General features: G+C 46.3%; 1 long non-coding RNA gene across 5 annotated transcripts; it reads right to left on the bottom strand.

Annotated features, from left to right (window-relative positions):
- Positions 1–7,518: 7,518 nt before the first annotated feature.
- On the bottom strand, positions 7,519–53,949 carry LOC144167227 (uncharacterized). 5 transcript variants are annotated; one of them, XR_013321890.1, is made up of 7 exons: positions 53,771–53,949; positions 31,960–32,045; positions 31,603–31,640; positions 27,861–28,012; positions 25,294–25,453; positions 19,866–19,968; positions 7,519–7,821 (listed from the first exon to the last, which is right to left on the bottom strand). It is a non-coding gene; the product is annotated as an uncharacterized LOC144167227 (long non-coding RNA). The 5 variants fall into 5 exon arrangements; XR_013321892.1 differs by having other exon boundaries at positions 31,603–31,637; XR_013321889.1 differs by having other exon boundaries at positions 53,828–53,949.
- Between the last annotated feature and the right edge of the window lie 11,433 nt (positions 53,950–65,382).

Below are 65,382 nucleotides of genomic sequence, written 5' to 3'. Positions count from 1 at the left end.
GCCGAATGAAGCGGCGAGCTACTAGAGGGAAAGAAAGCTGCCGTTGACGGTTTTTTTTTTTTTTCCTGGAGAGAACCTCTGTGATGCCAGTGGCAAACGCCGAAAGTTGGGCGAGTTGGTAAATCATCTTGAACGAAACACACAAAGCGCGCAAAACAACAGGACGAAAGACGGAGGGATGTACAACACAAGCGCTGCAAACGCCGCAAGCAAAATACCCGACAATCTATTATATAATGCTCTTCGTTTCACATATTGTAGGTAATAATTTAGTGGCAGTATCGATCCAGGGCTAAAAATTTGAACCTATATATTTTTCAATGGTTTAAGTACGTTACACACAGCAGAATATTTTTGTAGAACTGCCACTTCCAACTGGCCAGCAAAACGGCGTGGTTCAGCTCTGTTGGCTTGGCTGCATTGCCGCAGAAAGTTATTCCAGAGTATATTGGGCGTACAATCGCGGCAATTTGGCCACGGCACCAGTGTAAAGCGTCCAGAGAACTTGAAGTTTGTTGCGTCAGCTAGCCTTGACTACTCAGTGGCCTTCATTATCATTCTTTATTCGCGCAAACATTTTCACCCAAGAGTGGAGTAAGCATGCGGAAACACGTGGAGACTGTAACAGCTAAATCTGCTAAGCGGCATAGCATACCCGGAATAGAGCGTCTTTGGAGATATTCTGGACAATACAAGAATCGAAGATAATAGCGCGACAAGAAAAGGTAGTAATGCGACATCAGGTGATTGGACACATGCACTCTACACATAGGTTGATGCGGAGTGGGCCAGCTACGTGTTACCCACGCTCGCGGTCAACCACCGTCACTTGGAATAGAACTCGATGGGTTCGCGTACCCCAACGTCAAATGTGAACCATTCCCTCTGTAACTGTAGCGCTGCAAAAAAAGTTTCAGCACAATCTTAAACATATTCTTGTAAGTTCAGAACACGCAAGCGTTTTTTTTTTTTTTGGCTGCGCTTATAGACAGGCCTTCTTTTGATGCCGACGTTAAGCCTACAACATCAACAGCAGCCTAGCTTCAGCTACTTGTTGCTGGGACGCTATGCATGATATTCTGACACTGCATGCATAGAAGATGAAATCCAACTCATACTGCGGCCGAGGGCGCACTAATTTTGTAGATTAGTTTTGTACATTTTGTAGATTTTTTGTAGATTTTTTGTTGAATTTTTTGTAGATTTTTGTAGATTTTTTGTGGAGTTTTGTAATTTTGTAGATTTTTTCCCGAAATCAATCACTGAGTGGAACTTGTTGCCCCGAAACTCTACTCTTCTTTCCGTTCCACCATAAAACACGCCTTGTTTCCTGATTTTCACAATACTTCTTTGATTTAACAACATGTTGTGTGCCAAAGAGTGTGGTGCTTTGCTTACGGGTTCTGTTGCAGTGGGTGTACTCAGCCCTATGGAAACGAGTAAAATTTGATGGTGATTTCCATGCTTTTCTTACATTTGATGTATCCTAGTAACAATTTTGTTGTAACTTTGTTGTACCTTTGTTTTACCTTCGAACTTGCTGTACCTTTCCTGCTTGGACCTTTATTGGTTCGCAGTATATGATAAATAAATAAATAAATAAATAAATAAATAAATAAATAAATAGATGTTAAGTTCCTGGCCACGTGTCGTGCTTTATTATTGCATGACCGATAGCTGGGGCACGTAGACAAGCATTTGCACTTTCGATCCTCGCAACGAGGGCACCGAACAACAGAGCACCAAAGAGCGTCTCTGGGATCAGGGGTCTTCGGCGGAACCGACGCCGGCTGTAAACAGTACTGTACAGCGTCTGTATAGTCGAGAAAGCGGCGGACGTGGATGACATGGGAATGATGGGCAGGCGATGCCGATACCGCTGGACTACATAAGGAGCGACACCCAGCCATTGCAGCTGCCAATGCGAGCAAATGTGAGCAATGAGGCGATATTCGGCAAAACAAAAACGAATGGCTGCTACTTATTTCAGCTGTCCTTAGATATGCAAAGCAAAGGTTTACTTAGTCTGTTTGTGTCTTGGTTTCGCTGGGTTAACCTTTGATGTGGCTCTATTGCCGACCACGGCGCAAACCGGTTCGGTCCCAGGCAACGTACACAGAGGGAGGCCCGTTTCCCTTTCATTCGCGCGAACTCAGTGTTCCTCTTCGCCAGGCGCAAGATGAGCCACGTATCCCGAGGTCACCCAGCGGCACAAGCGTTTGGAGGCGGCGGGGTTGGTTGGCTGCCGATCAGCGGAGCACCCGCAACCGCACGCCGCTCAGCTGATCAGTTAATCAGAACAACTGAAAACGGGGCCTTCTGCACAGCGCCTAAAGTGGGCCCGGCGAATCACGCGATGCACTTCGAGGGGTGTGTCGCAGGGGCGTGTCTGAGCTCAAAAAGTGCACTTGCGTGAAACGCCGTGCTGCGGGCCTCTACGGCAGTCGCAAGGCGAGTTCTGCGGGTCATGCCTCAAGTTTGCCAGGGAAACGGATAAGATGCTCATACCTTCATAAAAAACCTACCAATGGATTTCCGATAAATATTTACTTTTCTTGGTGCCACGCTGTGGATCGCGTCACAGCCAGCTGGCATGCCACTTCGGGTTTTATTTGTTTTATTTAGGATGCACGTTCTCGTCACCCGTCGCCGCTAAGCAGTTCACCGCCTTCCGAGTGTTTCTGTGGCGTGTGTTGGTACCGTCGTAATATTCGGTAGAAAAGTCCCGTGCTTTCCGCACACGTTTTCAACAGCGAAGCAGTTCTTGGTCGAAGCTTTCATGACGCGGCGTGGTAACACGAGCGCAGCAAAGTGTGGAGGGCATAGCATTGCGAGGGAAGAGCAAGCACCAAGGGCAGGTGCAGCGTAGTGGGGAGAGGGGTAGTGGGCATCAAGCGCAAGCGGCCGAAGCCAAAGCGCCGGATAAATCACGCGCCCAGCGCAGGTGGGCGGAGTCACAGATAGGAGGGGAGGAGTCGGACAATTGGACAGCGCGCTCAGTAGAGCGCTCAAATGTGGCCGAGTGCGTTTGGTGGTCGTTTATTGAATGTTTGTAAAATGGGCATAGTCGCGCGCAATCCGGAAGAAAAAAATTCCCGCGCCTTCCCGCGAGGGGAACACGAGTAAATGCAGAGCATTGGGGCCTCAGTACTGGTTGAAGGCAGTGTTGCTTCCATCGCTTCTTCCGTGATGCTGGAGTAGCAGACACGAGTAAACGTGGAGCGAGCTTCAACCAAGGAAGGAAGGAGCAACGCAGTGACTGAAGCACGAGCGACCGCTAGCGGCTTTATATTTGCAGCGCGCGCAGTAGAGGGAGAGCGGTATGGCGGGGGGGGGGGGGGGGAGAGCACGCATGCGCAAGCAGCGCGCGCCCCACCGCGCTGCTATCACGCACCTGTTACGCCGAGACACGGCCGGACTGGAGGAGCGTTCCGGGAGTGACGAGTGAACGGGCTGACTACGACGCATGCGCGCACCTGCTGCGAACGCGGAGCTGTGGACGACGTCCGACGCAGGAAGAGGCGAGGCTAAGAAATGCTCTGCATTTAAAAGCCGCCGGTGGAAAGCGCCAGCGAACGTTGGCGCGCCAACGGGCACGACGTCGTCGGGCGAATCCAAAAGCCCGCGAGAGGTATACCGAAGCCACGCGCAAGCGGATAATCCAAATCGTCTTATATTGTGCAAATCGATCTTCGGGCTTTGAGAAGTTCTATGAAGCTTATCCTTCCGATTAGGAAACACCAGGCAACTTCGCTGTTCGCGTTCGCGATAATAAGTCGGTTAAGCTCAGCTAATTTTTTTAATAAGCAGGTTTCTTGCGGACGCCGGCTTAGCACCGGATTTTGCCGCTCAATTAAGCTGTTGTGTTAAAAGTAGTCGACATAAGCCCCATGTACATGGACGCGACGGGAGCGGGGTGAGTTGAGTGGCGGGTTCAGCTTACCTCGACGCGTCCGAGTTTATATGAACCCCGTCCAAAGAATCGAGGTGAGGGGAGCGGCGGGGTTCACGGAAAAGGGGCTACCATATTTTCACGATTATAACGCGCACCCTATTTTGCTGAAAGGTAGCTTAATATTTGTGTGCGCGTTACAATCGGGCTCAAAACCGAAATAGGCTTTAAAGTGACCAGCAGCATTGCCATGCGCAACGGACACGAAGTACCCACAAAATCCAACTTAACCCAATAAAAACAATTCGTCAACACCACGTGAGTGAATTTCGGCGCACTGATTCCTCAATGGCATGCCGCATACCCTGGTCAGCTGTTGCACATTTTTTTGTGCTTCTGCTTAGCCCCTAACGCTTAGAATTCTGAATATCAAGGCACTTGAAATCGCAAGCAACTTCAGTGTTTCCCGCTATAACTTTATTTCCAGAAGCAGCTGGATAAGCAACCTTGTGAAGCACAATTCATTTTTGGCTTCCAGAGCTGCATGCCAAATAAAATCTCCCTCTTCCAGGTACGTGGTGTCATGTCTTTTCCATCGGCGCAGTACCGCCAGTGTCACTTTTTTTCGAATTTTCCTGCGCGAAGTTACCTGCACGTTACGATTGGGGGCGCGTTAGAACCGCGCAAATACGGTATTCTGCTCCCCGGGGCCCGCCGACTCAGCCCGACGAGCCAGCTAACCCACCCCCTGCCTCCGAGTTGACTGGACTCGCCGCGACGGCTCTCTGACCCACCCCGTCCGCTTATACATGGTGGTGTCGAGTCCAAAAAACCTGTTTATTTCGACTCAACGCGCCCTCGTCGTGTCAATGTAAACGGGGCTATACTGATAGAGACGGCGGAACGAACGAAGATTACGCTTGGACTTCTGGACTAAGAAGCCATCCCCACGCATACAAATGCTCAATAAAAGTTTTGCTTTCTTTCCCTTTCTCAACCTCACCCGTTTGTTTTCGCGGGGCAGTGTTGCAAATACCCAGGAAATTGTTAATTAGAAAGTCATGGTAAATTCGATTTTACTTTCACTTTCAGAATCCTTTACATACGTGCATTGCCATGGGTACAATCCAAATATGTGCAAAATACACAACAAGATCGTGTCTAATTTGCGATCATGAATATTTTTCAAAAATATGCTTAACACTTGGAGGGACGAAAATATTTTCCCCCCTGACAAACATAGCAAGTCTTTTCCACAGTGACTTTGTGGAAAAGAGCGGTGGCAAAAGTTTAAAACAGGCGAAAAAGACTTACACATTACTGTGCTCTCTTGGCGAGACACGCGTAAACCACAAGCTGTCGGGGCAATTATGACTTACCCTACTAGTGAATGGAATGATGTGTCGACGACGAATCACTAGAATGTAAGAGCATATTTCATGCACTTTTTTGATCATTTGTAGGGAGCACTAACAAAATATCGTAGCTATAAATTGCCAGAGAACAGTCAAATGGGCAGCTGTCTGCACAATTCTGCCTTCCTGCGATTTACTATTTGGCGCCCTACCTCGCGGCTTTGGCCACTACCTCCGGGGAATATATTTCCTAGGTCGCGCAAGGAACGTAAGTTCTAATTGAGGCTTAAACACGAAGAAGGAGCGATAGATGAAGCCTGCACATCATCGTCAATTCTTATATATTGTAATAGACAGCCGAAATGCAGTCTTTCTCTAAAAGCGCTTTCGCCCTTTTAGAAAAGTGGTGTCTTTGAAAAACTGAACACTCCGAGCTCTTGTACAACAGCGCTTTAGACAGAAATATTCCAAGTAAAAGCCTGTTAAAATGTCAAGATGTGGTGGGTTTCTCGTGTTTATCGCTTCGCGACACCCGACGTTGAGCAACACTAAATTTACTAGCAATAAACTCGGCGACAATAAACGCAGCCACAGAACTCGCCCATAAAACTCGGCGAGATTGGATGTATCAGGCATTCTCACGTCGTACAAGAAAGCCTATAGATGCCTCTGCAGTTATTTGCTATAGAAGTACGACGGACAGTTATCCAGGATGGCGTGGTAAAGCTTTGTTTGCTTGCATGCTCATTCTAGTCCAAGGTGATCTCGTTTGTTTCGGAATAGTTGCGATTAAGCAAGAGTTGCAGCCGTATTTTGTAAGCATACTTTTTTCCGCTAAATTGATTGTAGTGACGTCAGACGGGAATTCTGAATCATTCATAACACCACGCCGACTTGAATAACTCTGTCAACTAAGTACACCTCGGCGTCATGGTAGCAGTCGCGTTAGTGGTCAATGACGTGATTTGTTTCTCAGATATTTACATTAGATTGACATCTGCACAGCATTCACGAGACACTTGGCTTCACCCGAAAGCGTGGTCGGCATACAGACCATGATACAAATAAATTTCGTGCAGAGACACATGCTTATCTTTAGGGTTAGAAACGGAGGGTTGGTATGTAGTTCCCCGTGGTACGTTTCGCCTTTGTTGAACTTTGGCAATGTCCCAGTCACGCTGGCGTAAGCACTAAGTATGTACGGGGGGCCCTTCGAATGGCATTAAGCATATTGCCGCCGTGTTTACAAATGTGTCAATCAAGGTCAACTGTGGTCTGACTTTGGTCGGTCGGTCGGTCGGTCGGTCGGTCGGTCGGTCGGTCGGTCGGTCGGTCGGTTGATTGATTGTGGGTTTAGCGCGCCGAAACTACACCTTGGCTATGAGACCCGCCGTAGTGGTGGGTTCCGGATTACTTCAGACCACCGGAGGTATCTGTAACGTGCGCCGAAATCTCGGCACAGGGCGTTTTTGCTTTTCGCATCCATTATAAAAGCGAACACCGCGGCAAGAATCAAACCCGCGTCCTTTGTCGCACCAGTAAACCTCCTTGCCCACTAAGCCAGGGCGGTGGGTGGGGTGTCATTCCGAGCAGTGCTTGTTTTCATTTCACCCGGAATGAAGAGGACAAGCCAAATTTGCATCACATTGGGATTACGGTCGTGCTGAAGGGTTACGTTTTTTGCTTTAAGAGCGCTAACAGTTAGATGCACTGTTGCAATTTGAGAAAGCTCATGAAACATAAATATACGGTAGTGGGGTCGCCCTTCGTAGCGTGTACTAATGCCGTGAAGCATGTCTTCTTATTTGTTTGTAAATGTTTGTTGCTAGCGCGTGGCTGCATTCGGCTAAGTTGTCTTGCGTTCCCTGCTGAGCACGCGTACTTTGCTTTCGCATGCGGAATCAGCAAGCCTGATAGGAAAAATGCGAAGCTTTTCGATCCCTTTTGTAGCCTGTTCTTGTACCACTGACCACGTACGCCCGTTTTCATCCGATGTTTCCAGAAACGAAACCGCGACAAATGATACCGGGTAAAGCAAACGCCGCCTCATTCAACTCGCCGACGTTCGTCTGTGCACGTCATTTTGTGGACCGCTTCTTCGGCGGTTATATTTTGTTTAGTTTAGTGCGGATTACGTTTTCGCTCAAAAAACCATTCATTTCCAAAAAGGCATTCCCTACCGTCACTGCGTGACAGTATCTCACCATATAAGGTGAAGGCATATTGTAGAAAATCCAAAGGAAAGAATAAATGACATCCTCAATCGCAACCTTAGGTTTTATTCGATGTTTATTTTCCAACAGCAACTGCGATTGAAACACACATTCCTCGACTGATACTCAATTTTAAAGGGTTACACAACTGCCATCGACTGTGAGGCCCAAAACCTTGCGTCGCCCAAACCAGTATCTCATATACGGTGCGCACTCGAGTAGTCGCTCTGTGCTTCCAATCCAACGACCCCATGATTGTACAGATATAGACGTTAAATAATACCAAATCAAAGGGCGGCTCCAAAACTATGCTTTCTGCAGTGTGTTTCCGGTGACCTTGGACTTGAACTGGGTGAAGGATCTGCAATGCAAAATGTTTTTCTGTTACCTTTTACGTTCGTGACCACACTACCATAACATACATTTCTGTATATACATGACCGCTTACGGTCGCTTTTCCGATAAGGGGCTCTTTTGCCATAACAATTGGTTTAAAGCAATTTTTAGACGATTACTGTATTCACATAAGAATTATTTCGTTTCGTTTTCCTGACGTGGTGTTTGACCTGCTAGATGCTGTTTGGAAATGCTAGCCTGTTTTGTACAAAATATGAGGACAAACTTTCCCTTGCAGAATTCGCGTTAAATTTATTAATCGGCACATCAAAACATTGCGTTGGTTCCAGGAAAATACAAAAACCGCACATTCACTTTCGACGCATGTTCCGGGAAGGCAACAGTACCAAGCCCCTTTTTAATTAGGCGGAATTCGTACGCCAGCAACCGACACAAAGCGCGTCGAACATTTTGCAGACCAAGAAAAGGTGACTCTTCTGGGGCATCCTATCAGACATAAAAGCAACACATACTTCCCAGCAATTTACTGGTTCACATAGCCTATGAGTATGGTTAAATATAGTGTTTAATTGTTGTTTATAACGAGTTAGGAAATAACCTCGGCAGTGCAATAACGTTCGAAGTAAAAGTTTTAAAATCTTGATGAAAATTGTTGTTGCGTCCCCATTGATGACGTGAATGGCGCCAAAATATGCTTGCTCAACCTAACCATACGCAGAGGTTTAGTGAATTCAGTACGTACCTTTTTTTCGTACATCACTCCTACGTCACGCGACATTATGCTTCAAAGCTTAAAAAATATTCCGAACATTCGATCTCTTTCGACTAAAAATGTAAATGTCAGAAATGTCCACCGCCCTTGCCACAATCAGTTGCAGTGAACAAATATTTTTGCGTTTCTAGTTCTTCACAAAGAAAAACTAATGGTACAAATAAGCACGTGATGTGGTTCTCGTTCCCTGTGCAGTCATCAGCCGCAGCATAAGTTTACAAGATACCCAAAAAGAAAAATTTATTTTAACTGGTAACGGAGCAAACGAGCAAATAATTCAGAAGCATTAGCATCACTTTGCGTAACAAACTTAACATGACCCAACATATCATCAGGCAACAATTTTAACTTATATGGCATTTACAAAGCACCAAATTTCACATAGAAAATTATTTATACAAAAGAGGAAGCAAAACACAAAACAAGGCTGTCAATATCCAAATTTATTACAAGATGTCAAAATACAGATTTCGTAAAACAGTATTTTCGTAATCACCTTAAATAATATGGCGGGCACGCTTCGATAATCTCAGCGATATTTGCATTATCTCACGAATTTAAGAATAAGATAACGCATTGTCTTAAAGCCATAGTTTGTTCTAAGTGGGGTAGCCTGTAGTTTATTTTTCTGAATTTAACTCTATCATTCTTTGTAAGATATGCTTGCTGAAATTTCGAGCGATTTTTGCGCCGTGTATTGCAGGATTGTACAGTCGGCCAAATCGTAACTTGCGTGCGCGCGCGGCAATTTTTCAATCGTATCACGCTCTTAGGAAGGAACAGTCTATCAGACGATGGGCCTGTTTGCAAATCGACGAGTTTGCAACGTGGCTTCAGTCATACGTGCTGACGCATGCAAAGTCGTCTCTCCCGAACGCTAGTTGAAGATTTAGCCGACTGTACATCTGTGGCTGTTGGATATTAAGTGTTTTATGTGTTTCTCAGAACTGTCTTGTACTGTGTCGGTAACTTAGGTTTTCTAGATCCCTAATAGCTTTTTCCTGCACTGTATTTAACTTACTAATAATAAAACCATTTGTCGAGCCCCTCTGGAGCAGTAATTTATTTGCAATTGAAACAATGCGTAATACACGGTTCACCTATGCATCTTGGAAATTTTATCACTGAGTTTCCATAGTGCACCAGTAACCTTTCATATCTTCAGTAATAGTTAATTAATATGGTCGTTTCACGTAAGAAACTCGTAAAAATATACTCCCAGAAATTTTTTACTGTTCTCAGATTGAATAACATTTTTGCAAAATAAAGTTACCAGTCTTATTTAAAGGAGTTTTTATATATCTGAAAATTACACAGTTTGCCTTCTTTGTATTTCATTCGAGATCATTTGTCAAAATCCAAGCGCAGAGTTTCTTAAGCCAATCCGCCGCTACGATTTCAAGATCCCCCATGAAAAACACGTTAGTGTCATCTGCGTATGATATCATATCTTGTCTTTGCGGTATATTGCAAAGGTCATTTAAGTATTGCAAAATGAGAAGAGGTCCTAAAATTGAACCTTGGGGGACACCGCTTTTAATAATTTGATATTCTAATGCATAATCACCGAGAATTAAATACTGATTATTATTACTACGATAACTTTCAATGAGGTTCTGCGCATTTCCCCTTATGCAATAACTGTCTAATTGATTGATTGATTGATTGATTAATTGATTGATTGATTATTGATTGATTGATTGATTGATTGATTGATTGATTGATTGATTGATTGATTGATTGATTGATTGATTGATTGATTGATTGATTGATTGATTGATTGATTGATTGATTGATTGATTGATTTTAGTGTTTAACGCGCCGACGCTACACAGGCGAAGAGGCGCGCAGTACTGGATGGTGCGGATTATTTTTGACCACCTGGAGATCTTTAACGTGCGCCGAAATCTTGAACACACGCGGGCGGTTTTGCTTTTCGCCTCCATCAGAAAAGCGACTGCCGCGGCCGGGAATCGTACCCGGGTCCTTTTACTCAGCGGCGCAATGCCAAAGGCCATACCTGTCTCAATTTTCCAGTGATATACGGAGATTTACGGAGTCAAATGCCTTTATATTCTCACAAAATATACCCAGTGTGCAAACTTTTTTTTCGACATTTTCAATTAGCTTTTGCTTGATTATGACTATAGGGTAAGTTCCGTATACTTCATCTTTACAAAGCCGAATTTTTTTAGTGTGATTATCTTGAAGCTATTTACGTAATCCAGGAACCTTTTAGTAATTCAGGAGAGAGAAAAAATAAACGTTTAATAAAAGCGTTTGATAAACGTAATTGTTAAAATCATTCTTTGCCCCACCTTTGTTCGCATCAGTAACACGACCAATTTTGAGCTCACTCGGATATATACCATCGATAAGCACACGATTTCATACTTGAGCCAAAGATATTGATATGAAGAGGGCGATTATCTTGAGTGGCCGAGATTTTATACCATCTGGACCAGCAGCACTGCTAGCTGTTAATGAAAGACGAGCTGTTCGTGACATCAAGCTCATCAGTGGGTAAATAAAAATTGTACCTGGAACACAAGTTTTCAGAAATTTAATTGGCTCGGGAGCTACTAGAGAAAACATTTCCCGACTTTAAAGAAAATACGCATTCAAGCATTCACACAATTCATTTCCGGACACGGGTTCACTATTTATATCTCACGAAAATGGAAAAAACGTCAATCGGATTTTATTGCTTCACTCATGAAAGACTGCAAAATTTTTGTGGTTGATCTTTTTTTTTCAAGCTTACGCATGTAGTAAATATCCCTCGTTTTTTTTTTCGGCATTGACCTTATAAAAAAATTCTCGAAATTCATAAAATTAAGTATCATCTGTAAGTTTCCGGCAATTTTGAAATAAACCATTTGTTTCTTTACTTCAAAAATTACACCATATTCCCACGTGGGAACCCTGAAGGGATGCAAAGCCATGGAGTAGTAGCGTGTTGTTGTTAGAGTAAAGACACGTGTAGTGGTGTATTAAATGTCTTCTTTATTTATCGAGTAGTGGGGAACGTTTTGCGGCTTCTCGTTCTCGAAGCGAGGAATCCGCTGTTCGACGCTGGCGTTTCGAAGCGTTGTCACGTTGCCGAACGCCATCTGGATCAGCTACTCGATGCTGGCGTTTCAAAGCGGCTTCTCGTTCTCGAAGCGAGGAATCCGCAGCTAGACGCTGCCGTTTACGTTCGGCGTCGCCAGCTCTCCTCTGTGCACCCCTGTCTTCGGAGGCGCGAGACGAGCCGAGCGGCGAGGAGAAGCGGCGAGGAGGAGAGTGGCGTTATCGCAGCTGGCGTGAAGAGGGGTACGAGAAGGAGAGGTGCGGACGCCGGACGACGGAGGGTCGACTAAGAGATGCTTTGCATCTAAAATAGGTAAGAGCACCCATGAGAAAAGGGAGGGTACGCGCTTCACGAGAGGTGTTGACAAACGTAGCGAAAGACATGTACCAGAAAATTACAGGCGAAATATTTCTCTGAATAATTTTTTTTTTGTTAAGCAAATCTGTTGGGCAAGTTGGTGCATTATAATTTAAAAAATAGAGCGTGACTTGGACAACGACTGTAAAGAAGGACGACGGGACAAGCGCTCACTTGCAACAAACATTTATTGAGGCATCGTCTGATATTTACACATGAATCACCAGGAGCATGCGCACGCGCACTTCGGTACACTACATGGGACGCATCAACCAGATAACATGATCAAAGTGACGTTTTCAAAAATTCAAACTCGCTGGCACGCAAAAGCACAGAAGTATCGCTGACGCATTAATTGTCACCTTTATTTTAGCGGTTTATATTAAGCAGAAAGGGGACAAATGCGGCAGCGATACTTCTGTGCTTTTGCATGCCAGCGTGTTTGAATTTTTGATGATTCCTGATGATTCATGTGTAAATATGAGACGATGCCTCAATAAATGTTAGTTGCAAGTGAGCGCTTGTCCCGTCGTCCTTCGTTACAGTCGTTGTCCAAATCGCACTTTATTTTTTAAGTGCGAATGCACTTTATAAGCGACCCCAAACCATCCACCGCCGGCGGCGGCGGCGGCGTCCGCAGTGCTCCTCTATTTAAAAAAGAAACAGCATCCGGCGCCAGGTTTCGATCCGAGGACTTTGCGGCCGCAGCGCGACGCTCTACCGACCAAGCCACGGACGCGACGCTGATATCAGTGTTAGTGACGCGCCTTATATCTTTAACGCATTCGTCAGCGGCGTGCGTTGGCGACTCAGCGGCGTTATAGCGGCTTGATAACTGCGTGGTGTACACGTGATACTACAAACCCGATGGAAGAGATGGAAGAGAAGGCGGCGAGGCGGTGGGCTGCGGGGGCCGAGCGCAAGCGCCGCAAGCGGGCCGACAACCGTGCATTCGCACTTTCACATTCTCCCCCTCGGGGAAATGCGGGGGAATTTTTTAATCTTTTCTTAACCCGGGACATTTGTTGGCGTAGAAGAATTACCCCCGTATTACCTCACAGGCATCAGTTGTACAGGACTCCTCAATCTTCCCAAGGAATAACTGCTGTAGAGGTTTTTGGGGAAGGAAAGACAAAGGAACAAAGTGCGTGTGGGCTTGCGTGCGTGCGTGCGTGTGTGTGTATGTGCATGTACGTACATATACGTGTGCGCGCGAATGTGTACGTGAGTGTGTGTATGTGTGTGCGTGCTGCTGCAGTGCCTACTCGAGCGGCTGCCGCAATAAAACATTGGTGAACATTTTTCACCAGATGCCAGAAAACTATGCCTTTGGCACTTGTATTATTACCCTAAAAAGTGGTTCGCGTTGCACTGTCGCTTACACCAAGCAGCAGTTGGGTGACTAGAGCATTACCCTAAACACGTAATACATATTACCACCTCGCTACCTAAACTTACCGCCGACATACAATTCAAACCAGCTCGTACCCCGCAAGAGCTTCTAGGATTCTCCTGAGTCGTTGACTTCTCGGTCAGTGGCTAACCTGCATACTTCAACTGTCCAGTACGACAAAAACTATACCAATATACTGGACAAGATTACGTTATTAGCACTGATAACCCCGGTATCCCTTACGCACTTCTAGACAAGGTTAGTATAAAGGTACTTTAGCTCGCGCGAAGAGTGATAACTGCCACTAGCGGCTCCTCTTTTCCTTTCAGCCATGGTGCTGCAACGCTTAAAGCACCGAGTACTGGTGACAATATCGAAACAACTACAAAAATTAATAGCAACGCCCCAGCCCTTGAATGCTCCAGGGTATACATGTCTACAAACAGAGAGCAGCGCATTTGTAAAACACGCGTGGGAAGAGTCGTATACCTTATGAATAAACTGCAGCCATAGTGGTTGCTATAGCTAGAAATCCCGCTACGCAGTAAGGAACAGTAAGGACTGGTTTATATACGTAAAAGACTGGGCTTTTCACACTGCCAACCTCACTGAAATATCTAGGTTGAACAGCCACTACCACAGGAATCGGTGTAAAGTGAAACATAAATTTGCGAAGGACCACCCCCGCCACCGCGCGATAAACCACAGGTCAACACCTCGACGACGCTGCAATGAACAAACAGAAATCAAGACTTCCGAGTGTTGGTGGACGTGGGACGTAGTTAGTAGCAATAAGTGCGAGATTCCAGGTTTTGGCGCTTTTCTCAGAAGGCACTATTGCCAAAGATGTTGCATTTTCATTGAGTTTCGAGAGGGCGTAGTACGCCAACATACGGCTGTTTTGTTTCAAACATTTAATGTATTAAATGCTATCAGCGCTTTTACAATCTAAAGAATGCTTCCTTTAAAGCAACATATAACAATCGCAAACAAAATTTTATTTCACACTCTGCACACCTTTTTAGTGACTTCTGCAATGATGTCATAGAAAGAGGTAGTAAATAAAGCGAATATTAGCATGGTTTCCCCACCCAGCGTTCAAACGCTGCAATTCATACTGAACCAAAAATGAGGCTTCCGCTATTTCAAAATCCCAGTAACTACTAGTACACCCACTGCCATGAACTGTCCTGCTCCAGACGCCACTCTCGCCCAGTTGGGTAAGAAGGCAGATATGAAAGCGTTCGACAAGATTGTTGAAAGCAATTACGTTTTCCGCGAAAGCGACGCGGAGAACACCTATCTTCTGGGTGTGAACACTGTTTGGACATGGGACTTGTAGCTCCAAATGGGAAGGGCCATTTGGGGGTAGGGGGGCGAAACGGATGATGCCGAAAAAGAAGTTCAAGTAAAAATGCAGAGATCCACCTAAGAGAACTTATGAGTTGAAATTCGAAAAACAGAGTTACGTTTTACAGTAAGCAGTGCAAATTTGAAAGCTTTTTTACTTCCCAGAATCATGACGTAATCTCGGATGTGCATTGCAGTGAGCCCGGCACCTGTGAAAGTATTGTGTTCGCTCATCATCGTCATCACGTTCCCTTTCTATTTGAGCTCTTTTTCTCTTCTGGTGAATTATGGGGGTGCACGGGTAAATTCCCTAGTCAGTCTTGCATAAATTATATTACCGTAAATGCCCATTTTATTTGATTTGAGTATGTGGCCCGCATGCATTGCTCCCACAGGCCTCAGCCTTTAGCAAATGAACAGCTTATAACCCCTGTTTTTAGATCCAAGACCGCCATACATAAACTTGGGGCCCTATTCTCGACTGCACAAATTGCCGGCAATTCAGGCAATTTTCCGGAAGGCTTTTCTGATTGGCTTTCAATTTTGGTCACGTGCTTCCGGTTGACAAAGCGGTTGTGTGTGCTGTCGTCATTTTGACGTTTCATGTCGTTTACGGACACCCGTTCTAATGTTTGCCTCATTTCTCGTTACTAAAGGCGCATAATTCTTGGCCGGCAATGAAAAACCAGACTAAATGCAGCGGACATGACAACGTAAGCCTGTCTTTGCTATTCAATGACAATACGGCTTGTAATACACACCCCCCTGTGATTGGCTGAGAAGGCGTGATGTAATTTAAACAGTTGGCGGGAACGATTACCTCATGCATTGGCAACTTCAGCCTGCGTAAAAGTGACGTAATGCTACGTAACAGCTTGAAAATGGCGGCTGTTTTTGTCGCAAAATAGGGCAAAAAATTGCCCCGGCTTACGGTGCCGCGAAATGTGCGGCCATTTGCAGCAGGCGCAGTTTCGCATGCGCGCTGTTTAAAGCATGTTTCCTACCGAAACAAATTATAGTTTCAACTGCTTCCAAGTCAGCCATAATGGAACATACAAATAACATGCAGTATTTTGCTTTTATGTTTGGCAAGAAAATAAAAATTATTTGTTTGGTGTAACTGCAACATAAGAGGGCAGTACAAGCCTCTCCATGACAAAGAGAACCCAATGCATGTCATTTGTTCATACTTGTCCTAGTAAGCTGTTGGGTCACATGATCGAACTCTAGAGAAAAATAACAATGAAAAGTGACTATTTAGTTCATTACAGCGCTGATTGTAGCCGAGCTTGACGAATGAGTGAATCGGCGACATCGGTGCGCTCCGCGGTTATCAGGCGTAGCGCTTCGCTGCTCTTATGTGTCATAGAAGCGATGGTCGCGGCCGTCTTTTTCTGTGATCACGCCATAAACTTGTAACATAGCAGCAGACGATGGCGTGGCGGCGGTGGCGGCAGGGAAGGTGATAACGCAACAAAGCTTGCATTGAAGCAGAGAGCCCAGCTATGTTAATAAAAGCGATTGAAAGAAATAAATAGATACGGTAAAAAAATTGTGTGATGTTCTTTAGCTCGACATCCGCCTTTCACTCGCTTTTGGATCAACGTTACTCGATCGCCTTGTGGTGTTGGCGCCAAATTTGACCTCCAGAAATGTGTTTTTCTTGTCAGCCTCAGCTACCGCCTTAATTTTTATAGTACATGCCAAGTGTTTTTATATCTTTCTTGCACAATATTTGATACCTTGGTAGCGATCTTTATGAGTGACTCGTCAAATTACACTGCATGTCGTCATAGCTATAGGTGCAGCACGTCACTGATTGCTTACGTCATTCTTGCGCAAAAAAATGGGCGATTGCCCGCAATTTGTGCAGTCGAGAATAGGGCCCTTGGTCCACCTTTTGTCAGCTGCGGCTAAGGATCGGCTGTTGTGCAGAGGTTGTGTGTCAGGCTTCGGCTATGGGTTCCAACCCCAGATCACCAAATGTTTCCTCCTTTTTTATTCTCCGTGAACTTTCGCCAAGTCCTAGGATTATTTTTGGACACGTCGACGCCGGACCCCGGTTTTCTCTCAATAGACTATTTAGGGCTTTTGCCTCAAAATAAAATTACCAGCCAGGAAAACAATCGCCGGCTTACTGTCTTTGTCTTCTCTTTGCCCGTCTTTTACCCGCCACAAAAAAAAAAACTGTAGCGTAACACATATGCGCTAAATGGTAGCAAGACCTGGGACATTTGCGTGACCGAGAATTTTCGTTATGTTAGCAAGTAAAAGAGAATAGTGAAGATGACGAGTACAAACTGTGCGAGACGTACTGTAAGGTAAATTGCTGGGAATTTTAATGATGGCTATTTAAACAGAGGGGTGAACTATCGATAGAAATATTGGTGTGCGGTAGATCAAAATTTTAACCAATCTTTGTGATTCCAATACCTGGTCTTCCGCATGGTAAAAATAACAAATCTTTGAGTGCTCGATTAACAATCCACTCGCTGTGATCCCAGCGTAATGCTAAACTCGCTTCATCGTATAAAAAATTGCTGCGGTCTAGCTCTGCTTAATCCTAGTTGATGCAGAAGCTCCACTGCCCGGTCTAGGCCCATTTTTAAGGGCTGGACGGGGTGTGGTTGCGCAATGATATACAGACAAGTTTGCAATAAATACACTGTTTAATCAAAATCTTTTTCCCTCGCGGCATTGTTTAAACTTCGCCGCTGTACGAGCTACCACACCTGGGTGTTCGTCTTTCTCTAATGTACACGACTTTGCACCGCACGTGGCCTCCTGGCCTTCCTTCGCGGCGCACGCTTACAGCTGCGGCGGCGGCCACCTCGCCTTCTTCCGCCAGGTGGCGACACGGGTCCCACGCTTGTCTCTGTTCCCTCCGCGCCTATCTCTCCCCTAGTGCCTATCTCTCCCCGCCATCGGGGCGCTGCTCCGTGCCGGACGTTCCGACAGGTGGCGACGCGGGTCCTCTGCACGCCTCCGTTCCCTCATCGCCTATCTCTCGGGGGAAGGGCTGCAAGCTGGACTAGTTGGAAAGACATATTCTTGGATGAAACCAGTGCGAACTTAAACAAAGACACAGGAAGTGTAATACAAGTTGTATCAATGGGCATTTGAGAGAGCATGAATTGTCTTAAACGGGAACACCATCATCCCATCTTTCTTCACATTGTACCAAGTGCAACCGATGTAAACCTAATTTTCCTGCCCCTGACATTTTATTTCGGCCCAGTGAACCAACGCCCCGCGAAATTATGAAACCGTTTCACATAGCAGAAATAGGTGACAAGTGTGTCAGCCAAGCAAGCGTGTGCCTTCATCCCAATGAGATTGCATATCTGCGTGGGCCTTGACTGTCGCTGGTGTCTATCTTTTTCTCCGACTACCGGGACTTTTGTAAACTTGTTTCACCACTAGGCAGTGTTTTTATTGTTTCGTGTTAAGTGTTTATATTCACCCTTCTTGATATTAAACTTTATTGTTCGACCAGCGGCTGTCCGTGTGTTCCACTTCCTTCCTCTTTGTTTAGGTTCGCGCTGGTTTCATCCAGTATTAAGCCTATCTCTCCCCTTCCACCTATCCCTACCCGCCATCGGGCCGCTGATCCGTGCCGGGTGCTTGCGGAAGGGGTTGTGGTTTGACCTCTATCTCTAACGGTCCAAACTGGTCACCCGCCGAAGACTGCCCGAGGTAGCGCTACAAAAGGGGCAGCCTCGGGCTTTATTCCCTTTAGAAGGAATTCCAAAAATTACATACACGCGTTGCGCAGCTGCAAAGGGGGCCTGTCGGCCGGAATAAGGCAGCAAAAGCGTCTACTTGGAATAACATGCACAAGGCATGCTATGAAAAAAAAACAGCTCCCTGTGTGCACTCGGAAGCTTCCTCTCCCTTCATACATCCTTCTTTATCAATCCAAACTAAGCCGCTCCTATTACCAAAGCACGCCCGACTGCGTATTTTTGTCTTTAACGGCATGTCGTCATGCAACGATGGTTTTAACAGACCAATATATTTGTTCATCCCTCAGCTCTGTATACAGGAAACGCAGAACTGCTGGAGCAGTTCGATACGCGAGCGTTTCCCTCATTTGTGCAACACTGAAGTTTGATACCTCAGGAGAACCTGCTGTGGGAACTGTTGGAGATATTCAGCGGAGATCCTGTACCTTTGAAACGCCAAGGAAGTAAACCCCATTCACTTCAACGCAACCCCACCAGTACTCACCCCACTTCAGCTAGCATGCTTAATTAATAGGCGGCATAGTTCGCATTTTTGACAGCGGCAACTGTTCATCTTCCCTTTGCCAATTTAAACGCTGTGGATTCCTTCCTCCTTCAGCAGAAATAAAAATTTCTATTTCCGACCGCCAATTTGTGTTCAACCGAACCGATCTTCAAAATGCCCGTAGTGTATTTTCGCCATCCCCTGCCCATCGGGTCCCACTGCTGACATTGCCTAAGCAAATTTTTATCTGCTAACCTAGGGCACGACACCACGCCCACACCGGAACCCATTTGGCGTCACACTTGCAAGACACGGCATATTGTCAGCCATGTCCGCGCTAAAGTTATGAAGGGGTCATCTTTGCTTTGGCACAGCAGCAGCTTTTAAAGCGGTAAAAATGACATGATCTACACGTCCAATTGCGATGCACTGCACGTCTTGTTCCTCCATGGTATTTCTCGTTCCATACACTTTCCTTTTCGTTTACCTAAAAGTAGGCGGACTTTCAACGAGCCTTTCGGATCAAGCTGTTCTTCACGAGGCCCTAAGTTTACCCTTAAATATTGTTGTTCTTCTCATCGTTTTCTCCTCCTCCCTCTCACCTGAATTCCATCCGTCGGTTAATTTAGTAGAGGCTCGTCTTTCCTAGTCTGGGTAACTGTCAGGCACAGGACGCCTGAAGCACGATTTACACACAAGCAGAACCAACTTGACTTACTACATACCACAAGGAAGCAGCTCTGTTGCGGTACTTTTTTCTAACTTTCACGTTTATAATGACAGGAGGCAAACGTGCATAAAATAACAACGTACTGCTGTCTTAGTGCGTTGGTTATCAAAACGGCTGAGTAGATGAGAATTGTATGAACTCACGAGTGGACTCTTTTGGATGGCGCACGATGGTGCCCAATCGATGGCGCTTGCTTTTCGTCAATGTGGTTTTTGCAAACTTCCTCCGTTGCACCTTAAGAAAAGACTGTGATGAAAACAAGATTTTAAAACAACTTTGCAGTGATTACAACCACCAGGTAACTTTTCGTAATCAACGGTCTCGCAGATTCCGAAAATATTGGCCATATCTTGAATCCAACTTGCATTCAATAATTGGTTTGAAGCCCAACACGGCTGCTCATTACACGTACATTTATTTAAATGTAGAAGAAATTTTACCTTATTTTTATGAAATACTCATGAAAAAAACAGATGAAACTGTAGTACCCTCTATGCTTACCTTCTTCTTTTTTTGAATCCTTCTGCTTAGTAACGAGTGCTTTTTCGGTGTGTATTTTTTATTTATTAGTGTATTATATGCGTGCGTCGATCGGCCGTTTCTGTGTTCTCTTACGGCGAATGATGTGCGTTTACCATTTGCTTTTCTTTTGCTCCAGGAGTGATTGCGTTTATGGCGGCGTTTAGTGCATTTGCTTTACTTTTTTATATGTTGTTGTGTGTACAATGCTTAAACACTTGTCGCGTGCTTCTGGCGTCATTTGAGCTCTTCTATGTGAGCCCCTCCGCTCTACAATGCTTGTATGCCCTGAGGGTAAAATAAATAAATAAATATATAGCTGTGCAAATAGTTTATTGCGAAAAAGTGGCGAAACCTTCCCCTCACAAAAACAAGCCAAAGAGATGTCGTCTAATGGTAGAAGTAATTTCAAAGTGTATTTTAGTTTATTTTTGGGCATGCTAACTCGAAGGTGGGGGTTTCGAGGTCGAAGGTTTGGCTCTAAAGCGCGTTCATACCTGGTGTTCTCGGGTGGCATTAAAATGCATCGCTGCCTCTTGTCCTCACTCAAACACGATGACAACAGAGAAGTGTTTGTAACCTGATCACTAACGCGCACATCGGCCTGTATATTTTCTCGACAGCCTAAATGTTTCGGCTCCTTTGAAAGAATTGCAGCTACAAGGAGGGGCTTCAGAAATTGTTATCACGCCTAAGGTATTATATTCACCGATTTGCGTGATTTCAGTGGCAATATTTTTATGAACTATTGCCTATTCAGTATGGCTTTCGAATTCCTATTGAGCATCAAGCCAAACAAACGTGTATGCATATTACTACCATTACAACAATGGGAGCGAGTTTAACGGCATGGGATACCGAGTCATAAACATAGGTAGCCACTGACTTATTGAGATCGTTGCCACTAAATCCCCTTTAAAGAGGCACTGGCAGCTTTTCCAAAATATGAATCGTCAAGCAGTTAAATAAATAAAACAGTGCCTCGAAAATCTGCACCTTCAATATTTTACGCTAATTCCAGCATTCGAAAACGGTATTTTGTATTATGCCGGAAGATTGTTCCAAAACTTTCAACTGTAGCATGTGCGAGCTTTCGCTTATAGAGAAGGGCGGGCTTTTTGTTTGGTGTAAGGACATTTTATGGAGTTCTACGGCAGTTTCATACTGGCAACGACCCCTAGTTTACGCTAAGAACTGATACTGGCGTAATCAAGGTTGTCAGCAACATCAGCAAAATGTTCTTACCTGCATGCCACTGGCGTGCAACAAACGTAGTTCACAACAATGATGCGTAACTATTTGTAGCAATACTGGTGTACCGGAGACAAGTTGTTAAAGTCCTCACAGCAATCATCACGCTCGAGGATCCTCACTCTAGAGCAATAGCCTGTTACTAACGCCGATCATTCATTTACCCTGAAGACTAAGAATAGGTATAGTTAAGAAAGAGTTCCGGTTTGTGGATGCTTCCCCGCATCAGAAATATTTCGCGCTACCGTAAAACATATATATAAGAGTGGGTTGAAAAATGACTGATGATTACTATACTCCCTAATGCGAAATTTGTAAGCAGCGCGAACTGCAGTCTTCTCGGTCACGGCTCATAGCTGCATGCGACGCCTCACGAAGTAATCCCGTGATGAGCGAACGCATGGCAGCGCGCGCTACTCTGCCGTTATCTAGCAGCGCATAGCCGCAACCGAACATGTTGTAAACCGTGTTTGAACCTCCCGCGCAAATGTCAGAGATGGTAAGCCTCTGCGTAGTCGGCCCGAACTGCGTCTCAGAAAGTGATTGCAATCTACGTCTCAGAATGCGACCGCGAACTGCGCCTCAAAAAATTAACACTTCATCGTCCAGCGCACCAGGGCAGGCGCTGCTATCCCGTCACTTCGCAGCGCGTCGCCACCGCCCACCCTGTCTCACTGCCTCCCCCTCACACTTTCGCAATGCGTCGCCGTCTGGGAGCGCCTCGCACCCCTTCGGCATACCGCCCTCCCCCCACACGCTTCGGTTCTCCCTTCATTAGCTCGGTAACGAGGAAAACGTTGTCATCAAACCGCAGTCACTATCATCCGCAGCAGCAGCAGCCTGTCTACCCCCACTACAGGGCAAATACCTCTCCCATAGATCACCAATTATCCCGGTTCTGTGCTAACTGCGACCGATTTATTCCCGCCAACGTCTTGATCTGATCTGCCCACATAACTTTCTGCCGCCCCCTGCCACGCTTGCTATCTCTAGGGATCCACTCTGCTACCCATAATGACCAACTGTTATCTTGCCTTCGCATTACATGCCCTGCCAGGGCACATTTCTTCTTCTTAATTTGTACTAATATGTCCTTAACACGGGTTTGTTCCCTGACCGATTCCGCTCTCTTCTTGCCCTTTACCTTAATCGTACCATCTTCTGTTCCATTGCTCGCTGAGTCGTTCTCAATTTACGTTTACCCATTTTAATGAGCCTCCAAGTTTCCGCCGCGTAGGTGAATTCCGGTAAGATGCAGCTTTTATTCACGTTAACGTTACTCTTCAGGGACAATGGTAGGCTACCATTCATTATCTGGGAATGCCTGAAAAATCACTCCAACTAATTTGTATCCTTATTATTTCTTCTGCCTCATGATTGGGATCTGGGGTCACTGCACAAGCAGAGTAGAATCGCGGGCCTGAAAATTAATATGCAGAAAACTAAAGTAATGCTCGAGAGCCGCGGGAGAGCACAGCGTTGTGATACACGTGGAGAGGCAGTGGAAGAGATAAGCGAATACATCTAATTAGGGCGAACCAAAGAGCTCCGCACGAAACTTCTATGTATTACCTATACGCCTCGAGCGCGGCCTGTAGGGGCGCCACTGAAATCCCCCTAGCGGCCCGTTTCGAAAGCAGGCGCGGGAGTCCGCGCCCCGCTCCCCAGTGCCGCCGCTGCTTTTGCGGCACGTTCACGACTGAGATTTACCGTTTGTGGGTGTTTGAAATTCATGTTTGTGTGGAGCAGTCACTCTGTTCGCAAATGGGGTGTGTTTACGAGAGTGTAAATGTTTCCGACGCCATCGTAGTGTGGTATTTTCGGTCTGTATAAGCGCCAGGTGTGTGTCGCAGGCCAGCGCCGCGGAACCGGCGTATGATGGAGCCGATTGTAGTTACACTGACCTGAATTTACTAGCCGTGTCTCCGTAACCACCGGTTCCTCAGATGTCCATGCTACGACTATACACTACGATTTAAATCGGTTTTGGGCGCTTACATAATCAGCGGAACACTCATACCTGACAGCACACCAGTTACGTTTGCCAATATTATACCTCAGATATTGATCACCACCATTTACAAGACAGTCTGTGTTAATTTCGGGAATATTCAACAAAAGTACGACGGACAATGCATAATTATACTCGGGGATCAGCACACGACAGAGTCGTCTTGTCGTGAGGTGCGCGCCCGCAGACCTTCATCTGCTACATATATACTCTGCGAGCAGCGCGGAGACGGGCCTACAATATAATCCTTGTCCGCGACTAAATGCTGCTTCGAAATATCGTCATATGGCACAGGGAGCCTGCAGAATAAACCAGAAACTGAAATCAGAGGGCCTTATAACATACCACACTCTTCCAACGACACATTTCATCGCTTGTTGAACAGCCTACCCTCTATACTTCCAAAATGCGTCCGCCGTACGATCACCTCTTCGTTGAAATAGAAAAACAAAAGGAAAGTGAACGCGACATTTATGTGTGGGATTACTAAAATGTTCATTGCTTGACTCCGCTCCGCATTTGTACACGGCGTCCCCCTCCACCCCCCCCCCCCCCCCCCACTGATTTCTCGCGAAATAGCAGTGCATTTCACGTATAGTTGATCTAGTGAAACCTACCTGGCTTAAGTTTAGACGAACGTCTTTAGCATGCCAGAAGCTGCACTGTTTTTTTTTTTCATTTCCGTTAGAGCTATTATGTTTCTAAATTCCGCATTGGCACAGCATTTATTTTTCTGTGGTTTCATTTTCTTGGTTCTTGCTATATGGCGTGTGTGGGCACATATTTAACGACGCACAGGCTTGGAATAAACTTTACATTTTCGCATGGTTTATATTCTTATAAAAGGCATAAGTTATTGTCCGGGATTGGGTAATCACATCCCCGAAACATATTTTTCTGCGGCGTATATATGCGAAGCCAAGCCGCATTCGTTGTCCACACTGCAAAATGAAGCCAACCTCTCATTGTGCCAGTATCAGGTCTAAACGAGGCGTCAGTAGAATTCATTTGTGCCTGATGTTTTGGAGGTGACATGGGTGATATGTTGCTGCCGTCGCCGACGCCCGGAAGAGCGGTGACGAAGCGCGCGGAACCGCGTCCCCGGGTAGCTCTTGCAGGCGATCGCGTACTCTACGAAGACGCAGCTGCTTTTTAAGTGACCTAAACGTACTCTTTGCCTATAGTCGTCACCATAACAAGTTTTTTAGGGCGCGGAAAGGCGAAAAGAAGCGAAATAGAACCAAAACACTGCACGAACCCCTATCAGCCTCGCAGCGCAAATCCCGTCAACGCCGCGGAGAAGCGGCGGCAGGCGGCGCAGCGATCGCGAAGCTCGAGGCGTATTCTATCAGACTAGCTATGCGGGATAGATTTGCAGGATAGTACGGACTGCCTCGAAAAATGTGTTTTGTTTTTGCAATTGAAGGAATAGCATTCAGCCTTGCTATTCGGCGCATTGTTGTAAGGCATGACATAAGTTATAGTGCGTTTAAGATAATTCCGCAGTGGTGTGCGTGCTCCTCTCTCATATGCTACCGTTTTGAATTTACAAAACTAACGGTGTAGCTTCCTCTAGCGTTGTGGCAGCATACACACGCCAGTTTTATATACCCAGAGGAATTCCTCCCGTGTGGCCGCACCTATAGACATAATTTCGTCCAAAGGACACTTTACAAAGAAAGATTCAACATAACTGATTCTTCCACCTATGCAGCACTTTATATTTGTGCGCATGAAATGCTTGAATCAGAAGGATTTACAAATTTATGTAAAATGACTTCTCTACTTACATTCAAACGGACTTCTCTTGAACGACGAAAGTTTGTTCTTGGTACCATATGAATTGGCTTAGAAGAGCTTTCAGGTTTACGAATTCTTTTATTTCCTCCATAGTTTGAGACTGAAAATTTCCCCGACTTCTTTCTGGCTTCCGTTTTGCAGACTTCGTTCCTAAAGTAGAATCAAACGTTCGATAAATGTAACCTAAGCTGCAAGGATAGTATTGGCATACGCCTTAAGTAATCCTATATTTTATCGGACCCACATGACAGATGAAATAGTCAAAAAGAAAGTATTGTGAACTCCATACTGTGCAACTTTAGCAGTGCTATGTAGCGACAAAATGTCATCATGCGTCTCTTGCTGCTTTGGAGTATTTACGACGTTGAAGCAAAAACAATACTTTCTACTCAAGCGTTAGGTAGACTGCCGATTTCAATTTGGTAAGCATAATGATCTCCCAATACCTCCGTAAAAATACGCTTGTGAGCAGCCAATCAGTACACGATATTCCATTTCCAGGAAGTTTCTGGTGCCAACATTATTTAGTAGCGCATACACTACAAATAAATAAAATCAGACCTCTTGTCCTGGGCAGATATCATTGGTTGAATTGTCATATTCAGCCATTTCACCGATTGCCCCCTTTTTCCTTTCCTGTTCTTGACGTTCACCGCTACCAATATAAGCTGGAAGTTAACTAAGCCGCAAGAAAACGAGGATAATAGAAGAAGAAGCACAATACAGAGCCGAACTGCAAAATTGTGTTTATTGAAAGAATGACGCTGCTTATACAGAAAACTGAGAACCATGTGACGCTGTAGTACATCAAATTCGTAAAAGGGCTACTTCCTTTTCAGATGTTTTCAGATAACGATACGGGCGGAGCACCAATGCAGTCGTCCCCACCTGCCTGACCAAATAAACGTCTACAATCTCGCGCTCAATCTTATGCCCTCCGCAAGAGCTTTGTGTGATCTGGCTGGCTGGCGCAGTTACATCATTTGCAGTGCTCTGGAAGGTAACTTGCGCCGTAGTTACCGCAAAGTGTCATCACTAACTCGCCAACATCCAGCTTTCGTTACTTAAAATATCAGCCTAGAACTGCTTTTCCCAACGGACCTGATGCACCCTAGACCACAAAAAGCATATCATTAGTATCGTCTTTCATTCGCTGCTATAAGCCGAAATTCCCGCAACATTTTTATTTCGCTTCACCCTACCATTTCTAACATTGCTCAATGACTATCACGCAACCTTACATCGCTTTAAATCCTACATTTCTCACTTTTTACAATTAAATAGTTGCTCTTCTTTATCCAAACATTAACGCCGTCGCAGTATCGCGGATGTCCTTCTTTAGGTGTTTTGTTTGAAGATTTCACTTGCACGTTCCGGCAGCTTTTCACCCCGAGACACTAACTTAGGCTGATAAACTAAACAGAATCCCGCTGTTCCTTTTGCTTCAATCAGGACCGAAATCCACCCGCCACGGTTATTGGTGTATGCGCTCATGATTAATTCTTACTGATTGCGTTGACTGACGCTTCCTAGCAAAGCGGCATTCGGTTTCCTTGCGGTGTGTGGAACACGCAGTTTTTTGCATCAGCGGACACTAAAGGCCCGTTTCGGCATCATAAGCACGAGAAATGGCGATATGAGCCTACAGTAGCCCACGAGCCGACGATAATGTCTGGTCGGAAGAAATACCTGGGGCTTAAACATAACAATGTGTTGTGACACGTTGCCGGCAGAGCAGAAACCACTTGCTCCTTGTGCAATATCACCTGTTTTTACGAAAGCCTTATGATTCTAGAGTTTTAAACGCCAAAGCGAGCACGCCTTATGTTTCCAGATGTTTATAGAATACAAGTGAGCCACCACCCAGTTAGGCCGACCAGCGTACCGATGATGGTCACTTCTTTTAGAAGTAACCGACTGTTTTACACACTCGTCAGTCTTCGCTCAACCGTCAAGCAGAAAGCTATGCACTCTACTGAGACCTTCCTGCAAAGCGTGCCCTGAAAACTAAGGAACCTGTTTTAACTAAACCAGGATTACCCACGTAAAGTATATTTTCGCACATTTTTGACTGCGCACTTAAGCCCGGAATAAGGTGTAACCAGTGTTTCCTTGTTGGCTCATAGAGGAAGATAGGAATTTGGTGCCTACTTCTCAGCATTCTGCCATTATCATCTGCCGTAAACAAGAGGTAATGGATCGGAGAGATATTTTAATGGCTGGTGTCAACAGGGATATCCAGGGAATCACAAAAACATGTTACGCCAAGATTTTAAACACACGTTGTTTTCTGCAATGCATGTATTCAGCGCCGAGAAACGACCGGGCGGAATTTACATGAAACACGTCTAGCAAAGAACACACCTCTTCAACAGATGGGTACGTTAGAAAAGCGAGCACAATAAAAATATTTGTTATATCTTTATGTAACTGATGATGCAGTCCCACCTCCCACTAATAAACTTCAGCTCTATTAAAGCGTGACTGAACCGTACGCGTAATCCCGCACAAAAATTACAATTTTATGTAAGTTTTGAAGTACAAAACACCAGCTTACTCTATCAACTTGGAGAATTGTCGGCCCATCTGTGAGTTGAGTGCCTGCCGCTCCACGTCTTCAAGAAATCCACCAAAAAACAATGGCTCCAACCACTGCGGTAGCGAAAAGTAGCAGCTCTCTTCATGAGCGCAGGCGTTTTTCTGACAGTCCTGTAAAAAATTATCGATGGAAACTTAATCTGTAACTCTATAGTAATAAACAAAAGTGGAGAAGCTTTGAATAGGTCGCGCAAGGCTTGAACCGTAGCGAAGCTGCAGAATTTTCTTCTGCGGGTGCAGTGAGGGACACATCACCACGCATTTTTACGAGTTCGAAATTGTTTATTTACGTGTTCCTTCGTCACTCAGCAGTCTGCTAGTAGCTTTTATCGTAACTGGCGACGCTGCACGATTTCTTTCTTCGTGAGCGGTGAAGGACACGTCACCACTGTGCGATAGGACTCTGGGCGATGACCGCGCGGTACGTGCTCACTAGCGCTGGGAAGTTTCTCGCTCCTCGAAGTTTTCGCCAATTTTTTGTTGTTGTTGTTGTTGTTTTGCTAAAGCCGCTGCGCGTGCCGGGGACGCTAAACGGTCGCCCCGAGGCAAGCACCAACGGGAGCTCGGCATCCCTTTGGTATTTTAAATGCAGTGCATTTCAGTAACTCACGAAGTCACCCGCGTTGACGTCCGTAGTCCGCATCGCTCCCCCTACACTATATAAAAAAATAATACTTACCGGCGCCAAGTTTCGATCCCCCGACTATGCAGGCGGAACGCAAGGTACACGGTGCTCTGCCCACTGCGCCACAAAGCCGACACAGAATGGAAGGTTACGGACGCGCCTTATATCCTTGACTCATTCAATCGTCGGCCACAGGTGCGCCCTCTCCCCCGCGTCCTCCTCCCCTTCTCTCCGCTCGCAACACCCTCTCTCGCCGCGTTCGGTTCGGGCGCACAACAGGTGGGGACGTGCGCAACACCCTCTCTCGCCACGTTGGGTTCGCGCTGAGCAACAGTCGGTTCGCGCGCAAGAACAGGTGGGGGCGCTCGCATCGCGCTCTCTTGCCGCGATCGGTTCGCGCTTAAACCACATATGTCGTACGCGCGCGCTCCGTTCGCTAACATCTGTGGCGTGATCGTGACGTCAACATCACGCGTTCGTGTGGTGGCGCGATTTTGGAGCTATAACACTCTCTCGCGAGGGGCATTGGATTGGATTCGATTGGATTGGCTTAGCTTGGCTTGGTTTGGATTTGGATTGGATTAGATTAAAGTGGATTGTGTTGGATTGTGTTGCGTCATAGCCGCGCCACGTTGCGTCATAGCCGCTCCACGTTGCGTCATAGCCGCGGCAGGGGGTTCACGGCACGTTTCACCATCGACTTCATCGACAATGTTTACGCTGCAAGACAACAATTACAACAACAACAACCAATACGTAATCCATACGACTTGCAGGCGCGCCCCCCGTGGAAATGCTCTGCATTTGATCGTGCCCCTCGCGAGGGGGATGTTTACTTTTTACAGAAGGCCACCGGTCTCACTAAGAAAGCTTTCGATTAAAAAGATATTTCGGTATGGAAAGGCCTTACCGACGTGCTTCGCTCGCCAGCGGGTTCAATCTCTATAAATAAAAAAGCTCTCAGCTTCTTTTCTCGGAATTTCCATTTGTTTAACGTGTTACGCGCCAAACATTACGGACAGCTACAACAGCTGCGCTGTTGAAAAGGTATTAGCCATTGCAAGCTGCATGAAAGAACTTGTAATACCCATTCTAAAGAAATTTCCGTTTACTCCTGTGCGTACTTGATTATCCCAATACCCAAAAGGCGACGAACAACGTAATTTCACTAATGTAACGATTAACGGTTGGCGTCGTCCGAGCAGGTATGCGGGATAATGTGGTAAGGAGAAAAAAATATCCACTTTGTGACCTCAGCGCAACTTCACCAGCACAACAATTCAGAGTTTATCATAATCAGCCTGTTTGTGTCTACTCGTGGACAGCTCTCTCCCTTAAACTTTGAATCATTACCTTGTTCCGAAGCATCGCTTCATTATACACCCACAGTTCGCTTATTTCATCTCTCCATTGAGTGTTCGGCCTCTACTTCTAGCCACACCCCGTCTGTTAGCGACCTAGCTTGCATGGCCGTCCTGTTGTCACTCCTCCGTTTAACACGCCCGGCGGAAATCGATCTTTCTCTTTATGTTTAGTTATGTCGTCTTCACCCGAGTTGTTTTCCTAATCCAAGACCCTTTTGCTCATCCCTAAAAGTCAGCCTACCCACCTTAAACAGCAGAGGTGCTCGGGTCTAGAATTAACCGTCCGCCGAACCAAAAATGCTTCTAAGCCTAAACAAATGTGGTTACGAAGGTCCTGGGAATCAAACACCGGACTTTATGCCGTGAAACCGGCAGCCTAAGCACTGCGCCAACCCAAAATCTCGAGAAGCAAGGGGTTAACAGAAGCGGAGAATAACATGTGCGGCCAATTGCAACGACAAAAGATTGTGTTGGCCCGCAGTACGCAACACCTACAAAGAAAAAATGCTAGACAGGAAGTTTCACAAGTATTTGGGCCAAATGGGTTAACTTTGAAGCGTAAAAAAAACAAGTTAGAAAAGCCAATTAGGCGCCCATAGCACAGCCGGGTCTCCGACGAAAAAAAGGGACCACTAGTTCTGCTGTTTCCCCTCCCTTGCACCACTAGTGCAAGGTGCGGTAATTTTTTTTCACTTTCCTTTTCAAGCTGAGCTTTTTTCTCGGACTGTATTGTAAGCCACCAAGTTTCTGCCCCTTCATTTATACGGCACATACTGATTGATTCCATACTATGCATTCTTATGCTACTGCATACTATGCAAACGTATGCTACTGCACTTGCCGATGGCCCACCAGTTCTTATTTATCTATCATCACAGCTCTTCCTCGGGACTCATACCGGTTCTGCAACCTCGTAAAACATATTTATGATCACCTCCCCTTTGAAGTATTTTACTACATGACCCATTGGCGAGGCGTTACCCTAATCTGATTGGCATAACTGCCGTTGACTTCCCCCAAATCTTTAACTTTGAGGCAGAGAGTTGACAGAGCAGTTCCTGAACATTATTTACCATTGTTTCCCAGAATCAGTGCACATAACGCCATGACATCCGCAATATTGCAATTTCGTAGATATTCTCTGGACGAAAAAAGTTGCCCAATTCTTCAACTTCAAAACACAGTAGGGCGATGCTGTCCAAAGTTTTACTTTTTTGAAATTTTTCTAGAAACTATGCCTGTTTATGAACCTATGTGTTCTGTTGCCATCGTCTGGCCGCCCCAGCTGTCTTGTCTATTTTGGAAGCAAAGGCCGTGTTCCATTTTTTTTCTATGCCTCACGTGCTATCTTCTGACAAGGATATTGTTTCACCTCGTCGTCACTAGTATAAAATAATCTTCTTTGATCTCCAGTGTTATTCGCGGTTTGAGAAACAATCACGCGGAAAGATAAAAGCTCCAAGGTCAGACGTTGCGGCATTCTATTCGCCGACACCCGTCTATGCACGTCCGCGTTGTTGACTGCTCTCTCGCCTCTTTTGCATTCTTTGAGTTCTTGGTGTAGCACAAGTTCACGCCAATAAAATTTTTGTTCTACATAGAAACCTGCGTCTTCCTTGGCTACATGACAATGCAATGGAAAGCAGCCAAACTCTTCGCCAATAATTCCGGCTACTACGCTAGTGCTCTGTAAAACTTACTGTCGTACTCACATGTGGGTTGCTGAACGGCTTGGGGTTTGTTGTATCTACTGAAACAAAGCAAAACATTGTTCCAGCACTTGGTTTTCCTTTGGCAACTTTTTACGTATCACTGTATATACACTGTCTATACAACGCCCATAACAATATGTTTTGCTCACTCTATAAAAGAGCCCTGAAATATCGCTAAAACAATTATGAAAAATATTTTGTGGGTGCTGTAGTAAGAAAAACTGAAATGTTCAGCTTTGAGTCCACTCTTCTGATTAGTGACACAACCTACCGTATTGAAGGCGTTTAATCACATAGTTTAAGCAGATACGCGCGAATGGACTCCGGTTAAAAATATACTCAGCTACGCCAGCTTACCTCCAGACTTTTCAGGTTGTTTCATATCTCTCCCCGCTTGCTCCTGCCGAGCTGCCTTCTTTTCAGACGAATGCAAGCAACTGCGTCTACAAAAATTAAGCGAACTCAGAAACTACAGCCGATATTTGTCACAAAGAATATCAGCAAACTACGAGACGACTCCAGACTCTTTTCACACAATGTAATACTAAAGGTGTGTTGAAAGAATGCGTTGTTGCAACGCACTAAAGACACTACATACATTTGAAAGCAATTATGTTACATGCTGGCAAACCAATACTCGCAGTGTGCTTGCGCCAAAGGCAGCACAAAATAGGGGCCATGAATGTTCACTAGAAAGAATAGTAGACAACTAAGAAAACACACGTTGGGAACTTCCAGAACTTTTGTTCTCAATCTCAAAATAGTCGAATCTGCACGGAGGCTTGTTTAGTAGACGCTATAATTTTTGGCTTGAGTGTACGTGCAAGTACGTGCCCTTTATATTTTTCCCAGTCATGTTTTTTACAGACACTTTCAAAAGTGTTTTAATTCTCTAAAAAAGAATATCGCTACGAAGGGCACTCTGCTTGGTGCTACCAATCATTATTTTACCAAACCGATGTAGTAAACCGCATGCAGTCGTGACAAATTTTCGGTTGCTGAAATGCCTTTTGCGAATGTAAGTTCAGCTAGAGTTTTTCAGATAGATAATGTAATTTCAGCTAATACACAGAGTTTTTAATGAGCATTTGATGCAGGAGACTGCTCAGAAAAGCGCGTGTAGGTTTCACGCCAAAATCTTATTATACGCATCAAGAACATACCTGAAGGTAAAGCGTGGTTGAACAAATTAATTATTGCTGACGTAAACTTGAAGCTAGATGGTATCCCACAAATAAATATTTTTACACTTCTCTTCATTTCTCAACCGCAATTGCCATCAACGCAAAGAGAAATGGCAAATACAAGAAAACAAAAAAACTAAAAAATAACCTGACACTGGCAATAAGGTTTACCTTAAATGTCCCTACGGCACCTGTATGACAGGCATTTGACCTCACGTGTCCAGTTTCCAGATACCTTGGGGAACATTACCAGAATTGCCCAAGGCACTCCACTGACATGCACCACTCCCTTTTTAAGACTACAGCATTATAACTCATTGCCCTCTTAAGTGTGTGCCCAACGCAACCGTGCAACCGGTTTAGCAGAGTGTGGGCATTAAAGGTACACTGAAGTGATTAGTAAACATTGCAGGATTACTAGCACAAATTGTAGTCCTGAATCCATAGGCCATGTTTCGACCTCTCTGAGTGAGTTTACGCGAATTTATTTAGTAGAAAAATCAAATCGAAAATGCTGTTCTCCTCTCTGCATCCTGGCCCGTTTTCTTTGCGTTTTCGTGTGGCGTTAGGACGAAATGGCTTGGCTTGACTGCGCTATTGCACGGCTCGCCGACCTTCCCACAGTCAGTCGGCCCAGCGTTCAGTCCGCCAACCGCCTACGGGTCGTCGTAATTCATTCGCTCAGTTGAAACTAAGCCACGACACGTTTGCGAATGGAATAATGTGCCTTTCGTTACTTTGTTAGTTTGTACACTGTATCTAGCTCCATGTCCGGGTCGCTCCACACAAGCGCTGCACAAGCGCAGCACAAGCGCACATGCGACGCTTCGCTGACTGGTACGCTAGTAGGAAAACCTAAGACCACTTGAAGGCGGGAGAAGAGTCAGCGAAGCCAATATAGGTACTAAGGAAATAAGATCAAGAGAAACTTTTACCGCACAGCGTAAAAATAAGGAGCAGGGAGCACTTTTTTGAGCTGGGAGAAGAAGCACAGCGGTCAGCAGCACGACCACACATCTGCGAACACTTTTGTGTCAAAGAAATGCAAGTGTTAGACATGAGATATTGTGGAACTTTCGGGGACGCTTACTGCGGGAGCGCTATAGAAGAGTCACCTAAGCAGGTGACATGCTAAAACTAAATAGTGTAAACTGCTTATACATTATATACCTTCTTTTTCCAAATTAGACACCGCTGGTCAGTGGCCGAGTGGTCTGGAGCGGTAGGGATGTTATTTTGCAAGTCGCAAGTTCGAATCAACAAGGGTACTTTTTTATTTTTGTAATCTCATTTTTTTGCGCTTTCGGCCAATTTTTTCTATAGTGAGTTCGCCATTTTTGGGCCCTAACGCGCACTGCTCCACGAGCGACTTCACAGAACGCGCGCAGGCTGACATTGACGGGCTAGCGAGTTCTCGTTGGCCTGCAGTTGCCATAAGCACCGACTGCTTGCGGGTAGAGGGCACAGGGCAGAATCAGCAGACCCGTGGCCTGGTTCGAACACTCCTTTTACAATACAGGCATGAGGGAGGCAAGCTCCAAACATAGGGTAAAAGCGCACGGCATTTGAGCGTCTGCGGTGACGCGGAGGGCGTTCATCAACTGCGTAGGCCTCGATTAGTGATTGCTACGATTCCAAGCGGTCCTGGGAGGCTTATCTTAGGCATTTTGCAGCCAACAACATGGCAGAAGCGCGGTATGGCTATTATTGAGATATCGAGAATGCCCATCCACCGATAACGTCGGATGTCAAGCAAGTTGTTTCACAGAACCGGAACCGAAACTTGTTTGAATGCTAATTGTGGGCATCGTCCAATCAAGGTGCACCTCTTCCCGTCGTCACAGTATTTAGTTGGTGCGGCCGCCGCAGACCACGCATGGTAGTTTTTCTTCTTTCGGGCTTTATAAAATAATTACCGACTTATCAACGGGATAAAGCGTGTTAACGTGAGCCAGTCTACGCAGTGCAAGCAAAAACGGGACCTCGACAAATTCACTTCAGCGTCCCTTTTAATAACAACCCCGCTCGCCTTCACCAGGTAGCCGTTCAGTTTCCCCTCTTCGTCTTGCGTCTGACGTCACCGACCACCGCCAGGAAAACTAGTTATTGCAGTTTTGGGAGGGAAAAGTGCATCTCCTGCGAAACTTACAAATCCTCCAGAGCGTCCTTTGTACTTGCTATGCGTTTTGGTTGAGGATGTTAGCACCGATGCCCTTATTGACACTGGTGCGAGCGTTTCAGTGATACGTGCGGAATTGTGTGCTCGTCTACGCAATGTACGAACACCCTACACGGGACCTTTTTTACATGGAGCGAACAGCAGCGTGCTTAAGCCATCCGGACAATGCACAGTGCGGATTGTTGTTGGTTCTCTTTTGCATCATGTTTAGTGTGCGGTGTTGTCACCCTATGCTCATTATCTTATTTTGGGTTGGGATTTTGTGTCATCCGCGTCCGCCGTCACTTCATGTGATCACCCTGAAATTCAATTCACGGATACAGAGCAGCTCACCGGAATTTCTGAAGTGCCACAGCTACAGCTCACAGTAAGTGCAGATTTGGTTTTAAACTCCCGCCGCAAGACGCTCTTTTCTGTCTCCTCAAACCAAATCAGTGACGGGGACGTGATTGTAGTTCCTTTTCCACGTTTCCTGCCCAAAGGTGTCGTCATCCCGACATGCCTCGTCCGCTTCGCACATGGATAAGCAAAGCTTCTGGCTACAAACACCACTTCCGAATCCATATTGCTCCCCGCGGCCGCTACTATCGCTTCTGTTATGCCTGACGATACGCTCTCATTAGTTCCCCTGCGCTCCGTCTCTTCCATTCCGACGCCTGCAAAATCTGAGCAAACTATTTCCACACTTACGGCTACCATCAGCAAAGATCTCTCAGAAAGCGAAACAAACCAGCTACTTCAGCTCCTGGAAAAACACAGGGACATATTGGACTGCCTTTCGAGCAAGCTGGGGCAAATGACTGTGACAGCGCATCGGATCGAGACGGATGGGGCCACATCGTCCGCCGTCGTCCGTACCGTGTGTCATCGTCCGAATGAAAAGTGATCGAGAAAAATGTAGCGGACATGCTACAACGAAACATCATTCGGCCGTCTTCCAGCTTGTGGTCTTCCCCCATGGTTTTGCTCCGCAAGAAGGATGGTTCCGTGCGGTTTTGTGTGGACTATTGAGCTCTGAACAAGATCACCAAAGAGAATGTTTATCAAATGCCGCAAATAGATGACGCACTTGACTGCCTACAGGGGGCAGAATGTTTCTCAAGCCTATACCTGCGATCTCGCAGATACCTATGCACGAGCCTGACAAAGAAAAGCCAGCGTTTTCTACTCGAGACGGCATATACGAGTTTAACGTAATTCCGTTTGGTTTATGCAACACCCCCTCCACGTTTGAGCGCATGATAGACAGTCCTTCGTGGCCCAAAACGGAATGCGTGTGCTTGTGCTATCTGGATGACATTGTTATTTTGTCGTCAAGTTTTCCTGGACATCTCCGGCGTCTCGACGAAGTTCTGACTAACCTGGCCAAAGCCGGCCTGACTCTGAACAACAAGAAGTGCCACTTCGCCCGCAAATCCATCAAAGCTCTCGGTCAGACTGTCAGCAAAGATGGTATACGGCCCGACCCAGAAAAATTTCCGCTGTGGCCAATTTCCCTTTACCTCAAGAGCAAAAATTCCTTCGCAGTTTTTCTTGGTCTGGTGTCATATTTTTGCCGTCTCGGTCGCAATTTTGCCACCCTCGTCATGCCCCTCAATCAGCTGCTGCATTCAAGTAACCCCTTTGTCTGGAGTGACGACTGCGAGAAACTTTTCAAAACCTAAAGCAAGCACTTACTTCCGGGCCTGTACTTTGCCATTTCGATGACACGCAGCCAGCCCTTCTTCATACTGACGCCAGCGGGCATGGAACTGGTGCCGTCTTGCTACAACGCGACGCTCACTCGCGTGAACGAGCGGTTGCATACGCAAGCCACTCTCTGACGTCCGCCGAAAAAAATTACCCCATCACAGAGCAAGAGTGCCTGGCTGTTGTGTGGTCTGTACAAAAGTTCCGGCCATACCTTTACGGCCGACACTTCACAGTCGTTACAGATCACCATGCCCTGTGGTGGCTGTCTTCTTTGAAACACCTGTCAGAACGACTTCGGCGCTGAATTCTCCGCTTGCAAGAATAGGACTTCACGATGATCTATAGGTCTGGTCGCAAGCATCTCGACGCGGACGCGCTTTCCCGGTGTCTGCTGGTGAAGCCTTCAGATGACATTGCCCGACATTCCAATGTGCCAACTTTGCCAATCGTATTTGTATTTGTCCGCTGGTGAAGTGTTGAGATGACATTGCCCGACATTCCAATGTGCCAACTTTGCCAGTTGTACTTATCGATATTCCCATCAACGATACCCGTCAACGCGCAGACAGTTATTGTCGGACAATAACCGATCGGCTCACCAGCTCCACACGACCACCGAATAGCCGCCTACGTCGTCAGCTGCGCCAGTTCCAGCATCTGGATGGCGCACTGTACCGCATCAACCACCACACCAATGGAGCTAGATGGGTTTCGGTAGTGCCCCGTTCCCTCCGTCCACGCATTTTGGAAGCTTTGACGATGACCCGACTGCAGTCCACCTGGGATTCCAGAAGACCTATGACCGTGTCCGAGGACGCGTATTTTGGCCAGGGCTTTCTACAAGTGAAGCCAAATACGTCGCCTCTTGTGCGCCTTGTCAGCGCTGAAAACGTTCTACGTCACCCCCCATCCGTCACCTCTAGCCTCTTCCGTGTCCAGCAAGCCCGTTTGAAGCGGCCGGTATTGACCTTTACGGTCCCTTGCCTACGACAGCGGCCGGTAATCGCTGGATAGTTACTGCCATTGATCACCTGACTCGCTACGCCGAAACCGCGCCACTTCCTTCAGCTAGTGCCACCGACGTCGCTCACTTATTAAACCACATTTTGCTACGCCACTGAGCGCTCTGAGTTATGCTAAATGATCGAGGCAAGACATTTCTGTCTCAAATTCTCACCGACTTGCTTCGAGCTTCCAGCACCTGTCACAAGAAGACGTCCAGCTATCATCCACAAACGAACGGTCTCACAGAACGCTTCCATCGAACTCTTCCTGATATTATCTCTATGTATACTCAACCTGATCATCGCAACTGGGACGCCATCTTACCTCCTGTTGCCTATGCTAAGAATACCGCAATTCAGAGCACAACAGGATACTCCCCATACTACCATGTATACGGCCGTCCCCCTTCGCACACTCTGGATACCTGCTTCATCGCCGCTCCCGTGTCACCTTCTGCGACGCCTCCCGAACAATTTGTTGCTCGTATTGAACACTGCCGTCAACTTGCCCGCTAGCGCACTGAAGCCAGCCAACAGGATCGAAAGCAACGGTACGACGCTGTGCACCGGTCTCCTCAATTTCGAACCGGTGACGAAGTCTTGGTGTAGACGCCTGTTCGTGTTCCGGGCTTCTGCGAAAAGTTCTTGCACCGTTTCCTTGGTCTGTACAAGGTTCTCGAGGCGACCTCTCCTGTAAATTAACCCGTCACCCCGGTTTGTCCAAGTTCCGACCCCCGCCATCGTGGCACCGAGATAGTTCACGTTGACCGGCTCAAGGCCTTCAATCGCCGCGACGAACTCTGAAACGTAGCCAGGCGGCCGTTTCTTTCAACGAGGGAGACAATGTGTGAGCTTAGTTTGTGTCTCGCTGCCTTCTAGAAGATATTTGTCCCCATCTGTAAAAACCATCATCGCCAGTAGCTTGCGACTACCGCCTTATCTGCTGTACATACTCATCATCACCGGCACAACCTCTTCTTCGGCTGATCAGCATCAGCAAGGACGCTGAGTCACCATCTTGGTTCTTCCCCACCTGAAGCCTCCGAATAAAAGAGATGCGAAAGCAATGGTCCCGTCTCCTTCTAACTACGGCTTCACAAGTAGTTCTTTCTGAACCATTATGCCCACACAAACAGTTCAGAGACCTGCAAAGTTATCGAAGTGTCCCAACCGATCACAAATCCAAAAATTAACACCCACGCCAGACGATGGCGGAATAACACAAAAAACACCCATGAAACTTTCCAAAACCACAGAACGCGGATACACAACGTCATATACAATAAGAATACCCCTACCCCTTATAAAGCAGCAGTGTTAAAAAAGGAAATTACAACTTCAGCAATATCGGTTAGCAAAATATCCAAATGTTTCAAAACTCCCCTAGAGTAGTTATCGACTTTCAAATAACATTTCAAAGATTCATCGGGTCACTCGCGCGAACTCTAGCGTATGATGCGTTTTTGCTTTATAAGAATGAGCTTTTTAGGCAAACATTGTAATTGAGTACGAAGCTACTATATGGCGAATATTCAGGCAGGATAATACTCGAGTATAGAACACTTCATTGTTTGATAGCTCATACAAGAGGCAAGCTCTTCTGGTTGATAACCGTGCGTTTTGCAGTTTTCAGATGGCGCCTTGTTTATGTGCATCGCTAAACGCATGCAACGGTGCGTATAAAATTTACAGAAGATCGTAGGCACACATCAATACGCCACACCAGTGCGTTTTTCATATCCCTAACATTCGTTCTATTCAGCAGCAAAATCCTCGCTATGCGAAGTCGAGTACACAGTACAGGGTTACGGGACTCATCAAATGACAAAACGAGCGTTTGACAAGTACAAAAATGAAAATGGAAATGCAATCAAAAAATAGGAATGCAAACGCCTACGGGCGCTGGCTGTGAAGGACATCAAAGTTTTAATAAACCCAAGTTTTTATTTAATGCCCTTGTCGAAGTTAGGCGAGAACTCTTCAGGTAGCTGAATCTGTTTCACTGCCGTAATTAATTTTTCCACTTGAATCCTCTACCAACTAATATTGGGCATACCGGATCCACCAGCTAGAATAAAAGCACTGTATGCCGTATACTAGATCTCTATTTGTGGGTTCCTGGACCCATTAGTCCAATTAACGTAAGTCCAAGGTATTCATCTTCCCTTTATTGCAGCGGCCGTTTCCTTGACCGCACAACTACCGGGTGTTCAAACTTAGCCTTTATGTTTTTTTTAATTAGGCACTAAGAAGGTAGCGAAGACCACCTGGGCAAATACGTTATGTGGCCCGAGATACACAAAGTGCGATGATAATTATCGCTGTTACCAGCTAAATTAACTAAAAAATGTTTTTGTTGACCGTAGTAAGCGGGTATGCTTGTTTTGGAAATTTAAAGGCAGTAGTGTTTCTACACAATATCACTTGTCAGAATTCTGCTAGCGTGTCTGTGCTCTGAGAAAACCGACTCAAATTTTTAATTTTCGTTCCCATGATTACGCATGCTACTTACCTACCGGGAAGCAACTTGGAGGCTCACTAAGAGGGTTCAACTTAAATTGAGGACGACTCAGCGCGCACTGGAGCGGAAGATGATAGGTGTAACATTAAAGGACAAGAAGGGAGCGGAGTGGGTCAGGGAACAAACGCGTGTTAAGGACACATTAGTAGAAATTAACAAGAAGAAATGGGCGTGGGCAGGGTATGTAATGCGGAGGCGAGATAACCGTTGGGCATTAAGGGTAACAGAGTGGATCCCTAGAGAAGGCAAGCGTGCACCAGGGGGCGGCAGAAAGTTAGATGGGCAGATGAGATCAAGAAGTTTGCGGGGGTAAATTGGTCGCAGCTGGCACAGGACTGGGATACTTGTAGTTTAATGGGAGAGGTCTTTGCGCTGCAGTGGGCGTAGATAGGCCGGTTATGATGATGATGAGTACGATGATGATGGTGGTGGTGTTGATGATGATTATAATAATGATGATGATTACGCATGCAAGATAGCTGGGATCGGCGCAAAGCTCCTCCCTTGTGTGACGCGGCTGTTGCGCGAGGCGTTTAGTCTGACAAGGGGGCGGCGGCATTGGCAAAGATGATAACTCTGCCCCTTCCCTTTTTTATCTGGTGACATCAAGATATGTCAGCGCAACAGTCACAATAGCCGCGTGGCATCAGGGAGGAGCTTTGCGCCGAACCTAACTATCTTGCATGCGTAATCATGCGAACGGCAATTAATGTTTGGAGCGGGATATCTCGTAGTGCGTACACGCTAGAAGAATTCTTCCAACAGATACTGTATAGAAACACGACTGCGTCCTAGGTTTTTCAATACAAACATACCCACTTAGTAAAGTCAACAAAAAGTTAATTGTTCAATTTTAGTGAACTGGGCTGCTGAAAGCGATAATTGTCACCTCACTTTGTGTCGCGCAGGCCGCATAACTTTTTTGCAAAAGTGGTGTTCGCGTGTGTCCAACTGTCTAATTTAAAAAAAAAACATAAAGCTTAACCTTGAGCACGCGTTATAACAACAAGAACTGCGGCGCTTTTTCGTAGAATGGGGCAATTAGGTTTTCACCTAAAAACTTCGCCGCGCTCCCAAATGACTGGTTTGAGATACAATGAGCACCTCCAATAAAGTTGTTTTAAACGCTGTCTATATTTATTTCACGTGAGAAGTTAATGAAATTATGTAGAACGAAATCTCAAGACATCCTTCTGTAAGCACTCCACTATTAGGCTTAATGAGTACGGGCGGTGTTAAAAAGACGATCTGTGTTCTCTTAGACATTTAGATAGCATATCAAACATGTCGTGTGAGGCGCCCATCGGAGGAGGGAGTATCGCGGTTTCAAAGCACGTTAAAAAAATTGCGCCCACCTTCCCGCGAGGGGAACCCTGTGTAGATGCGACGCATCGTGGGGTTCACTTGGTGTTTCCGTTGGATTGATTCTGAAATCGCGTGAAACGTGTCGGGAACGCGTATGATTATTATGTTTTATGATTATTATTATGTTTTATTGCCCAATCTTGGTCAATCTCTCTAAGTGGTATGCTTGGGGCTTCGCTGTCGCAACGACCTTTACTCCATCATTGTTGCTGTAAGTGGGAGCTTCTTTTCTTTTATTGCAAGTGTTAATCATTGCCCCATCATGCGTTGTATACGTAGCATCTTGACGTAGTTTGAATGAGTCAAGGATATAAGGCGCGTTCGTAGCATATGATTCTGTCTCGGTTTCGTGGCGCAGTGGGAAGAGCACCATGTACCTCGCGTTCCGCCTACAGGGTCGTTGGATCGAAACCGGGCGCCGCTAACTATTATTTTTTGTATACTGTAGGGGGAGGGGTGTGGACGGACAACAACGCCGTATGGAAGGACAAGGCGAGTGAATGAGATGCAGTAGCATCTAAAAGCAGCTACTACACATATAGTTTATGCGGAACCAACGAGTGCATGGTTGCGAATGGCAGTTTCTGGTAAAGCTTTCATAGGGTCTATTCAACGTAGATCCTGTTTGACTAGAACACTGAAAGAACCATTTTTCTATAAATGGCGATTTTTGTAACTCCCATCCAGCATAGTGCCTATCCTACAATACCCCAATGTTTTCCAACCTCCTGTTCTCCAACCTCAATCATAGTGTTTTGCACCAGAGTGAAGAAGGAATCACTTGTGTGCAAGTGTCACCGAACAAAGAGCTCTAATGTGAAATCTTCTGACTTGTGATGCTCAACCCAAAATTTTACGCCATCCAGTTAGATCAAGTTTAGGTGTCATTCCAGTGGGTACTCCTGAAAGATTTTCATATGCGCATACACTTTGCGTCTACGTGGGCCCGTGAATGTCCCTATACATGGCATAAATCCGCATCGGTAATGATATGGGTATGCTTCCCGCGTTAGTGGTTTCAGTGATGAGTAACGCAAATCGTCAGTTTCCCTTTTCCAGCTCGTCGACGACAAGTCACGCCCATTTAGCTCCACACGACAGTGGTGCACGGGAATAAACATCCGTACCCTGTTTCAGGCCTGGAATTTATATTTCTACCAAGAAATAATTTTACACGTGTTTTCATGAAGTTTTGGACATGCGAAGCAAAAAAATTCCCCGCATTTCCCCGAGGGGAAGAATGTGAAAGTGCGAATGCACGAGTTGAATTTGCGCGGTTCGGTTATGTTCGCGAAAGAGAGATCACACACACACACACAGAACTACAAAGAAAGAAAGATGCATTTATTCACAGACACCTATTTGTGTTGTCGTTGTACTTGATTGCTAGAGCGGATCTCAGCTTTGAAATTTCGTGCCAGTACTCCTTTAAGCAGGTGCATTAGCCCTTCTCACGCCCGATTCTTGGCCAATCCCCCACGTGGGTATGTGCCATGTCAGCGGCCAGGCAGCGCGCGCCCATCTCCTCCCGTTGCCAAGGAAGACGAGAAGATTCCTGGCCAATCCCCCACGTGGGTAGGTGCCATGTCAGCGGCCAGGCTGCGCGCGCCCATCTCCACGTGCGCGGACATCGCCGGTGGACGCAGGTTCAGGGTCGCTTAAGAAGTGCATTAGCACTTAAAAAAATGAAACATTGCACTGGTAGTTCAAGTAGTTCTGAAGTTGTAGGCACGAAAATTATTTAGGTCATTAGAAAAACAACACTCTTCTTTCCAGTAGAAAATCTTTGATTCTTGTTTTCCTAAAAACTAACCACATTTTGAACCTGCAGAAAAAAGTAAATTTGATAGTGGAAGTATTTACAGATATGTGGACGTTCTCACAAAGCAGGGTTTCAGTTTCCTTACCCGCCCCGTCGTGACATCATGTGTCCACTGGATATTCCTTTTTATAGAGTACAAGTCCGCGAAAACGTAACATTGGTGCTGTCAGTCGCACGAGGCATCTCTGAAGAACTCTTGCCCAGAGAACTATAAGTTTTGGTTTTCATCTAAAGGCGCTATAGGATAATTTGTGTGGTGTCATCAAATGACGACACTAGGGCCGAAAGGGTTAAGACGAGCAGACACATATACGTAGGAGTTTTAGACCCCAGACGATCGGTTTCTGAGGACACTGGGAGTGCCACCGATTTTGACCACTGATTCCAATATACTGCTCGTGCAAAAATCCTCAACTGCCAATGTAAGATGAGTACAAAAACCACGTAATGGTTTGTTTAGTTCTTGTGTTATGTACTGTCGGTCACTAAATAAATCGGATCAAGCGAGCTGTGCGCGATACCTATCGGCGCGACGCCTTTTGGCGGAGCGCCTGCTGTCGAGATAGCTGAGGGCGCATGCGTGCTCCAGTCCAGTCAATGTATGTCACTTTTCTCGATCCTAGCCGCAGCGCTTCGTTTCGCTTGAATCATAAAGTTCTATAGTAAGTATACTAGAGAGGAAACTGCACCTCGTAAGCCATGTCGTCGTGGAGGTTTATGGGAAGACCCCCGTTTTTGGCTTGGGCTTGGCATGACAATTGGATTCCTAAGCGGTTTTGGTGATTTGCTTTCTTCACTATGCATTAACACGTTTATGAGCTAGAAAGATGCCGAAATCCTCTCTGTTCTGTGGTAGCCGTGTTCGGTGAAAAGGCAGGCAGTGTGTGATCACACCTGACGTTGCTCATGCCGCAGTCGAAGGACGTATGACTGAGCGGGTAATAAGCCGCCACGGAATTTGTAGCCAACGAAAAGAAGAAACAAAATGTACTTCGACGAAGACAAGATACGACAGATAGGGCCGCCTGCATGCGTCCTATCTTGTCATCGTCCACGACTGTTTAACCTAGTTTAACGCCAAGTTTCCTTTTTTTCTTGTTAAACTAGCTGGCGGTCGGTGCACGGGTTCACCACGAAGGCTACGTTTTCATAGGCACGCTCAAAAAATCTTCGAAACTCTTCAAGCAACTTATTATTTGAAATAATGGTAAAATAATAAAATCAGAAACTCTAATGAGGTTGCACACTAAATATTACCATTGCTCGTAACTACAACCTTGGTCTGCGGAATACAAGGCACAATTATTCCGGCAAAAGTACGCTTTACTTCCTTTTCCTTAGTTTTAAAACAGCCTGTTTTTATTTTCTGCTTACCTAATTGCACCCTATTCTTCGCGTTTTCGGGGCACTTTGTTTAAATTTGTGGTCACTAAAGCATTTCAATCCAAGTCAATGAAGAAACTAAGGCAAGCGCATGATATAATTGCGGCCAATGACGACACAGACGGCCTTCATGTGAGCCGCGTAGACGCTAGCGCCAGATTCCTTTCCAGTGTACATTGTAAGAAACTCTATAGCTTGAATGTGTCACCCGGCGGCGCGGTGCTACGAGCGAGCGGCATGATTTTTGGCAGTGCGCTCATTGTTGCCATGTGTTGTCTGGCGCTCCTTTTATTGTCATCTTATTTTCTGTACAGAAAACTGGCGTTCAAGCAAGTCCGCGATAAAGATTCAACGCTCCAAAGTACTACGGCGTCATAGCTACGACTCTTCTGCCCTACGTCCTGAATGGCCCATTCGTGGACGGGTGTTTCCTTTTCAACAAGGCCGAAGCCACGGGCAAAGCCCTGTCCACACAGCATGAGCAGTGAACGCTGTCCTGGAGGAACACACGTGGCTTTAGCTGCGGTGGCCTCCATACGGGGCACACCTGAACACCATAGGAAATGTTTGGGGAATAATGAAAATCCACCTAGCCAAAAGAAGTGACTGTGGCAGCACGGCTGACGAGCGCGGAATGCAATTGCAGAAGAATGGGAACGTCTTCGCTCCCGTCCAGAAATTATGAAGTCTGTTTACGAATCGCTTCCCCCACGCATTCGCGAGGTAATAGACAATGACGGAAAGTTTGCATACACCTAATCGGCTGGTAGTAAACCACTCACTGCATCGTTCATTTATGAAGCGAGTAAAGCATCGAAGTTGTTTTCAGTGATTGATATCAACTGCATGTTTGTTACATAACAGCCAGCACTGGTTCTTTATCACAGACTTTCTTGAACGCCAGTTTTCTGTATTCACTGAGATGACAATAAAAGGAGCGCCCGACAACATATCGCAAAGACGAATGGCGCTATCGGCCGCTAACGGCGCTATCAGGCTATCGGCCGCTGCCAAAAATCGCGCCGCTAGCTCGGAGCACCACGCACGGCACTGCGGGGTGCCACCAAGGTAAATATAACTGGTAGCGAAGCTTCCATAGAAGCCCATACGTTCAGAAAATGGCGGCTCTTTAGCTGCTCATGGGGCTTAGCGCCATCTGTGTGAGGAGGGAACACTTCCGGCGGAACAAAAAAATAAACAGGATGTGACGCAAGATCCGGTCAGAAAGTGACGTCATTTTAGTGGCATTAGCGGGAAAATTTGACTTCAAAATAGCCTTAGCACGCCTCTGATCGCTGAGGGCTCATGTCATTGCCATCGGACGCAAGTTGGCGAGCCCTTGGCGTGTGTGCTTCAAGTCAACGCCAGCTTATACTCATGACTAGAGAAACGTACTTTAGCATACTGTCGTATGATTCGCCTCGCTGTTTATAAAAACATCTTGCATCTTCTCTGAACCTTTATTCTGTATTCATGCCTTCCACTGCTGTATAAAAGCAATCAGTTGCTTATTTTGATTGCAGTGGGTGGCAAACGTACCCCCCGACCGGAATTTTTTTTTCTGCCTTGGGATACAGAGCACAAAATGACACTTGACCACTCTCCCCGGCCCCCCTTTCATATAAAAAACGTGCCCACTCCTTACCACGACACCAATTTCTACGAACGCCACTGCTGGGTTTAATTGCGTCGCACATACGCAGGTTGCGTGCGTGCCTTAAGTATAGATCAAGGTTATATAATGCTTGCTCAGTTTGTGTACTTCTGTTCTAAGAGAAGAAGTAACGCATAGTCATGCTATAATCAAGACATTTGAATTTTATTCCAGGATAAACATAAAACAAATTTACCCAAATGCACAAAATCAGCAAGTATACAATAAGTACAAAATGTTCGTGGGCACTACATGCATTATGATTTTCCTTACGCGCCGAAAAATTGACTTTACCCGTAACACATAGCATTATGGGCAATGAAAGCGTCAACAGCAGAACTACTTCGAAACAAGAGAAAAGAACTAGGCACTGCATCTTGACGCAGAAAACCAGGCCGCAGGAATGCCGATTCACGAAAGTGCAGCGAGCACACCGCAGCTGCACCGGCGTCTTATCAAGTAGACATGGGTTTCTACAGAAGTTCACTCAGCATTCACGCCTGCAATTTCCTGGTTGCATTATTAGGCAAGTGTCGCAACAGATACGTAAAAAGACGAAAAAGGGATCAATTCAAACGAAAGCGACTGCAGTATGTAAAAGCACATAGCAGGAAAGATCTGGCAGCAGCGCAGCACGCAGCAGCACAACACAGTACTGCGATGGAAATAATGCTTGCGCATACAAGTGCGGGAAGCTTACTACAAGCCTTGTAATGCAATAGAGAAGACACTGAGACACGACAATCAAAGCGACTCGTTTAAATTCGAGTGGTACTACGCTGAGAAGTCATAGAAAAATTTACACCACTTGCTCCGAGCCAGCCTAAGGTGAAATCAAGAGATACTGTGACATAACAAAGCTTTAGACCCATTTTTTTTAAGCACCACCACGTCCCCTTACACAACCACCGTGCACGTATTAACAGTACTATAGTTTCGCGTTACCTGTGGAAATGAGAGGAAAATGGTGCAGTAAAACGCCAGGCGTACGGGAGTTGCTGTTGCAACCTTTTTGCAGCACATCGTTTCCATAGGTACCGAGGAAAGCGCTCCGCTCCAACCGTTGGCAGCATCGTCCCGTAGTTCACCGTGCCCGCCTTGCGCGGTACTAAACGTGTTCACCGACGATACAACGCACCTCGCAAGTCCACGCACAGCAAAAATTAAGAGCACACCAAATTAACAAGTAAGAACGAATGCAAATGCGCACCACCAAAACACGCGAGGGGCGTTTCCCAGCAGACGAACTTTACGAGCGCCTTTCCGAACACTACAAGGACTGCATCACAGAGCAATGACATATGTCATTCTTCAGAGGGCGCTACAAATAAGGTTTTTGAGAATGAACAGCATTTTCATAAATTATTTGCACACTGGGCCTAAATAAATGTGATTCAGAAATAAATATCGTTCGTAAAATATAAATGTTGTTTTGTTGTAGAACAAAACTTGTTTTTTTTGTTACTAGTGTTTGTTCCCTCCTCAACTAGTCGCGCTTCAATCGCCACTCCCATAAGCCCCCATGCTGATGTCACTGGCAATAGGTTCTGAACCGCTTTTCGCCCGAAGCTTCGCTACCATTTATATTTACCTTGGTGCCACAATCAAGAGAAACGAATCCCTGCAGCCAAGACCGAGAACACGAGAACACTGACATGGATTGACTGGACTGGAACAGGCATGCGCCCTTAGCTATCTAGACACCAGGCGTTCGGGCGGAAGGCGTCGCGTCGATAGTTATCGCACACCGCTCCCTTGGCCCGAGGCCCTATTCTCGACTGCACAAATTGCCCGCAATTCGCCCATGTTTTTTTGCGTAAGCACGACGTAAGCAATCAGTGACGGGCTGAACCTATAGCTATGACGACATGCAGTGTAATTTGACGAGTCACTCATAAAGATCGCTACCAAGGTATCAAATATTGTGCAAGAAAACATAAAAACACTTGGCATGTACTATAAAAATTAAGACGGTAGCTGAGGCTGACAAAAAAGACACATTTCTGGAGGTCAAATTTGGCGTCAACACCACAAGACGATCGAGTAATCTTGATCCAAAAGCGAGCGAAAGGCGGATGTCGAGATAAAGAACATCACACAATTTTTTCACCATATCTATTTATTTCTTTCAAGCGCTTTTAGTAATATCGCTGGGCTCTCTGCTTCAATGCAAGCTTCGTTGCGTTATCACCTTCCCTACCGCCACCGCCGCCACGCCATCGTCTGCTGCTACGTTACAAGTTTATAGCGTGATCGGCGTGATCAGAGAAAAAGACGCCCGCGACCATCGCTTCTATGACACATAAGTGCAGCGAAGCGCTACGCCTGATAACCGCGGAGAGCACCGATGTTGCCGATTCACTCATTCGTCAAGCTCGACTTCAATCAGCGCTGTAATGAACCAAATAGTCACCTTTCTTTGTTATTTTTCTCTTGAGTTCGATCATGTGACCCAACAGCTTACTAGAACGAGTATGGACAAATGCCATGCATTGGGTTCTCTTTGTCATGGAGAGGCTTGTATTGCCCTCTTATGTTGCGGTTACGCCAAACAAATAATGTTTATTTTATCGCCAAACATAAAAGCAAAATACTGCACGTTATTTGTATGCTCCATGCTCGCTTACTTGGAAGTAGTTGAAACTATAATTTGTTTCGGTAGAAAACATGCTTTAAACAGCGCACATGCGAAACTGCGCCTGCTCAAAATTGGCGGACAATTCGGCGTGCAAAAAGCCGGCGATATTTTTTGCCCTATTTCGCTTGTATTTTGCGACAAAAACAGCCGCCATTTTCAAGCTGTTACGTAGCATTACGTCACTTTTACGCAGGCCGAAGTTGCCAATGCATGACGTAATCATTCCAGCCAACGGTTTAAATTACGTCATGCCTTCTCAGCCAATCACAGAGAGGGCGTGTATTACAAGCATTATTGTTGTTAAATAGCAAAAACAGGCCTACGTTGTCATGTCTAGTGCTTTTTGTCTGGTTTTTCAATGCCGGCCATGAATTATGCTCTTTCAGCAAAGAGAAATAAGGCGATCATTAGAACTGGTGCCCGTAAACGTCATAAAACGTAAAAATGACGAAAGCACGCACAACCGCTTTATCAAGCGGAAACACGTGACCAAAATTGAAAGCCAATCATAAAAGACTTCCGGCAAATTGTTGGCAACCACGGCGAATTGACGGCAATTTGTGCAGTCGAGAATAGGCCCCCGGTTTATTTTGTAAGCGACAGTACATATTACGCTGCACTACGATTAAATGTGCGAGGGTTGAAGCAGCGAGGTGCCTTGTTCTTTTTTATATTGGACTTTTTAATCTTCCATTTTGGATAGTTTTTGTACAACGAAAAATCGTTGTTCTCTTTGTTCAGATTTATAGCAGTTTCATATTTTTAAAGGTTTCCAAAATCCACAGTAGGCGTTCTAAGTCCCTTTTCATGCGTTTTCTTAGGCGCGACGAGTGGCATTATTCTTTTCTTGTTTTGAAATGATGTTACTATTTTTGTTGTGTTTCCAAGAGGATGTGAGGATAGCACAGCGGCTGTTTTCAAAATGACATTTTTTTTGTATAGCCTTTTCTGAGTGCCTGAAAAGGTTTGGAGCTTTCGATTTGAGTAAAAGCCATAGAGTAATCCCTGAAAGATCTGCTAGAGCTTTGAATATTTAATTATTCTGTAATGGTTTTTACAATGGGTGTTATTCCAGAAATATTCTACAAAAGCCATAGACGACCTACATCGAATGCAGATACATTTTAACCGTTCTTTATTATGGCGTCGTTAATAATTTGACATTTTCTACACGATTCCGCCATTTTAGCGTTCTAGTAAGCTCATCTTCACCGCTTCTGCGCTGGTAATTTTAAATTTTTCAGCAGTGAACTTCGACCACTTTTCGTATCCCCGTTTTCCATTTATTGACTCGGGTCTCTGCGCGTAATAAGAGCGTTCACTTTGTTCGCTGATAGCGCATCAATCCTGGGGCGTTTAGTCACAACAACTGCGTCAATGTTGCCCTCTCACATTTACTTTTCTTTTTTGACGCGACCAGTATCAATCTTTCATCCCAAACTTAAGCTTGAAGGTCTCTGACCATCAAGCCCGCCGGAGAAGATTGTTCTAAACACAATCATGGCTTTCCATACCATGCGCTCAACACGTCATTAATATTTTTACAGCTTTCATTCGTTTTAATCGTACAGCAACCGTATGATCATTCCGTGCTGTGACACTGTCATCATCATGAAAATTTGCCGGTTTGATATCAGCAGCTGTGTCCCTCCCTCGCGGAAGGCTAGTACTATAGTACTAGGCTTCGTTCTACCGTGTTCGTTTTACCGTGTTCCGTATGTTCCTTATACGGAACACGGTAAAACGAACATTTAAGCGTACTAGGCCGTGGCAGGCTCTCGCAACTGCCAGTTCCGGCCGGGCTGCGCACCTGCACTGTGCATAACACGATGAATCAGCTAAGACGGCACAAAGTAAGAAAGGGTTGACAGGGGCGCTAACAACTCGACAGCCGCGTCCGTGTCTGTCTTGTCTTGGTGTGCCCCCTCTTAGCGCTGTTCCGCCCTGGCATACTAACTCTCCCAAGTTAAACTCCCCTGAGGTGCTACGTGTAGGAGAAAAATTACATTGTGGAGGGCCCTCTCCTAAAACGTACGCCCGGGTCATCACTCTTAGGCGGCCCAGACGGAGGGGTCACCGAGGCCGCATTTATTCTTGTAACAGTGTCTGTGCAATGGTAGTGGATGAACATGAAGCTCATGATGACGATGGTTATGACGTCGCGACACTATGATTCGACCTGTGTACAAAGAGAGGGTTCGGCGCATGCAGCTTGACTTCCATTACGGTAAGCGACGTTTCCCCCAAATCCAGACCGTTATAGTTATTTGCTCCTCCACCGATAACAGGCCTAGGCGCTTGGCCGCCAACACGTCCGCAGGGCGTTGGAATGGCGCATTATGTTTTCTTTAGAGTAAAATTAAACTACAACTGAACTACAACTTCTAGGGCTTTCCAGGGGTAGTAATCAAATGCTCCGTTCGGGTGCTTTCCTTGGGAAACCAAGGTTTTGAAGCTTTTCATGCGGAAACATACTGAAAAAAATTTAGCTAATATACACAAAATTGCACTTCTGCGGCTCCTTTCTCACTGATCCGAGTTTTGATGTCAGATCCTGTGAGGTGCTAGATATTCGCAAAAAAGCTATTGCTATATTTTGAGACTTGTCTCCTTTTCAGAAAACACAAAACACCCAATATATACTCTTCCTGAGCAGGAATGCACGGAAATATTGCACAAGTACATCACAAAAGTTGTTCGCAGGCTTGTAATATGCAGGAAAAAATAAAATTGGCGTTAAATTCAACAAAAATAGAACCGCGCTATGCACGTCTTGCATAAGAAGACTAGAAAAAAATTCTGCAGAAATTCAGAAAATTGCGACTATTGTGTAACATTCTTATGCTGCTTGTCTACGGTGAGCTTTTTACAGCCAGATGTTGTCATGAGTAGCTAAGGACGTTAGATTATTATATTTCTTTTAAATTCTCTTTTGTTTCTCTTCGCCTATTATGTAAATTTAAAGCCATTAAACCGCTTAGGTGCCTTTAGTTCGCCAGCTTCGTGTTTTTCCGCAGACGCACGGCGTGGCGCAGCGTTGTTATGTTTAGACATTTTTTATTTGTTCCTGCTGTCGCCGCTCTTTTAAAGGTTCGACCAAATATCTCCCTTCATTCTAATATAAGTATTTAATGTGTTGCTTCCAAAATTGATGAAATTATGCATTTGGGAGAAATGCAGGGCGTTTCATGGTTTGCCTATTCTCGCTATTTTTATTCGTATTTCGAACGTTCTTTTGTGCTCTTTCTTTTGTTTAGCATTTGTTGTTTGCAAAAGATGCATTAGATGTTTATTTTTGGTTTCTTGCGATCATTATCATAAAAGCTTTATTTCTTGTAGTTTTATTATTCTTTTACTTTTTAAATTATTTTTGACCGATTATATATATTTACGCTATTCAAACGAATAAATGCGTTGCTTCCGCAATTTTGCATTTTTATAGAGAAATGCACCGCATGACACGGCCCAATTTGGGGGGGGGGCGGAAAAGGGCGGTACTCTCGGCATAGAAGGCTAGGCATTAATAAATTAGATAATTTCGCTGCCCGCTGTCTGTAACTAGTGCCCCGAATCTCGCCGCACAGGGGTTTCGCAGCGAAGCTAATTGCCTCTTCTAAGTCCACATTTTTCATAGCGTCCGTGTGTAGAAAAGACATTGAATCAGACAAGAGGCGGTAGAGACAAAACATAAAGAAAAACCCAAAACACAACTTCGTTAGGCTCGAACGCTGCTGACATGCCGTCCAAAGTTAAAGAGTACACCTTCCCATTGCTCTGGCAAAAGAAGACGGCGTCAGCATCGGACAACCGAAAGCTCCAAGGCCGCGCAGCGAACACGTACACGTCCAACCCCCGATCACGTGCACGTCACGGGCTGCCACGATGCAGCAGGTGTGATACGAAGGAGGGCCGAGAAATGCAACAGCCAGCTTTACACGTGTGGATCAGGATGACTCCTCAATTTTTTTACTTGTCGGTTTCAGGAAAACCGTAACAATGCCCGGAATGTACGCCGTAACTTCGTGTACAATTGTGCACGACACGCACACAATTGCGTGCACAATTGCGCAAATTGCACAATTTGCTCACTATTTATGTTTTAGCAGCTGGGCCAATAAAAACATCAGGGTGTACGTTCTGAAGGCTTCCGCAATTAAGGAGAAATTAAAGGTATTTATGGCTTTTTATGCTTGAAATGGGCAACAAAGTAGACAAACCTAATTGGAGGGCGTCTGACCTCGCTGGTCCGTTGTTGTTACCTTACAAAAACATTTTTTGGAAACATTTAGTGAACTCAGCCAAAACATATTTCCGTAACCAGTATGTGGCCTCAAAAATGGCGGAAACCCTGAGGCTTCTCGCAAATGCTAAACGTAGCATCTTTTTTTTTTACACCACTCCTTCATATTTCTAGAGTGATTGCTAGCAGAAGTAATTTTGCCTTGGTTCGGCTTTCTTCGAACATGTGTGAGCAATACTGTCGTGGTCGCTCGTGCGAAAAACACGTCTTTTGACTAGAAATTCTAAGCGATGTTAAGCTTTCCCTATGTTCTCTGCATCTAGGCAGTGCTACTATTTACAGAGCAAACTAGTTAGCGTGCACGTAAATGCGATGTACATGTATATTACAACGCAATTGTCACCATAGTTTGTACAGAATATTTACGTGTGTTTACCGCGCATTTCGCTTCCACGAACGACTGGTGACAAGGACACGAGCACTCACCTTCAATGAGAGTAACACATACCAGAACAAACCAGGACCTTTGATTATCCTACCTACTTTTAAAGCTGGTGGTGTCTTCAGAAGATCACTAATACCCCAGACGACAATCAAGGAATGGCCAATCTTTCGCACCTCAAGCTTCTGCCTCCGCTGGCTTTCGCGTGACTTCACTGTCCTTGCTGTTAGTGGCAAGTATATGCACGCCGAACTTTTTGAAGCAGCAAGACAACGCTCAAAGTACATACAAAATGCAGTTTTGGGGTGTTCAACTTAGATATTTCGCCTTGTATATGTTAGATGGGGCCATCGTCATTAGGAGCCATGACAAAAAGATGTATACAACTTATTTCACTGCCAATTCGTCGCTGCCCTTAGTTGTTTCATAGAAAACGTTTCGCTTTACGTTTGAGGAAGCTGCTGGGTCACTCAAGTAGTTTCGGGAGATTTTTATACGAAGCGAGTTCATCGTCTGGCATCAGCAACGCATTTTTTGTGTGTTTCTGCAGCCTGCGTCGACATCGCCAGATGGAAATTCATCGTTCCACTAGTTTCAATGCTTTATGTTTCCTCGACAGAAATCTTAGGAAATACCGGACGTAACCGACGGCGGGATTTCAAGTAACACGCTCCAGTTAAGCGGAAAATTGATCCGCAACATTTTATTTTCATGCCAACAACACAGGATGAAACAAACTGAGAACACTGCCCTCTATAGTGCAATGGTGTTTTTTCCGCCAATGTACACTAATTGCCTCTATTATTTTCTAGGTAATAGACATAACACCGTTTGCCGGGAAGTATTTAAATGGTATATGCTTCCCTACAACACCCCAATTAATAACCTGAGCAAAACCTGTCTGAACATAACTAGGCCGACCTCTTAGGCACTCTTGGCGTTTCTTTTACATTGCCATTGCAATCGTTCACGGGCAAAAAAAAAATATTTTTTTCGCAGGCACCCCGGTGTTTCCTTGCAGTTCTTCTATTACTGTTTTTAGGGCGAGGCTGCTAAACGCACCACTAGCGAAAACGCCCCTACTGTGTAAAGCCTTCTCAGTGAACGTTGCCCGTGACGCAACATCAGCGCCTGCCCTTCCAGGACTTGCCTTCAGAGGCTGAATTCTCTAAAACGACGGGGCGTCGCTTTGAAACGACGGGGTAGCGCCATGCAAATGCATGTGTTCTGAGGTTGGGTTCATCGCTTTGAGGAAGCTGTGCACACAGTGTGAGCCACCGAAAGGCACTGTGACAAGGGCGCGAAGCGACAAGTGAAACGATGGGGGCCAGTGGGTTTCGGTTCGCGCCCTTGACACAGTGCTTTTCGGCGGCTCCCACTGAGTGCACAGTTTCCACAAAGCGACGGCCCCAACCCCAGAACACATGCATTTGCATGGCGCTACCGCGTCGTTTAAAAGCGGCGGCCGTTGTTTAGAGAATTCGGCCCCTGGTGTAATTTTTCCCTGCCTGGCTGCCTGACTGCCTGGCTGCTTGCCTGCCTCTCTGCCTCTGCCTGCCTGCCGGCCTGCCCCTGTCTGTCTGTCTGCCTGTCTGTCTGTCTCTCTGTCTGTCTGTCTGTCTGTCTGTCTGTCTGTCTGTCTGTCCGTCAACTGAACTACCTGCTAAAGAAACAGAATGACCAAAGAATAAATTTTAGAGGTCACGTTAAGAACAGGCACGGAAGGTGACTGAGGAGCATAAGAAGTGATCACAGGCAATTGTGTTCAATGACGTCGACTCAATAGACTGGCATTACGATAGACAGTGTTGCAAGGATTACTGCGCATCAATAGGTTGCCAAAGCAACGGTGAACCAGTGGAGCAAAAAACTGCATGTATAACACAGCCCCACATTTCGCGGAATCACTAACGTTGTCCCTTTCCCGAAAAAGATTCTGATGTTGCAATAGCGCGTCACATCTCTCTACTAATTCCAGGATAGTCCAAGAAGCCCCATAAAAATAAGCAAAATAATTGAAGGAGCCATTAATTGGCTTCTCAAGAAAAGGGCCCACTTTTTGGTAGTACCAAGAGGATACACAGGATATTTATTTTTTCAAAACTTCAATATAGTTGCGCTCTGGGCTCATTTCTAAGCAGATAAAAGATGGTGCGCGCTTAATCATTCAGTTACTACAAGCTGCGTACGCTTCTCATCCTCACTACTCCGGTGTGTGTTACTTGACTTTTCCAATATATTTATTAGCATTGCTTATATCGATGACTGTTGATATGATGCCGATTGGCGACAAAGTAAGCATGCATGCCTTCGTACCTACCTAGCTACGAGCACTTTTTTATGAGAGGTGTGTACAGTGCGTGTTGATTTTAATGCAATAACATTTGGCCGCACATTGAGAGAGAAGTCGGTGGCCAGAGTCGGCTCCGTATTGGCGGCAGCGGGTGGTAGATCTCCGAAGTGGTGCATTTGCCCAACTTTTCCGGAAAGGTTTGGGACACTATGCTTAAACTCGTGATTTGGCGTCTCTAGACGGCACCAGCGACGCACAACTTCATGTGTAATCGATTGGACGTTGCCCGGGACGTCACTGGGCACGCCTTTAGGACTGCATAATGTTAAGCGAAACGAGGTACCCTCAGACGTGTATTCGGCAACGCTTTGAAGACGTTTCCCAGGCATAAGAAGACATTATGATTAGACATCACAAGACGTCATGCCCTAATTTGCTCTAATGACGGCAACAGGTGCTCCTAAATGGCCTGAAAATCCATTTGCCGTGTATTCGGCAACGCTTTGAAGACGTTTCCCAGGCATAAGAAGACATTATGATTAGACATCACAAGACGTCATGCCCTAATTTGCTCTAATGACGGCAACAGGTGCTCCTAAATGGCCTGAAAATCCATTTGATGTTCCTTGGAATGTTTTTATGCTCAACGTAAGGCTACCCAACCTTGAAGAGAAAATGCATTTATTTTTGCTTCATTTTATCTGCTTGCACAACCTAATAATAACATAAATACCAATTTTTTACACAATTCATTGCTTCTGGAATTTGAGACCCCTTTGAAATGCCCGTTTTGAGGAGCATCGCAAATGAACATGCACGCATTGCCTGTCGGTAGCGCTATTACCAGTGACGTCATGTTAAGAACATTTGAGAGTTAAGCGCTATTTGTGCATATTATTTTGTAAAGCTGCAAACCGGATATTTTGACCCGCCGCGGTGGCTCAGTGGCTAAGGCGTTGCGCTGCTGAGCACGAGGTCGCGGGTTCGATTCCCGGCCGCGGCGGCCGCTTTTCTGATGGAGGCGAAAAGCAAAAACGCCCGTGTGTGCGAGATTTCGGCGCACGTTAAAGATCCCCAGGTGGTCGAAATTAATCCGGAGCCCTCCACTACGGCGCGCCTCATCGCCTGCGTTGCGTCGGCGCGTTAAACCCCAACAATCAATCAAATCAATCAACCGGATATTTTAATAGTAATGGATTCTTTGTTTCTTACCCTAAACAGTTGTCTGCCTATCATTGTAGCACAGCTCAGACCTTGGGGCTGTTTGTACGATTTGTACTCCAATTCCGGACTGAAGTTCACGTTGTTTCGTTTAATTCTTTTTGTTATCTTACCTTTTTTGTACCAAACGTCACAGAGCCGCTCAAGCAAAAAAAAAAGAAAAAAACAGCGCCCCACGTGCGAACGGAAAGTGCGACTGCCGGGCTTGCCAGCATTAAGCCGCACGCTTTACCCGCTGGACTACAATTGTAAAAAGCTCTCGTGACGTAAAAGCAGCTTGGTATTTGTAGACCAGCACTGTGGTGCCTTTTCATAAATTCTAATGAAAACAGAGCTGTAACCGCAAACTTACGGTTGAACGCTTCTGCAGTAAACCGGAGGGGAGCATATGCACTTACGAAACAACGTTCATAGCATTGTTTTTTGGTGAAACACAATCGACTGCCTGACGGTAGGACACGGCGACGCCCTGCATCACTGCTTCTCGGTAGTTATTTGTGCGCTTGAAGAGTATATGAGAGGCTGATTTTAATTTCCGACTAGTAAAAGTTCCCTCGATAAATGTGTTAATACAGTAACCTCCTATTTTAAGCTCTCGGTAATTCATCTCGTCAACTCAAAAGGATTACGTACGCGTAACTCACATTGCAGGCTATGTGAAACAGACGTCGGCAAGCTTGAGCAAGAATACCGGCTAGGAGAACGACAGTTTAGACTTGTGCGAAACAGCGTAAATAGTTTACGAATGCCCAATTTACTTAACTAGGGATACTTCTGCCTGCGCTTCACGCCTCCAATGTTGTCTAAAATGTCGACCATGTTGATCAGTCGTATCCGAGATGAGACATCTCCCGTTCAGTTTGTGGGAATCACAGAGGTCCGCCATATTCCCTATCTCTCGGCTCGCCGCGGAGGCGAGAGTGGAAGTTCCCTCACTCTCTCCCTGCGGCAGTGCGTTTCCCCGCCGCGGGAGGATGACGGCGGGGGCGCTGCCGACTCCCTCACGGGACGGATTTTATTTGTCCTGGAGCTCCGGGCGGGATGGTCTGCGGCGGACGGAGGAAGGCACTCTTTGGATACAAGACATCGTCTGGAGCGGACGTAAGTACGTGTTGATCTTTGGCCTTCCTTTATCGGCCCTCGGGCCTGTTTCTCCCGTCCTGATAGGGTGGTCTTGGCGGTGGTATAGCGACGCGCGCGACGTTCCTTATTGCGGTTGCAATAAACTTCTGTGTTGGCGATTTCTGTGTCTTGTGTGTTCCTTGCTGTTCGCTGCCGCTACGCCAGTTGGCGGTCCGTGGCGGTGTTCAATGCAGCTAGCCAATGCGGTGTTCAATGCAGCTTAACGGCCCATCTCCTCGCGAGGGGGACTCGATTAAATGCGCCGCATAGGGGGTGGGTGTATTGCGTTAACGTTTAGTGTTTGGGGAGTAGGTGGTAGTGAATGCGTTGTATCAGCAGCTTCTTGGCGTAGTTTGAATGAGTCAAGGATATAAGGCGCGTTCGTAGCCTTTGAATCTGTGTCGGCTTTGTGGCGCAGTGGGAAGAGCACCATGTACCTTGCGTTCCGCCCGCAGGGTCGTGGGATCGAAACCAGGCGCCGATAAGTATTATTTTTTATATAGTGTAGGGGGAGGGGTGCGGACCTGTTGTTGAGAGCGAGGAGGGTAGCCTGATGCGGGAGAGGAGGAGTGGGGGAGAGGGCGCACCTGCGCGCTGAGCTGTTGCGGACGGACGGCGGACGCTACATGCGAGTTAAAGAAATGCTCTGCATTTAAAAAGCTGTACTTGGCGCAGCGGCACGGGAAGCGGACGAGCCAAGCACGGCTCTACGTTGATATACAGCCAGCGAGAAACGCTCGATCTCGGGGACGGAGCGCTGGACCCGTACTCGTGTGGGTTGCCCAACCCGGAGGCGATACGGCCTGAGTTCCTGCCAGCCCCGCGCGCAGAGCACAAAACAAACCGGTAGGATGATCTGTCGGTGAACGTGCGCCCACCTGGGACTTTCCTACACGGGAGCGACGCTGCCACAGTTGCCTGCACGCGCTCCCAACTCGCTCACGGAGAGCCGTAGGCGGACCGTGGAGCGCCCGAGCAGCCTCGAATAACGTGCCAAGTAGCAGCGAGTTCCGTTCGCTGTTTCAAGTGCGGCCAAGTTAGTCACATGATGCGAATCTGCCCAAGTGAGCATGGAAACACAGCGCACACCAGTCAGTGCGCCGGCGGCTGAGCAACGCGCCCGAGAGGCAAACATTCCGTGCCAACCGCCTTCAGAGTCGTCGTTCCGACCAGTGAGCCTGCGCCTTTTCTCCACCTCGCAGTTGCAGGGCAGAGTTTTCAGGGGTTGCTGGACACCGGGGCAAGCACTTCTCTGATACGGGACGAGGTCGTTTCCCATCTCTAGCGCGAAGCCCTTCAGCTGCGCGCGTGGAAGTTGCCGCTCCAGCTTGCATGGGGTGATGTTACGTCAGGCGGTGACGTATGCCTCGTCGTGCGTTGGAGTCCGCGTGTACGGCGAATGCCTTTCGTCCACTTGCCTGGACTCACTGTCGCAGTCATTCTGGGCCGAGACTTTATATCCGAGGTTGGACTGGTCGTTGACATCGGCAACGGAGGCTATCGGGTGGGCGCGTTAACGCCGCTAAAGCCGTTCGCCGCGCCGCTATGCTGTCCTGGGCTATGAGGTTTCAGAGGGGGAGGGAGATGGATGACAAGGGCCCGAAACTGTCTGACGTGGGTTGTGGACACCTTATCAGGCCTGTAGACTGTAGAAATTATACTCTTGAACTTGATGACAACTGTACTCTTGAACTGGTGACAACTTGGTGACAACTGTACTCTTGAACTTGGTGAAAACTGAGAGAAGCGGGCAAGTCAGGAGGAGCTGGGGAAGGGGATATGATAGGAGTCGGATAGCGGGAAAGATGAGGAGGAGATTTAAATCAGATGAGAGAAGTTCGAATCGGGAAGGGTGGCAACTGAATTGCCAGTGCGCGCAGAAAAAACGCCGTGCAAAAAAAGTACCAAAAAGGCTAATATAATAGAAAAGCATCGGCAGCTATACTGAATAGTTATTGGTTTGGGGGGAATGCGGAAGAGTGTCTCGTGTAGCACCTCGCTCTCGGCGCGTGTGGGGCTCGTGTAGAGGCGGGGGGGGGGGCACATTGCAATGTTTGAAACCTGCATTTACGTACTCTGGGAGTGTGGATAGGTCGAAAGTAAGGATACTGTGCTTCGTCAGGACTGCTTTATCAATCTCTCCTCATAGTTAAGCGCTTCACAGCTGTCACTCCCTGATTTCTCAGGCTTTCCAGCAAATCAGCATCTGTCTCATTCGTGAGGGCTAGTTTAGAGATGACACCTTGAGAACTGTTCCGGCTCCGGTGAGGTGTCACCCGGATTTCAAGATTGACTATGCGAATTTTAGCAAGTAGGATCGCGGCTTGCTGTTTGTTGTGTACTTCAACAAGGATTTCTCCAGTTTTGATGATGATGGTTGGATGTTTATGGCGCAAGGCCAACTGGGGCAAAGAGCGCCAAAACAATAGTCATATATGAGGGGTGAAACCTTAAACACTAAGTAAAATCAGCAAAAACAAAAGTAAAATCACAAAAAGACAATGAGCATGACTGGTGTATAGGGCCTAATTTCATTATGCATGATAGGAAATGAGGTTTAAAAACTTGACTTCTGACAAAAACTCAAACACACGTTTCACGGAAACAATGGCATCATGACCTAGAAAAAACGATGGATGTAGGGGAATATGTTGTCTGTAGAATTCTCTGAAGTGTTTGTGTCGTGTTGTGTGAAGTGCCTTGCATGTGATTAGTATGTGCACTACGGATAGGGCCTCTCCGCACCTGCTGCACTGGGGTCTAGATGATCCCGTTAGCAGATACGAGTGCGTCGCATGGGTGTGCCCTATCCGCAGCCTACCCAAGGCGACTTCCGTGTGTCTGTTGTGTGAGTCAGTTGTGTATCGTCCCAAGTGTGGCTTTATTACGTGTAGTTTGTTATCTGTCTGTTCATTCCACCGTGCTTGCCATTTCCTACGAAGGTGTTGTCGAATTTGTGGCTTAAGGTCACTCTGTGGTAGCATTGTTATATCTACTGTGTTCTTTAGTGCAGCAACTGCGGCGTTCTGATCCGCAACCTCATTGCCAGCAATCCCAGCATGGCCTGGAACCCAGCACAACACCAGAACAAGTTTTTGGGCATATATAGACATAATAGTGTTGAAAACCATATGGACAATTCTGTTTTTGCATGGCTTGTATGATGCCAATGCGCGCACAACGCTCAAGGAATCTGTATATACGATGGACTTCGAGATTTTGTGTTCAAGAATGTGTTGTGCAGTGAGTAAGATGTCATATGCTTCAGCTGAGTAAATTGTGGTGTATGTGCTCATGGTTCTGCATGCATCAAAGTTTGGTCCATGAGCAGCGCAAGACACTATGGTTGCAGTTTTTGATGCATCACTATAAAACTCTGCATATTGATACTTGTACTGGAGGGACAAGAAGTGCTGCAAAATTGCAGTTTGTGGTACCCTGGTTTTATCAATATTCGTGAAAGACAAGTCACAACACACAGGTTGAAGCTGCCAGGGTGGTAAGACGTCAGTAAAAGAAGATGTGTAAATGTCTAAAAAGGAGATGTCGAAATTTGAAGCTTCCTGTCTCACTCTAAGTGAGAACGGCAAAGGAACAGACGGGCGATTTACAAACAGTGGCGATGTGGATGTATCATTAAAAACAGGTTTAAAATGATGGTTATTCAAAGATGAGATTTTAAAAGCGTAGAGAAAGTCCACTTACGTTCGTTGGTACTCAAGGCACCACTTATTACATTCAACATATAGACTCTGGGCCGGGCTAGTCCGGAAGGAACCCGACACAAGGCGCAGACCCAAGTGGAGTACTGGATCAAGACTTTTTAGGGTTGTTTTCGATGCCGACCCATACACGACACTGCCGTAGTCTAATCGAGACCCGACTAACGCGGTAAAGACCCGAAGAAGCAGTTCTTTGTCTGCACCATAGGATTGGTGGGAGAGGACCTTGAGAATGTTTAGTGTTTTGAGGCATTTATGTTTAAGTGCTTTGATGTGTGGAATGAACGTGAGCTTTTCGTCAAATATGACACCTAAAAACTTACGCTCCCGTTTAACAGGAATAGGTGCACGGTTAAGTGTAATCTCAGGATCAGCGTTAATCCCGCGCTTGCGGGAAAACACAACACAAGTACTCTTGGCCGGGTTCAGTTTAAACCCGTTAAGGTCCGCCCAGCCAGCAAGTTTCTTAACACCGAGCTGTACTTGACGTTCGCATATTGACAGGTTACAGGATTTAAAAGATATTTGCACATCGTCTACATAGATGGAACAGGAAATGGTCGGTGGCAATGCCTTTCGGAGGGAGTTCATCGTAACTATAAACAAGGTGCAGCTTAGAACTCCACCTTGCGGCACACCATTTTCCTGCAAATATACAGTGGAGAGTGCACCGCCAACCCTCACTCGAAAGGTTCGTTCGGCCAAATAAATACAAAGAGTGTTCATCATGTTGCCAGAGACACCAAATGACTTAAGGTCCCTGAGGTTGCCGTAGCGCCAGGCTGTATCATAAGCTTTTTCAATATCGAAAAATACAGTAAGGCAGAACTGGTTATGGACAAATGCATCTTTTATGTAGGATTCCAGTGCAAGAAGTTGATCATTGGTAGATCGCCCCACCCTGAAGCCTGCCTGGCAGCCCTCGAGAAGACCGTTGTACTCCAGAAAGTACACGAGCCTACGGTTTATCATCTTCTCGAGGAGCTTACACAGGCAGCTTGTCAGGGCGATGGGACGATAACTTGTCGGAGAGGAAGGGTCCTTCCCCTCCTTCAGAAGGGCCACAACTATGGCCACCTTCCAAGAACTTGGAAGCTGCCCCGAAAGCCATATTCTGTTGTAGAGGAGTATGAGAGTCTCGAGAGTGTATGGGTGTAGGTGCTGTATCATGGTGTATGTAATCTTATCTGCGCCTGGAGCTGAAGGTTTGCACGTGCTCAGGGCAGCCCTCAACTCATAGAGAGTGAATTCAGAGTTGTAAGAAGTTTTTGATCTGTCTTTGTCGTGTAAGGGCTTTTTTTCTGCAGATGTTTTGTGTTTCATGAAAGTGTTCGTGTAGTGTGCTGAACTGGACACGTGTTCGAAGTGTTGTGCAAGCGTGTTAGCCTGGTCTTCAAGTGTGTCCCCTATTGTGCTAACCAGGGGCAGGCTGTGTGTCTGTTGTCCTTTGAGCTTGCGTATGCGTGTCCAGACTTTGTGTGTGTCAGTGTATGAGTTGATGGAAGTGAGGAAGGTGCGCCAACTCTCCCTTTTTGCCTCACGACGCACTCGCTTCCCAAAACCCTTTGCCCGTTTAAAAGAAATTAGGTTATCTGATGTGGGGTACCGGCGAAGGACACCCCACGCCTTGTTCTGGGCCTCTCGCGCCCGCCTACAGTCCTCGTTCCACCAGGGCCTCCTTGGGTTGCGAGACGCACTGGAGGCCTGGGGAATGGACTTTTCGGCGGCGTCGAGTATGTGCGCCGTGACGAGTTGGGCTGCTTCCTCAACGTGTAGGTGTTTTATGGTTGTGTGGTGTAGTTTAGATGTTTCTGTGAATGTACTCCAGTTTGCTTTTGATTCATTAAACCTGTTATGGGAAGATGGACTGCATGGGCCTTTACCTATGTACGTTAGGGAAGTGGGGAAGTGGTCACTACCATATGGGTCTGTGCCCACGCCCCACTCAAGACATGGAAAGAGAATTGCAGAACCAATAGCCAAGTCGAGATGTGAGTACGTATTATGTCCTACGTTATGGTATGTAGGCTGTTTTTTGTTGAAAAGGCATGCTCCTGAAGATGTAAGAAATTTCTCTATCAGGCGACCTCGGGCATGCGTTCTGGAGGAGCCCCAAAGAGAGTTGTGCGCATTAAGGTCGCCTGTTAGGATGTATGGTTCGGGCAGCTGGTCGACCAGCGCCTCGAAGTCAGAGCTCGAAAATGCATGATCAGGAGGAATGTAAATGGAGCATACCGTTATCAGCCTATTAAATATAATCGTACGGATTGCTACAGCCTCGAGGATAGTGTTTAAAGTGACAGGGTGGCATGCTAAGGATTTTCGGGCAATTATGGCCACACCGCCAGAAGAGTGTGTGCAGCCATCCCTGTCCTTTCTGAAGACCATGTAACTATTCAAGAAATTTGTGTGCTTGGAATTCAAATGTGTTTCCTGAACACACATTACACTTGGCTGATTAGCATGCAGTATTTCGTATACATCGTCAAGATTTTTAAGAAGGCCTCTACAGTTTCATTGAATTACGTTGTTTCTTCCCATTATTTAGTGTGAGAGCTACTGGAGTGTCTGTGTTTGTTTATGTGTCGTCTTTCGGGGCTGTGACTCTCGTCTTTTTTCGCTTGTCGGGAGGCTTTTGCGTCGGGACGCGTTCCTTGCGCTGCGTTGCAGGCAGGAACGGCCCGACATCCATCTCTTCGTCGGATGTCCGAGGGGTGCCCGACGGACCGGGCCCCCCGGACTTGGCCCCCCCTCGGGAGCCCTTCGTTTGAGCCGCCACCGCCGAAGCCGTCCGGGGCGCCAGAGGTGGCACGGGCGGTGCGGTGGAGGTGGGAACCGGTGCGGGGCCCGTGGTGTCCATCACCTCGGTACCCTCCAACGCACTGGAGGACGGGGAGACAGAGCCGGGAGCGGCACCGGTCCCGACGGAAGAGGTTGCCACCACAACCGCTGCTGCCTCAGCAAGCGGCGTGGTGGTGGGTTGGGCTGCCAGAGGCAACCCAGGGGGGGGCGGGGGAGGGACCAGGTCAGACTCGCTGAACTGGGTCCCTGTGGAAACGAGACGCCGCTCCGCCCCCCGGCGAGCTGCGTCGGAGTACCTCCCCAGGGGGAAAGAGGCGAACCTCTTCCGCGCCTCTGGGAAGGTGATGTTCTCAGTTACCTTGATGTTGATTATCTTTTTTTCAGTTTGAAATTTTTCGCACTTGCGGGAGTAGGCTGCATGCGCCCCCCCGCAGTTCACACAAGAGAGGGTGTCGGATGTACAGTTGTCACTCGGATGGTCATGCGACGCGCATTT

Source organism: Haemaphysalis longicornis, unplaced genomic scaffold, assembly GCF_048455015.1.
Source record: "Haemaphysalis longicornis isolate Haplotype H1 unplaced genomic scaffold, Haemaphysalis longicornis Haplotype H1 scaffold_2, whole genome shotgun sequence".
Classification (NCBI taxonomy): domain Eukaryota; kingdom Metazoa; phylum Arthropoda; class Arachnida; order Ixodida; family Ixodidae; genus Haemaphysalis; species Haemaphysalis longicornis.
Note: the sequence above shows the minus strand (reverse complement) of the source record. Positions and strands in the feature narration are given on the sequence as shown.